Below are 72,089 nucleotides of genomic sequence, written 5' to 3'. Positions count from 1 at the left end.
TCAGTGTCTGTACTACAGTGTGGAATACAGCAGGGGTTCTTGGTTATCCACACATGACACAGAGATGCCATCAGTGTCTGTACTACAGTGTGAAATACAGCTGGGGTTCTTGGTTATCCACACGTAACACAGAGATGCCATCAGTGTCCGTACTACAGTGTGGAATACAGCTGGGGTTCTTGGTTATCCACACATAACACAGAGATGCCATCAGTGTCCGTACTACAGTGTGGAATACAGCAGGGGTTCTTGGTTATCCACATGTATCACAGAGATGCCATCAGTGTCTGTACTACAGTGTGGAATACAGCAGGGGTTCTTGGTTATCCACACATAACACAGGGATGCCATCAGTGTCTGTACTACAGTGTTGAATACAGCAGGGGGTCTTGGTTATCCACACATAGCACAGAGATGCCATCAGTGTCTGTACTACAGTGTGGAATAAAGCAGGGGTTCTTGGTTATCCACACATGACACAGAGATGCCATCAGTGTCTGTACTACAGTGTGAAATACAGCTGGGGTTCTTGGTTATCCACACGTAACACAGAGATGCCATCAGTGTCCGTACTACAGTGTGGAATAAAGCAGGGGTTCTTGGTTATCCACACATGACACAGAGATGCCATCAGTGTCTGTACTACAGTGTGGAATACAGCAGGGGTTCTTGGTTATCCACACATAACACAGGGATGCCATCAGTGTCTGTACTACAGTGTTGAATACAGCAGGGGGTCTTGGTTATCCACACATAGCACAGAGATGCCATCAGTGTCTGTACTACAGTGTGGAATAAAGCAGGGGTTCTTGGTTATCCACACATGACACAGAGATGCCATCAGTGTCTGTACTACAGTGTGAAATACAGCTGGGGTTCTTGGTTATCCACACGTAACACAGAGATGCCATCAGTGTCCGTACTACAGTGTGGAATAAAGCAGGGGTTCTTGGTTATCCACACATGACACAGAGATGCCATCAGTGTCTGTACTACAGTGTGAAATACAGCTGGGGTTCTTGGTTATCCACACGTAACACAGAGATGCCATCAGTGTCCGTACTACAGTGTTGAATACAGCAGGGGGTCTTGGTTATCCACACATGACACAGAGATGCCATCAGTGTCTGTACTACAGTGTTGAATACAGCAGGGGGTCTTGGTTATCCACACGTAACACAGAGATGCCATCAGTGTCCGTACTACAGTGTGGAATACAGCAGGGGTTTTTGGTTATCTGCACATAACACAGAGATGCCGTTAGTGTCTGTACTACAGTTTGGAATACAGCAGGGGTTCTTGGTTACCCACAAATAAATAGATATACCCTAGAGGTCTGGCCTTTGGGTTTGTACCCCCCTGCAAAAAATCATGCAGGCACCCACGGTCACATTATGCCACATTTATGATTACATTTATGACTGAGCAGGAGGCAGCAGGCACTGACTTTTTATATAAGCATTATTAGAGTAGTTTGTGTTATAAATGGGTATTTAGTTATTCATTTAAATAAACACAAAAGAACAGAAATGCTGACACAGAATGCCAGTAATACAGAAAATAGAAGAACATTTAGGAAAGTTAAAAATAATATATAGTAATGCTGGAACAGGTACAACAAAAGGTAGTGATATGTACTGGATTTTCATGCATCACATTTGAATCAAAGGCAGTTATGTACTGCTTCAGCAGTTACATAAACTACGCAGCTGCATGTCATTAAAGGATGCTGTCCTCCTAATCATTATTGAGTTTTGCCTGGCAAATCAATAAACAAGCCATTAGAATGAAAACCTCAACAGCTGACTGATTTGCAATCAAATTGTCCATTATTTTCTAAAGTTTTGTATTTCAAGCTCATTAGGTCTACTTTCACCTAATCTGACAATTTTTTTTCTTTTCTTTTTGTTTACTCCATACAAAATTAATCAACTTTTTTTCTGTAAGTCTGTCCTTTATAAGTAATTTAATATTGCCTATGTGCAGCTAACAGCATTCCTTGTTAACAGTCATTACTACACTAGAACATGTATTATATATTGTAACATATTGAGCTTGTTCAATCTATTAAACCTGTACAAAATTTTATAATGTTATAAAGTTGTATCATGCTAATGAAAAGTGTGTGTGTATTAATGTATGTGTTTCTTTTAATTGCTGGACAAAATGAGTCCTTCTAAAGAAAGACAGAGGGCCACAGTGAACACCTCATAGGCTTTAACATTAAGAGTACTGAGAGAGATCGTCTTCTAGCTAATGTGGAAGAACATATATATTTTTCACAGACACTGCAAGACAGACTTACCACCATGTATGCCATTTTTTACATTTTGACACACTTCTCTGTATACATGATGCAAAAGATTGCACACTTGTGGCTATCAGAACTCTGCCTGGTCTAAGGAGGAAAGTTATGAAGCCAGGAAGGGCTACCATTCCATCAGTTGCAAAGTACTGTATAATGCACATGGCTGTGTTACCAATGTCCTGCACATTTAGCACACAATTTCACTGTACCACCACTTCCTGCATGGATGGACACCACCTGGACAGCTAGTAGGAAGTGCAGCATAAGTCCACACAATTAATGATTGTATAGCAATTAGAAAGGTGAAATACATAACCACCCTGACTCCATCTTCCTTCTCCTTAAATATATTTTTTAACATCACTTAATAACTGTTTATTGTATCACAGGTTTTAAATTATTTAAATAAAATTTCAATAATATTTTAATGAAACTTTAAAAATTATATGTAATTACTATATTAATATCATACTGTACTGTTATAATTATAAATATATACATTGACTATTTATTTATGTGTGTTTTATATGCAATATTTTATCATTACACAACAGGTTACAATGTTCTATTTATTGTCTTTTAACAGTATGCATTTTTTTCTATAATTGATTTCAGTTATATGCATCTGTTTGTTAGGCTGTTATCAGATTTTTTTTCAATGTGCTTTGAACCTTTTACTGACAATTATTTTCTCTTGATGCCAATTAAATTCATTTAATTGATTTAATTATTCACTCAAACAATAGTATTTAAGGGATGGATTTAGATTAAAGTTTTGTACTCTGAAGATGCCCGTCAACATTGTGGGAGAAAGCGCTTAGTACTTCTGTGGAGACGTTTTTTTTTGATGGTCCAGTTTTTAATGGTATTGTTTTACTCTGCAATAAATCTTTTTTACCAGGATCCAAGGTTGCTGGAATTATTTTTGCTTACCAGTGTTGAAATTTGAACTGTCCCTTCTCCTTATGTTTCTCAGGTGATGCAGGCTATACACAAACCCTGGATTAAGATCCTCATTTGGACCCCAGAGAGAGCAATAATCTGCATGTCATTGTAGTAACTGCTATTCAGAGAAATGCAAATTAGCCAATAATGAGGTTTGATCTCTTTAGGCAGGACTGGTGCAGAATCATATTGTGCAAAATGTTGCATGCAGTAAACATTGTACACACAGCAAAAGGGTCATACTGAAGAGCTTTGAGACTTTTCTAGGCAATAGAATTTTAAGCAGGCCAAACACTTAATCAATGACTATTTGAGTCTGTAAAAGTGATGTAACTCTCCCTGATGTTGTTGGTCAAACATTAAAGCAAAATTTAATTTTCTATGTATTGGAAATACATTAAGTTATACAGTCGCTTTTTGGATGATATATTTGTAATCTGGGAGGGGCCCAAGGAAATTCTAACATCCTTTATTGACTATTTGAACTCCACTACTAGTTTTCGGGAGTTCACATATAAATTTGACTACAATAAGATAGACTACCTAGATGTAGGGTTACAAAAAGTTCACAAATGTTTGAAATCTATTATCCATTGTAAAGATACATTTAGTAATTCATATTTACCATACAACAGTGCACACCCATGGAAACAAAGAAGGAGTATAGTGAAAGGCCAGATGGTTAGGGCCACTAGAATGACCTCAGAAAAAAATGATTTTATATGTGAAATTGAGTTGATATCAAGTTTCATCAGGGCTAGAGGCCACCCAAATAATTTAATTGAGAAAGTGGCTAAGGAAGTGGTGGAAGGGTGGGGTGTAAAATACACCCCTTTGTTAGGGGACCCCCAATATAACCCCGAAAAGCACCACGTTACAGAACAAAGTTTTGTCAGGGCTTTAGTAATTCAATATAATAGTAGTTTATCAGAGATAAGAAATATAGTGGAAAACAACTAGAAAATACTGAAATTTAATCAAGAAATTGTACAGAAATTAGGTAATGACCCGCAATTTGTTTTCAAAACAGGAATGAATTTAAAGAAACTTTTCGAGAAAAATAAAAACAATACGGACAATGAGGTAGTTGCAGTTACAAAAAAGTGTGGAAGATGTGGGTATTGCAGGTATATTATAGATAAGGAACAAATAGTGTTGCACAATGGGTTAAATAGTGTTATTAAATTTAAGGGAAACTGTATGACGAAAGGTATAGTATACCTTGCGGTGTGTAGACATTGCCCCAGTCTTTATGTGTGAAAATCTGAAAGGACATTAAATAAACGCACATGTGAACACACATATAATATCAGGAAGAAAAATTTAAACAACGCACTATATAGACATTTCCATACAGAATCAGGTCATAAAGGATTTATGTTTGGAATTTTAGAACATGTTTTAGTGGACCCCAGGCGAGGGGACTGGGAAAATTGGTTGAGTTGCAGGAAAACATATTGGTAGTTAAAATTAAACACAACTAGCCCCCCAGGCCTCAAAAAAGCAAAGAAATTATAGTTAGGTATGAGGTTTTAACATGTACTGTATAAAAGGATATGTATACAAACTGTATGAAATGGACAATGTAATAAGAGATGTATTTGATCACAATATGCATTGTTGCAATGAAAAGGGAAGCCGTCTTTTTAAATATTTAGGTCTCTTTGAATACTATGGTTTCTGTAAATCTTGTGTCATTACTGAATTGGTGCCTTTTTAGAGGGTAAAGGGTATTTAAAAGGAACTACTTTAAATGTTTTATTGCTAGTTGAAAAAGCCTTGCACTTGGGCAGGGTGAAAGCGTTTGGATATTATTATTTTTACAATAAATACTTTTCTAGCTAACCTCAGTGTACCTGGACCATTCGTTTTTGGATTTAAAACAGAAAATACTAAATATACAGGCGGATTCAATAAACCCTACACAGTACCAACAAAATTCAGATACAGTAAGTGCTGTGTAGAGGCACACACCCCTGCGCAAACAGTGTAAACACTGAGGTATGCTAATTACACCATAAGCAGCTGAAATGCATGTTAATCGACCACTCCAATACAGTGGAGCTATTCAACAAGCTATATAGCATCCATGTAGACTCCATGATGGTTTTTCCTGCAAATTCCAAATATTTTGGAATCTAGCCAAGGAAAGGAGTTTACATGGACAGAATGTTAGCGGCTGCTGCTGCTTTAATTTATTTGTATGTGCTACAGGCTGAAGATAATGTTGCTTCTGCTGTTAATAGGCCTAGGCCGAGAAGGAGAAGAGTTTTCAGGCCCCATTTTACTTTTCACAACCTACATGATGTGGAAATTGGAGAACACTACAGGGTGAACAGTGACAAACTATAGGAACTCTTTGATCTCTGTCATCCTCAGCTCAGAGCCAGAGTCAACCCAGTGGAACCCATCCCAGAGGAGACAAAGGTATATGTAGCCCTTATTAGCTACAGTCACCTTTTAGAGACCAACAGGGGACATGATGGGTTGTCACAGGCATCAGTATCCAGGATCTTCCACCATTTCCTGAATGCTATGCTTTAACATGCCATTGACCATATAGATTTTTCCTGTAGTTCTGAGGAGAGGGCCAGAAATATGCAGGCATTCTACCATGTAGCACTACTATCTTGAAGTACTGGGTGCCATAGATTGCACACATATATAAATGAAGGCACCACCTGAGGAACAGGGTAGGTTCTACATAAACAGAAAAGGCTACCTCTCTATCAACTGACAAATTGTGTGTAATGCCAAGGGAATCATCTTGAATGTGTGTGCTGGCAACCCTGGCAGTTACCCTGACTCACATATCTGATACACCTCCCAAATGTACCAGATGTTTGCTAGGGTGATATTCCACAAGCTCATTTACTGGAGAATACAGGCTATGCACTGGAACCATGGCTGATGACACCCATCAGAAACACACACACACCCATCCATGGAAAAATGCCATAATGAGGCACATGCTCAAACCAGAAATATCATAGAGCTGTGTTCGGGCTGCTGAAGTCATGGTTCCAATGCCTAGATACATCTGGGGAAGACCTGCAGTACAATCCACAGTATGTGCATGCTACACAACATAATCCTGAAGAAACAGCTTCAGCAAGATCATTTAGGAGAAGGGGCACACATCCTATCACCAATGCCAAGGTCACCACAGCCATATGCAGATGAGGAGTCACAGGAGGAACCAGCAGCTTCTGTGGGTGTAGGAAGACACAGCTGTACTCAGTATGCCATTGTATTGGCTAACAGGCAATGTATGGCACACTCACTCATCACCTAGGGGCCTAAAACCTTCCTCCTACTCACATACTGTACATATATTAACATTGATGCCAGGTAACTCACACAACTGTTACCTCCCCATGTATTGGCTGTGTACTGCTTGAATCAAATTGAGTTAGCCCTGAACTAAAACTGTTGCAACTGCTGGATTTACAAGGTAAGTGTTGAACCTGGAGTGTACTGTGTAATCATATGAATGACTGGCATACTCTTGCATTTTGTTACTTGGTAGTGTAAGCAAGTAAAAGGTAAGAGATTTGTACAGGAATTACCTTAACATGTGACAGCAGAGAATTATCCAACTTATATGTGTCCATTACTAAACAGTAGGCTTCAGGCATCAAAGATTCATACAGTCATACCTCTCAAAAGTACTGATAATCACTACATGCCCTCAATGTAGCACCATATGTTTGTACTGGAAAATCATTAAACAGAGAAGTTAGAAAGTAATGATACATCTTGCAGTTTCTGACTTCACAACCCTCACAAGATCATTCACTATAAAGTTGGGAAATGTTGCTGCTATCAACTGTCTAACTTTCCAAGGCCAATATAAGTCAAAGGTACAATTACGAATTCAACACCACAAATGTGGATATACTAAGCAGTAAGTTAGCTATGCATCCTGAGCATCAGATACAAAGCTTATGTATCCCTGAATCCAAAAGATAGAAAACTGAGATATGACAGTTATTATCTCTTGCACATGGGGTTTTGCATGGGGGCAGGAAGCCGAGGCTGACACAAAAGGTTGGTGAGTGTGTGTGAGTAAGAAAGGGAACCATGCAAACATCTGGATAAACCAACAGATGGCCAGTGAGACAAAATGAGTAATTGTTGTGTGTGTGTCTGTAGGGATCCTCCAGGTGAAATTGGTGTGTGAGTCTCTGCATAAACACAGCCAAGCACTGTGCTGGCTCTATGTCTTGGTATGTTGGACCGGTGTGAGTCATGCATGGTAGAGGTGGCAGTTCATCGTTGTTGCCCCTGACGATGAGAACTGGCTCTGCCAGGAGCGGCACTGGCATGTCCACACCCATGGTCAGATGCACTGCTGCTATCTGAATGTGACCGATGTCAGCTGGATGAGCTTCCTTCACAGGGATGCCCAGGCCCATGACCCCATGGCCTGCCATCTGGGTGTGGACAGCACACTCACTGATGGAGCAGTGGAAGTACTGCCACTATGGGAGCATGCTCAGTCAAGGCCATGTTGGCTGACAGCAGATGATGTGGATGACCTATGCCTATTACCTAGAGGTAAGACAGAGCTGTGTATTTGCAAACAATAATCATAACATGTTTTGTGATCACTAAGTGCACTATATTCAAAAATATTGCATGTACAAATAACACTTGTATGGTTTGATATCATGGTAGATGCTGTTGCAATTGGTTGTGTGCAGAATGAGTTTGGTTCTTTGCAGCAAAGCTGTTTGTGTGGCAAAGAGTTTAAGGCAGCCATCCTGTGTTCTGATGGGACATTGGAGTGAGAGTTCAAATCCAGATATGTGTAGACATATCTCATTTGAGGCATCATTTTCTTGTGTGCATGTCATACACTGATTTTCCTCATTTCAATTACTTGCCTTTTTTTCTTTTTTCTTTCCTTTTCTGTCTGTCTCTTTTTTTTGGGGGGGGGCAGGACAGTATTTGCACAATGTGTCGTGTAGCACAATCACCAGAATGGAGGAAATGAATGGCAGGTTTGGCTGTGCTTATCTTATTTATGTGAAGTGCAGCAATGTGCAAACTGGACAAATGGACCACCCAGGAAGCAGGTAAGACCCTGATAGCCAAACATATAAAATGGATGCATTCAATTAACAGTATTGGGCATCACGCAAACCCGCTAAGTGACATTGTGCAGTGGGTAACAGCAAAACCTTAAGAATGGCTAGTAAAATAAGGATTGTCATGTAACTAGTCCTGTGATAGTAGGTGTAAGTGTAGGACTGGAGTACAGTTGGTCCTGGGTTCTAATACAGGGTATGCAACTTTTTTTCACTGTTGTAACATTGCAGTTTATATCAATGAACTGAAAGACAGACAAGTATCATTTCAACCTTTTAGTGGCAACAGGTGTAAGTGTAGTACTGCCATACACATGGGTCCTAGGTTCTAGTACAAGATATGGCATACACTTTTACTATTGTTCCACTTCCCATTATAGTCACCCTCACTTGTATAACACTTGAGATAGTGGAGCTGATATCAATTATATGTATCAGGGATGAGACACTAGTAATTTGTCAGTTATTTATTTATTTATTTATTTATTTAGTTACATATTATATTTATTATGAGATGTATGACTGTGGGTATACTGTGTACTATATTCCTTTAAGTATAATTCTGCTATCTGAACTCGCATATCCTTCACATTTCCCTAATACACATACACAACTGCCTGTACATCCAATAATATTACAATTACAATTGCAATTCTGTAATACCTCACTGTTAGGCACTGTTGCTCTCCATTTACCATTGCACAAAGGCATTGCTTGGGGGTGTGCACTCCAGATCAATGCATTTGTGTAATGGTAAGTGGTGTGCAGCAGTGCCAAACAGTGTGCACAATCCAATACATGTGATAACTGGAATTGGTGAGAAGTATCAGTCTCCATTGCTGTAGATCCATGGTAGACATGGCAGTCATTTGTGAGGAAGGTGGCAGGTTTAGGATACAGAGGTGGTGTGTCCAGGAATCCAGGATATTCACTGGAATCCTAGTTAAGAATTACAGCAAAATGCTTCTGCAGGAGGACTATTCAGACTCCCAGTACAAGTCTGAGGCTTAGGATAGTTTAGCCCGGGCTGTATCCAGTGCTACCAGTATCCTGTGCACTGGAGAGCAATATAGGCATCATTATAATTACCAACAGAGGAGGAAGAGGGATACACTTGACTGCTGAGTTGAGGCATTTAGGACTGAAGACATCCCAGTGATTGGGAATGCAATGGTAGAGCTAACAGGGCTAGACTGGTGAGGATGAGGGAAGTGTGTGGCATGTATACAGCAGAAGAGTAGTGTTGTTGTAGCATTATAAGTTAAAAGATAGCTTGTTGGTATTTTTTTACAGTGTATCAAATTGAGCATGCATATCTCAACTGTAAAATCAAGTGTGCATGCTTTAGTCTGTAGCACAAACCAATTGTAAGAGTCCAATATTAGACTTTAGTCAGAGGTTGTGGGTTCAAATACCACACTTCACAAATATATAATACTGTTATTTCTTCAGTAACATTTTCATTAAAATGAAACCTCTATACCAGTAGCACAAATGCCCTGCTGTAAACTGTCATCTGTATAACTGGAACACACATATGTGCATATTTCATGGATTACTTGCTACAATCTGTAGTATAGTGTGCATTTGCTAGGAGGTGTACACTTACATGTAAAGGTTAAGATAATAGAGTTAAATAATTGTATTAATGCACTGTATGTCACATATGAAGGTACTAATCTTATCTCTCACTGCAGCCCTCATCTCTCTTTTTTTGTTTTATCCTCTTCTCCTCCCATAATTCCAACCTTTTCTTTTAATCAACCCCACTCTCTCTCTCATCTTTACTCTCCCTATTCTTCCTCTTCTGTACTTTCATTTACTCAATCTAACATAACCTATATAATACCCCCTCCATTTTAACAAATAACTACTTACAGTATTGAAATGATGCTTACTCTCATTTCATCTCCTCTTTTTGCAACCTCTCTCCTTTCACCTCCTTTTCCTATAGCCTCAAATTCATCCCAACATATCTCTATTGTATATATTGTAATTACTATAATATGCCATTGAAATTAGAACTGTCTAAATGTGTAAATTGGAATTGTTTATCTGTTTATTGAATTGTTTCTTGTAACATGATAGAGCTTTTCATCCCGGGTCTCTGCTGAACCCAGTCAACAAATGTAAAATAAATAAATTTTTACTTTATTTTATATTGTTTATTAAAGTAATTTGTGTTAATTTTTTATTTTATTGTATTTTCTTATATATTTTTTATATTATTTTTATTTTATTATTATTGTAAAAATAATTTTTACTTTATTTTATTTTTTTTTATTTTCTTGTTTTATTTTTGCTATATGTCACTAAAATGTGTCCATGTCATCCATGTGTACCACATCACGAAATGCTCTACAACACAGTGGGTAAGCCAGTCCCAATGGACCCACCTGCCCCACCTCCACTATCTCCAGCACCAATACCCAGAAAGTCCAGGTGCCAACCTGATAGCTTTGCCTCTGCTGCCCCTGCATTACCTGCAACCTCAGGTAGTCCTGTCCTGGAGGCTGGTCCAGTGGTACCCTCTGGGAGCTATGGCAGAGGTGGTGATTTCATCACCCATACAGAGTTGCCAGGGATGGTGTATAAGGTGGTGCACCACACCATTTCTGCATGCCTATGCTTGCTGGATTGGCTGCTCTTCCTCATTTTGGATAGTACTAGGAGGAGGAGGAGTAGACATCAAGCACTCTGGCCACCAGTGGAGTGAGGTAACAGCGATGACAGTCCAGTGGATGAGGACTCGATTCTCACTGTCTCTCGGCTTTATGACCATGGGCTCTAGGTGTCCCCACCCTCACCTCAGTCATGATGTCCCCCAACATTTTGTGTCCATCATCATCCCTGTCTTTTGTCTTGTTTATCTTGTCTGTCTGAAATTGCTTCTTCACCTACCCAACTTATCTGACACAGACATACCTATGTCCTTTCCCCAACTTTACTCTCTCTCTCTCTAAAATAAAAAATAAATGGGCACATGTCCCACAAAAAAATTATCTCATACATAGCTCTCCGTTTTGCACACGTGTCTTTTTGACAAACTTGATTTGGTCCAATTGGTTAAACAACACAACTGTGTTGTGGTCAACCCTCTCTCTGGAGGTGACAGCCCAAATTCAGTTAATATTTTGCACATATGTTCAGTTTACACTGTTAAAGAAACAGATGGCTATGGTTCTTTCCTACCTCCCTCCTGCACATTCCTGTCCTGCTTTCCCTTTGTTGTTCCCCTGCTTCCTCCCCATTTCATTACTTTTCTGTCTACCCCATTTCACCATTTTAAGCTGGTAAAAAATAGTATCACACACAACACATATAAGTTGCTACAAAAGCAAAGGATCCCTTCATTTTTTTGGAGTCCATGTTTGTTCAGAGGTGTACATTGCACACCAACATGCAGCAACAATGAACGGTAGCAAACAGCTGCTGTTACCTCCACCCAATGCTGCTTAACACTGCCACTCTATGCCAACACGCAGCAATGCATTTACTATAAATAATTAATCTTATTGCAATATCACTCTGTAATTAAAAGTAATTCAAAGTATTAGATACACCTGGATTTGAACCCAGTACCATTACGCCCCAAAAAGGAATGCATCAATGCATTAACACCTGCTGCCACAGAGTCTGTCATGCAGCAGGTGTGTTTCAAAGACTCAATACTAACAGTCAGACTTCAGCAATGTGGTTTGCATTTGTGCACTGCTTAGCTATGCACAAACATGTGTATCATGCATGCAAATATACTTTGCTAACCATTGAGCAAATCCAATGCCCACAGAGCTTTGGAAAACTAATTATTGTTATGTATTGCTGTTGTTTACTGTCCATTTATTGTCTATGACATGACATTACATGTGGAAACATTACAAAGCGAAGGCCCTATTTCACAATATGTCACATATTTACAATACAGCCATGTGTTGCCACCTTATCAAGCACTACAACGTTGGTATCTCAGTACTTCATCCACACATATATCAACCACACTGCAAATTGCAATATCAAATGTTATGTGATATGCAATACACATCAATTTGGTAACATGCAGAACTATAATTATTGACTCATATGCCTAAAAAGTCTTATCTGCAAGGCTAAGGAAGAAATCAGCTGGGACCATATCCACAGGGACATAGGTGACTTTCAACATACATGGCCCAACCTTTTTTGTTTTGGTCAAGAGTAGATCTTGCTTATAGAACCTTGTGGACTTCTTTGATACTGTCCCCAAAGACCTGGATGAGGGATAACAGGACATACTATCTATGCTGACTTATCCAAGGCCTGTGACACTATCCCCCATTCATGTCTCATAGTGAAGATCTTCCATGTGGGAATTAAGTCATACAGTAGTAGATGGATAACCAACTGGTTCACTGATAGAACACATACTTTCAAAGTTGGGGACTGCACCTTCACAACTAGCCACTTACCAGTAGAATACCACAAAGATCTATGCTGGGCCCTCAACTGTTTGCAAACTACTTCCCTGAAGCACAGGCAATGATAGATGGCCTGTGTTTTACCAAGAATGCAGATGAGTGGTAACTGGACGCGCTCATATAGAGTCTTCCAACATATTACAGAAGGGGCTGACATAAGAAAATGATTGGTGGCAAACTCGTGCACTGAACCTTAAAGCATACAATGCTTCTTTGTACACTTTGGCAATGAAGTACCCCTGCTAATTATAATATACATAGTACCACTCTAAGCCCAAACACAGTGTTGTGAGACTTGGGAACACATGTTGATAGCAATCTACACTTTCATCACTATGCATCCATAGTGATGACATGCACATTCTACATTCTGCACATCATACATATGGGCATCACATCCAAGACCAGGGTGGTTATACCTCTGCTGTACTCTACCCTTATCAGACCACTAATGAAGTAAAATGTTCCTTTCTGTTTGTACCTCACAAGACACCTGCAGCAACTGGAGAAGATATAAGTTTGTGCCTAGGAAAATCCAGGGCCCCCAAACATGACATACGTGGAAAAACTGATAGACCTGTCACTGTATTCAGTATCATGCAGGCTGCTGAAAGGTGACCCATGGCTGCCCTACAGATTAATCTCAGAATCTGCCATACTGGAAATGTGACACATCTGCAAATCAAATGGGACAAGAATAATCTGCCCCAGAATTCTCAACCTAGCCTGTGACATAATCAGAACATGCTAGAGAGACAGATATATCCAACGGCGATTTACACTCCTCTGTAATAGGCTGTCACTGGATGTGAAGCAGTACTTCTCAATGATCCTGCTCAAGCACAACTATCTCTACTGTTTGGGTGATTAAAGTCACCTCTAGGGTGGCATATATGTCTCTCATGGTCAAGGCCAGTTGGTACTGCTCACAAAATTGCTCTACTTAACAGCAAACATCTAACTATGCTCAATAAGGTTACTTGCGTTTTAAATGGCTAGTCTTCTAAACATCCTAGGGTCATTAGGCTAGTGGCCTCCTATGAACCTATGAACCTATGCAGGCCTCCCAATATCTTGTCTGCCAAATGGCCTGCTGATATCATCTATCATATGTCCATCTTCACTCTTGTAAAATTAGATTTGTGCCATGGAGCTTGTGTAGTCTGTGTACTTAGATAGGTAGAGGTTCTGTTCTCACTGCAGTCAACTGTGTGTGTGTGTGTGTGTATGTGTGTGTGTGTGTGTGTGTGTGTGTGTGTGTGTGTGTGTGTGTGTGTGTGTGTGTGTGTGTGTGTGTGTGTGTGTGTGTGTGTGTGTGCGTTCATGTGTGTGTGTGTGTGTGTGTGTGTGTGTGTGTGTGTGTGTGTGTGTGTGTGTGTGTGTGTGTGTGTGCCTAAACAGAAGAGCAGAATTGTGTATCCCATAGTTACTGTTCCAATTGCATGGATTTACAGTATTTTGATACTTGCAGATGCCTACACATCCATTTCATGCAGCCCACCCAACATCTTGTCTCCTACATGGCCTGCTGATGTCATCTACTATAAGTTCCCCTGCACTCTTGTAAAAGTCAGACTGGTGACATGGCCTTGTGTAAAGTACTGTGCTCTGTAGTCAGTGTACCTTAGATAGGTAGGGGTTATGTTCTCACTTCAGTCAACTGTGTGCGTGTGTGTGTTTGTGTTCGTGTGTGTGTGTGTGTGTTCATGTGTGTGTGTGTGTGTGTGTGTGTGTGTGTGTGTGTGTGTGTGTGTGTGTGTGTGTGTGTGAGTGACTTGTTGCTTGACATTACAGACAGCACCTTACACCACCATGAGGGACACTGTTATATTCTCCTCAACAGACACTGCTGATGTCATCAGCTATAATATGTCTGAGACACTCCAAGTCAGACTTGAGCTGTGATGCCTGCGTAAAGTACTGGGTTTTGTACCCTGTGCACTTAAATAGGTAGGGATTCTATTCTCTCTGCAATCAATTGTATGTGTGTCAGCTGTTGCTTGACATTACAGAGCGCAACTTACACCACCATGAGGGACACTGTTATATTCTCCTCAACAGACACTGCTGATGTCATCAGCTATAAAATGTCTGAGACACTCCAAGTCAGACTTGAGCTGTGATGCCTGGGTAAAGTACTGGGTTTTGTACCCTGTGTACTTAAATAGGTAGGGATTCTATTCTCTCTGCAATCAATTATATGCATGTCAGCTGTTGCTTGACATTACAGGGAGCATTTTACACCACCATGTGGGACACTGTTACATTCTCCTCAGCAGACACTGCTGATGTCATCGGCTATATCAGATTTCTGGATATACATTACTCCAGCTAGGACAGGGTCAGAGATGGGCCTAGAGGCCAGACAAAAGTCACCTCATCCTATACAAAAAGATTACAGTGACAAGACTTTTGTGGCCTTGTGTTATACTGCTGAGAAAACCTTGTGGTCTCTCCAGGTGTTACATGTGACTGGTGAGGTACATGATAAAGAGAGCATTGTACACTATAAGTGTTGTGATGAAGTTTCACTACAGTGCTGTCATACAATCCTAAGATTTCAATATGATAGTGTGGCTTACAATGTGCACATCATAGGCTTTCAATACCAATGTGGACACGTTGTGCTCAAAGTTCAGATTGCTGTCTACATGTGCTCCCAGTGCAGTATCACTGGGTTTCTGCATAGCAGGGCTGTTATCAATGCTGTGATTAACATGAAATTCTACTTTTCAGTCAGGCAACATAACAAACACACATTTCTACATTTATTTGTAGATCATGTGCCTTTGTCAACATTCAGTTGTTTGTGTTAGCTCCTCATGTACTATGTTATCATCATTGGGGGACTGAATGATTACACACAATATGCAAGAATCAGCAAACTTGGTAAGCCAAAGGACATATACGTTAGTCTGAACTGTCAAATACAGTCCAAACAGTGAAGGGCCAAGCACAGATCCCTGGGGTTTGCCAGTGATAACAACTCTACTGGCACATATTGATTCACCAACTTTCACAGTAGGTGTTCTGTTGGTGAACCAACTGGTTACCCATCAACTGATGTAAAAGTTAATCCCCAGCTGGGAGGGTTTCTCAATGATACCTGCATGGGGGGTTGTGCAAATCCCTGGGCCAGATCATGATAGGCAGTATGCACTGTCTTGCCTTCATCCAGGCCTATCACATGGAATCACTGTCTGTGACAGCATCTCAAATTGCCTATGGCATGACTCAGCACATAAACCTTCCTGATGGGAGCACATTTAGATAGCAATCTGCACACTTCAACATACCCTCCACATGGGCTATATTCCCATACAAGAGTTTACATCAACATGCATCCACCTGAGTTGCGGGGGCAGCACCTAATGCATGCATGTATAGAGACATCATGACTTTCCTTGACTGTAAGGTATGCCAACATGTTATCATCGACCTCTTGTACATTTATACTAGTAATATTCTGGCTGTGTCCAACAGACCAGTGTCAGTTGTTAATGCTACATTAGGTCTGTTACATCAGATAGATATCCTCAAAAAGGTAATCAGGGGCATGCATGATGACAACAGTATCATCTTGTGGAACTTGACCAGGTCAAGGTATTTGACACAAATCCACACTGAGGTATTTAATCAACACTGAAATATGTGACCATAAACAACTATTTAACCAAATGGGTAGACCACTGTATCACATATGTGGCATCTCACTATGTTGAAATGTGTGATATGACTTATAGCTCAGGTCCAGTGATCAGGTCCGTACATCAGAGCTGTCTGCTAGGCCCTTTCTTGCCCATTAGTTAAATGATGGACATCACAGATGGCATACACATGCTGTGTGCAAACAGCTGGCTGAAGGACTACAGATTGTGAGCAATCATTGACTCCAACTGTGATATTAGTATAATACAAACAGTATCAGAACATACTGAAAACTGCTGTCACAGCCATGACAACACCTCCATTTACAAGAAACATGGGGAATTAGCTGATTCAGGAAACAAACACACTAAAGTAAAAACACCAAATCCGAAGGATGTATAAAACAAAACTCCATAAAATAATATCCACAGAAGACACTCCAATCAAGGAAATATTTATTTAGCACTTTCATCCAAAGACTTTATCAGAATAAAATGACAAAATGTCAACCAACCTTATATAACTTTCTATATACTCAATTAAACAATTAATTGAACAATCAAACAATTAAAATAAAAAAAAACTTCAGCAAAGCAACTTTAAAGCAACATAACAATACAACACATATACATATAAAAAGTACTTAATAACAATGCTATCATTGATTCCAGGAAGTTTATCTGCTTGTAGCCTGAGCTGCCAAAAAGTTTCAGTCCTCAAAAACAATGTGCTGATATTTTGTCATTTTATTCTGATGAAGTCTTTGGACAAAATTGTTAAATAAATACTTCCTTGACTGGAGTACGTTCTGTGGATGTTATTTTGTGGTTAGCAAACACACCACCCAAGTATAATGTGGGCATCACACCTTATAATCAGACCAGTAGGTATGTGAGCTATGTCTTAGGGTAGATGGTAAGTGGTACATCCACCAACATGTGGTCAAAGGGTTGACTACTCCCTTGAAAGTAACACAAGTACTGGATATGTGAAGGACATGCGCATCAGAGGCCATAATACCTTCATGGTTCCCAGCCTTCATCACACCAACAACTGTGTACAATACACCTTTCTTCATGTACCTCCCTACACATGTTACACTGATGTATAACTGAAGTGTACCACCTTTGTCACAGTGCACTCTCACACAGCTTATTGTCCATACCTAGGTATTCTTTTTGTGGAATATACATTACTGACTGATGGTATGGAGCATCAGTCAAGTTGTTACACCAGATGCATGTGTCCTACCCATTCTGCTTAACACTGCATACATACATGTTTGACAACATTAATGGCATGTATATCATTTGTGACAGTGTGGATTGTGATGTGAATAATATATATATATATATATATATATATATATATATATATATATATATATATATATATATATATATATTGTGTGTGTGTGTGTGTGTGCCATGCACACAAGCAACTAAACTGTATTGCCCATACTGTTGCATACAGGTATAGCAGTGTCCCTATTAACACCTCCACCAGATGTTACAGTGCCAGGATAGTGTGCATGGTTACCCTTGTAAAGTGTGGATGTATCATAATAGTTGTTCAGGAGTTTGTGTGCAGACTCACCTCTTATCACTCTAAATCATATATGTTAGAGGCATTGGATTACTGGTGGTATTGTTCTGATATTGTCCATGATTGTGGTCACTTCTTTTAATGTTTTCCATGATCCTTTATATGTGGCCACCTTGCTGGAGACCTCTACTGAGAGTACGCTCATATTCAGGCATCAGATTGCACAGCTTCACAATATGCACCCTACCCCAATTGTATGTCAGATCCCTGATAGCTGTCCTCTGCATTGTTCATGTAAGGATGCTTATCTCACACAGAAATCCTCTCCATTGTTATGTCACTTTGTGTGACAGTTGCATAAAACACATTTTCACTGTACAGTCCTTTCTTCACCATATATATATATATATGTGATTAGTGTCAAAGGAAAAATAAACTTCAAAAAGATCAATACACGGCAGGTTCAGGTTAAGGCACTTTAATCTTGCAGCAAGGAGACAAAAACGTGCTAATACAGAGTTTGTTTAACTAAAATCAGGAAGTGAAGCCATTCTTATACATTTCTTACAACGTATTGTCATCTAAGCTGACGTAACAAATCACAAGTTCTTTCAATATTATTTCATAGCAGCTGTTTGTCCATGATTTTCTGCTGGCACATCAAGTTTATGAAAAAACATCCTAAGAAAAACAACGTGGCCTTGATGACCACCGGTCAGATATAACTTCTCACTATGCAATGTTACCATTCAAGGTACTATGGCTAATTTGAGCACAAAGCAAGTACAGATTATACTTCATTTCTTCAAGCAATCATTGTTTGACTGTATCTAGTTCTTCTGCAGTTGTGCATGTTCTCATAACACAAACAGAGCTGATTGTTCAAGATCAGTAACATTATAGAAAACAGTATTGTTCTATTCATTAATTTCCTGAACTAGCAGATAATCACCTGTTTCTCAGTATATTTCCAAAAGGCATAAACATGAATTTTGCTGTGCTAGCAAATACTAGGTCAGGGTGCATCTTGCAGTTTTCAGAAAACATATTGTCATTTTAGAAAAGCATCTTTTAGTTTCACACAAAACTAAGCTGAACATAAAATAGAATGAAATGTGTTAACCCTTTAGCTTCTAATAAGCACTAAACACATACATTAATACATATTTTCTAACATTTCCCCCTGTTAATACTATTATTCTATTTTCAAAAGCATAAACAGTTCACTTCTCCTCCTAACCTCTTCTGTTCAAGATTTGCAGTTAAGAGAGTCATTCAGTTTAAACTTATGAAAGTGTTTCATTTTTCAACAGTTCTTCAATTTAGTATTTTGATACAAAGTTTCAGAAACTGACATATCTATAAAATCTTTGATTAATCTTTTCATGCAGGGAATACCACAGCAAACACACACTCCCAATAGGAGTAATCCCACACAAATGGCAATCAGGATGTTCATTAGGATGCTACCCCACCCCCCAAACAAATTCTGGAAAAAGTCCATTAGTGGGTTTGGGCCTGGTTTGGTCATGGTCGACACTTGCTGAATCACCTCAAGATGGTTGTTTATCTCATGCTGGTTGTCAGGAATATACGAACAGCACTCCTCTTTTATTAAAGCGCACGTACCACCTTTTGCCACTAGGGTGAAGTCAAGAGCCATGCGGTTTTGAAGTACCACAGTTCTCATAGCATTCAGTTCATCAGTCATTAATTCGAGAGTAGAAAAAGTTGCATTACTCATTACTTCAAGAAGTTTGGACAGTTTTCTCAGCTCCCAAATCAATTTCACTGCGCCATATGCAGGGGCTATACCTGCCATGATATAATAGTGTCACTCAAGTCCATATGTGTCCATTTATCTTTGTTCTTCATGGAATTATGGTTTCTCCAGCCTGCTTCGATTCGTCCCACTGGATTTTCAGGCCTTTTGATTGGATTTCTGTTTTTTTGGTGACCTCTCTGACATTTCAAATTCTTCCCTGAGGCAAGACTGCAGTGTGTCGTATGGCCGGAACCAGGTAACCCAAAAAACAACTGCTGGACCAGTTCTCAGGTAACCATTTTTATGCCTTTTTCCCACAAACAAAATAACAATTCCCTACTTTGGTATTAATATACACTTGCCCTGCATGAAATATTTTCTTATCAATAACAGATAGTTGTTTAAAAAGAACAGGATTACGTTGTATCTTATCAACTGTTTTATGTATTGACTCTAGATATGAGTCATAGTTTGCATCACAGATATAACCTGCATTATTGGCTTTGGTATAACATTTGTAAGGAACAGTCACAATACAATTACTCCAACCTACCTGAACAGTATCATTTTTGTAAAAACACATAATTCCCTTTTGTGTAACAGGCAGGTACAATGCTATTTTGTCTCATGATTTTACAGTTGTAGTATCAAAAATCTAATTTTTCCAGGTCTCATTGACACCTAGGGGGACAGCAGTCATTAGTAATCCCCCATATGCTGTTGGTATAGCTGTGCAAATCCAGCAATTCGAAACATTAAAAGTTTCAGCATACACATATTTAATTGCTTGGTAAGTGTTAAAGTTCGGATGCCAGTCTATGAGTGATTCACGTTTATTCAGTTCAGCTCATGTGGCTGGAAAAAGGAAAGGCCACAGCAAAAAAATCATTGTTATCAGTATGGTTAACAGGATAATCATGCAATACTGCTGGGGTTGTTCTGCATTCCTGTTTTCTCTATATCTGGTCATTTTGTTCTTGTTGGGTAACAGTAACAAGGGTTTTGTCCAGTTCAAAGTTCTTAACCAGCTTACAGTGTGTCAAATGAATCCAGGACACTCGCTCTGCGATCTTGACTGCAGTGGGTGTCGACAGTAGCACTTGATACGGCCCTTCCCACTTCGGTGTCGTCCAATTCTTTTTCTTGATGACTTTCACCTAGACCCACGTGCCTGGGACTACTGCTGCTTCCGATGGTCTGGCTTGTTCTTTATCTGAAACAGAATTCAACTGCAAAAGTTGTTTATTACTTAAAAGTCATCTCATATATTCTGCAAGTGAACTGTCAGCCTCCTGGTCTGCAGGCATGAGAGGTTTCCACTGAGGTATATAATATGCCCTCCCAAATAATATTTCAAAAGGAGTTAACCCTTTTGCATTTGGAACAGTTCTCATGCTCAACAGTGCCAGAGGCAGGCAGTGCACCCAGTTCTTTTGTATTTCACTCATTAATTTCCTAAGTTTATTTTTCAAACTTCCATTATGCCTCTCTACTAATCCTGCAGATTGTGGGTGGTATGCACAATGGTTCTTCAAGGAAATTCCGAAATATCGACTCAACTGTTGTATAGTTTGATTTACAAAGTGTGTGCCATTGTCACTATAGATCTTTTCCAGTATGCCAAATCTAGGAATAATTTCTTTAACAAGAACTTTCGCAACAGTAGTTGCATCTGGATTTTTAGTTGGAAAAGCTTCCACCCATTTGGAAAACATATCTATAATGACAAGATAATACTTCTTATTTTCGCATTTGTTTAGTTCTATGAAATCCATACAAATAGTATGGAATGGGTATGGTGGTGTAGGGAAACTCCCTTGCTTAGGCTTCAATGCCCCTTGTGCATGATGTTTATTACAAACATGACATGCCGCACAAAATTATTTAGTGTAGTTTGTAAACCCATATGTTGTAAACACTCGATTCACTAACTGTACCATCCCCCCTGTTGAGACATGGCACTGCCCATGGCTCAACAAAGCTGCATATCTAAACAAATTAGATGGCAATATCGGTTTTCCTTCTTTGGAGATGTACAGCCCTTTCTCAAGAATTGCTCCTCATTTTATCCATCTCTGTTTTTCTACATTTGTAGTAAGTGTCTGCATTGTTTTCAGCATTTCTAAATCTAAAATCTCAGAGGGTTGTAATTCCTCACTCAAAATAAATACTTCTGAAGCTGAAACTGCCTGTTTTGCAGCTGTGTCAGCTCTCGCATTACCTTTTGAAATCCTATCTTGTTGCTTGGTATGAGCTACGCATTTACAAATAGCTACTTTCTGAGGTAACTGAATAGATTCTAACAAATCCAAAATAAACTGCTCATGATTAATCGGTTTGCCAGTAGATGTTATCATTCCTCTATTTTTCCACTGTTGCGCAAAAACATGTACAGTAGAAAAAGCATACTGGCTATCAGTAAAAATATTCACACATTTACCCTTTGCTAAGGTACATGCCCGTGTCAAGGCAATCAATTCTGCTGCTTGTGCAGATAAATTGTGTGGTAAAGATTTTGCTTCTAAAATTTCAGTATCAGAAACTACTGCATATCCTACTAGATTCTGCCCTGTGGGACCCCTTTTGCATGAGCCGTCCACATAATATGTCACCTCGGCATCATCCAAGGGAACATCCGTGAGATCTTTTCTGGGTAGTGTCTTTTGCTCAGTTTCCTGCAGGCAGCTGTGTGGTGTGCCATCTGCAGGGGTTGGGAGCAAGGTAGATGGATTCAAAGTTGTACACCGTTCAATTGTCATGTGAGGTTGGCTCAACAGTATAGTCATACAGGAAAGATGTCTAGCAGGAGAAAGATATGCTACTTTTTCTTGCAGTAAAATAATCGCGACTGCATGAAGCACTCTCAATGTGAGAGGGTGGAACAACACTACTGAGGATGAAGCCTGCACTGCCATTGCAGCTGTGACTACTGCTTGTACACAGTGGGGCAGGGATCGCACCACTGGGTCCAGCTGTGATGAATAGTAAGCTATGGGACGTTGCTTGTCCCCATGTTGTTGCGTCAATACTGATGTCATATAACCTTGCTTACAATCTATGGTTTGGAAAAAATGTTTATGATAGTTTGGTAGTCCTAAAACTAATGAGGACACTATCAATTGCTTTAATCTGCAGAAAGCTGACTCTGCTTCTGGTGTAGTAAATCTTGTGCTGCCATAGGTTTTTTGTATATCAAGTCAGTCAAAGGAGCAGATTCCGAAGCATAGTTTGGAATCCAACTCTGACAGAAATTAGTTGTAGCCAGGAAGGACATCATTTCCTTCTTGGTAGTCGGTTTGGGTGCTTGTAAAATTGTTATTATTCTTTCTTCATCTAATATTCTACCTTCTTTGGATATTACATATCCCAGGTATTTGACCTGCTTTTTCCAAAGCTGCAATTTGGTTTTGTTTACTTTATGTCCTTGAGTGGCTAAAAATTGTAGTAATGCTATAGTATCTTCCCTGCATTCTTGCTGGGTGGGGGCTGCCAGCAGGATATCATCTACATAAAGTAAGATCTGGCTGCCTCTCGGTGGGATAAATCCCGCCAAGTTACTTGCCATTTCTTGTGCGAATATTGTTGGGCTTTCACAATACCCCTGTGGTAGTCTTGTGTATATGTACCTCTTCCCCTGAAATGTAAATGCAAACCAATGTTGGCTGTCAGGGTGTATCGGTATCGAAAAGAACACATTGCTAATATCTACCACAGAAAAATACTTCTGTTGAGGTTTTAAATCATTCAACAGGGTGTGTGGATCTGGCACCATAGGTTCTCTAGGTATTACTGCGTCATTTACAGCTTGCAAATCTTGGACCATACGCCATTCCCCGTTTGCTTTCCTGACAGGAAATAAGGGTGTGTTACATGGTGAATCGGGAGATTCTATCAGTAATCCTTCCTTAAGTAAAGCTGCTATTATAAGTTTGATTCCTACTTCTGCATCTTTTCTTAAGGGATATTGTCTCTTCTGTGGTCTAAATGCTGATTCTGGCGTGATAGTAACTGGTCCTGCTGTACGAATAAATCCTACATCTGATTTTCCTGTTGACCAGAGAGTTTCTGGTATGCCTCATAAGGCTTTTTCTTCTTCTAGTAAGAGTGCTACTCAGCTGTCCTCACTTGACTGCAAGTGTACAGCTGGGTGTGTTTGTGTTATCCAATTTAACTTCTGTTTTTGTACTCTCTGTTCTGACAGTTCTAACTCTGTCTGTTTTTCCCACTTTGTGACTTTTTCTCCTAGGTCTGCCCATTTCACATTCTTGTCTTTAGTCAAACTAACATGTGGTAATCGATTAGATTTATAAAGCGCTAAGAATTCCTGGGGCAATGAACAGCTAACTACACTGTTCCCTTCTGTGTCCCAGTACAGATTATGTAATACTAATCAGTTGGTATGGTTTCTAAACAGTTTTTGCTCATATTCCTTATCAGGTCCTGGTGTGCTACAGTAATATAGAGTACAGTGCAACAAATGCTGTTTATCAGTGTCAAGGGAGGGGGACTTACTGATGGCTACATTCATAAGTTCTTCGGTTACTGCCCCTGGACTAGTCGTAACCAAGTCCTGGCTGTACCAATAAAATGTTTCACCCTCCGGTCGCACTACAAAAGTATCCATTTGTCGCTGTGCTTCCATACCCCGCATGGTCGGAACTACTGCTATGCCAAATATCTGCATAAGGTCTCTGCCCAAAAGGTTTACTGAGCATTTTGCAGAAACAATAATTTTGCTTTTCTGGGTCATCCCTGAAACAGGGTCAGTTATTGCTATGTTATGGGAGAGTGGCTCTCGATACAGCTGTCCATTAGCTGCTTTCACTAATATATAATCAAGTGATTCTGAATTTTCTGGTAGTTTGAAAGGATGTATCAGGGTTCGCAATGTCCCTGAGTCACACAGAAATTTAACTTCCCTCCCCTCTACCAGAAGTGTAACTTCCGGTTTCGTGTCTGCTAAATAGATCTCTAGGCTCAATAATGCTAAGTCTAAAATTTCACTTTCTTCACTGTCTATGGTTTCTTGCACTTCCTCTATTTCTTCTGTCACATTCTCTATCCCTTCTATCACATTCGCAATTATCTTTTCTTGGTTATTCCTTTCTAGTGATTCTTGACTATCATATAGTCAGTCCTCATCCTCCTTATCTTCCATGGCTACCTTCTCGTTTTGCTTGCAATCCCTTGCCAAATAACCCTTTTTTCCACATTTAAAACATTCACCCCTTTTCTTCCTTTCTTCAAACTCTTCTGATCGTTTATCAGATTGCTTGTTTCCCTGGGTGTTTTTCTTGCCCTTTTTTTCCCGATTGTACTACAAAAACTTTGGCTCCATCTTCTACAGCAAATACTTGAGTTTTCTTTTTCTTTTTGTTATTAAAATGCCTTTCAGCATGTCTTGCATATTCAAGTAATGACTGTAATCTGCTTGTACGGTGATCTACCATGTGCTTTGTAATAAAGCTGCTAATGGGTGCAATACTGCCTTTCAAAAATGCATTCTTTAGCTGCTGCACATATGGGGAATCATGTGTCTGGTCTTCAGGTACCTGCATTCCACAATGGTTGCTAAAACACTCTAATAATCTAGCATAATATTTATCAACTGTTTCACTTTCTTGTTGGATGCATTGATTAATGCAAGTCCAGTCTGCCCTAGGTTTCCATTTCTCAGAGATTCGGTCTGTCAGACCTTTCACTCTGTTATCCAGTTCTGCGTTACTATGTGGGAGTGGCTTGTGTTCTGCATCATGAGGATTCCAGTTGCCACTGATCATGTGCCAATCAGGACCTATGATCTGTCTGACTACTTTTTCTACTTCTTCCCCATTTAAATGGTAACTTAACCTCATGCCCTGCAAGTCTTCTAAGAATTTTCTAAAATTAACTTTTGGATGGGGAATTCCCTCTGTGGCTTTCCAGATATCTTCCGGTGTCCACGGTCTATATACTAGGAGAGTTGGGTCCTGCCCTTCCTGTCCTGCCTGAGGATTTGGTACTTCGATGAGCGGACACATCTCTTCTTCGCTCATAGCTCGTGAATTTTCGTTTATTTGATATTCAACATTCCCTCTCAAGTTGCGTGTTCGAGACCTAGTCTCAATGGGATCTCTGACAAACGGTTTTGGCTTCGTAGGGACAGCCGGATATAGCGGAGGTGGACCAACTTGTCCACCCGCTTCATATTCTGGTAAGTGAAGCGGAAGAGGTGGAGGGGCTGATGTTATTACCAAGTTATTGTCCTCTTTATCTAGGAACGTTTTTGAATTACTACTTTTTTGTTCCCTACGGTTTGCTTCCTCAATCCACCTGTGTGCCTGAGGAATGCCTAATTGATGTTGCTTTTTTACCTGACCTCTTATGTTAGTTTTAAGCTGTTTGACAACTTTAATAAGTGAGGATTTTTCTAATTTGCCATCAAATTCATATTTATTAACCCATTTTGTATGGTACCTAACATTGTCGGCCTGTTGTAATTGCATATATTTTGCATCTTCAGTTAATGGCGGATCTTGGGATCTTTTTGTGCACTTATTTCCCATTTTATTTTTAACCTTTGAGCTGATACGTAACCCTTCTTTTTACGTGGTACCACGATTTTTCTTTTTTTTTTTTTCACAGTTTATCTAGAATAACTGCCTTACCTATTCTGTTTCCCTGATCTATGACAAGACTGCAATCTTCCTGTCCCTGACTTGTACAAAACAAATCTCCTGACAGATGACACAAATCAAGTCCCTGATCTAAAACAGAAAAAGGTAAATCTCACCTTACCTGAGCCTCCGTGATTGACCATCTCCTGGTTCGTACAGTAACTCATCCTCCAGTCGCAGATCAGAACGTGGCTGGCCTCTTTTGAATGGCAATTCAGTCGGAGGTCTTTCAGCGCAGAAGAACCGATGTGGTCTCTTCCCCATATGGTTTCATGCCACCTGGCCCATCTGACCTGAGGTGAAGTGAGAGTTTCCGGTCCGAAGGACCAATCTGTCAAAGGAAAAATAAACTTCAAAAAGATCAATACACGGCAGGTTCAGGTTAAGGCACTTTAAACTTGCAGCAAGGAGGCAAAAACGTGCTAATACAGAGTTTGTCTAACTAAAATCAGGAAGTGAAGCCATTCTTATACATTTCTTACAAGGTGTTGCCTACTAAGCTGACGTAACAAATCACAAGTTCTTTCAATATTATTTCATAGCAGCTGTTTGTCCATGATTTTCTGCTAGCACATCAAGTTTATGAAAAAACGTCCTAAGAAAAACAACGTGGCCTTGATGACCACTGGTCAGATATAACTTCTCACTATGCAATGTTACCATTCAAGGTACTATGGCTAATTTGAGCACAAAGCAAGTGCAGATTATACTTCATTTCTTCAAGCAATCATTGTTTGACTGTATCTAGTTCTTCTGCAGCTGTGCATGTTCTCATAACACAGAGCTGATTGTTCAAGTTCAGTAACATTATAGAAAACAGTATTGTTCTATTCATTAATTTCCTGACCTAGCAGATTATCACCTGTTTCTCAATATATTTCCAAAAGGCATAAACATGAATTTTGCTGTGCTAGCAAATATTAGGTCAGGGTGCATCTTGCAGTTTTCAGAAAACATATTGTCATTTTAGAAAAGCATCTTTTAGTTTCACACAAAACTAAGCTATACATAAAATAGAATGTGTTAACTCTTTTAGCTTCTAATAAGCACTAAACACATACATTAATACATATTTTTCTAACAATTAGTATTGCTGCTACAGCTGTCTTTCATTGACATGCCCTCTTCTGCTGTTCATGAGGGATTTTCACCTGTCCTCTTTCCCTGTGTTCATTTCCACAATTCATCTGAGTGTCCATATTCAATAAACACTTCCCCTGAGTGATCATTTTACATGGCAGTCCTTGTCCTGTTACAAATCATTAATACATCTTCAGTGCAAAATGTCAGGAATGGGATATCACAATACTCTGTGCTGTAGGTACACTGTCCTGTACTGTGTTTGGACCATATACTTCACATTCATAACTCTCAACTGTCCAGATATTCCCAGGATGTCCAGATATTTTCCTTATCAAATTAGTGGCTTTCCTGCATATCACTGGGATAATTACTAGACTGATGTAACTGAATATTATATACATTTGAATGCATACCTCTCAACTGTCCTGATTTGTGCAGAATGTCCAGTTTTGTCTCATATCTGTGATCTTTTCCGCATAACATTTTGGTTTTCTGGCAAATCATTGGCATGTTATTGTGGAATGAAGTCAATAACTGATGACAGACATTTGAGTTTCAAACTTCAGAAAGCTCATAGGTAAGTACTAGACTATCGGCCCTGGGGCCTATATAAACCTTTCCAAAAAGGTTCCCTGGCTTTTACCACCCAAGAAAATTATTTTCCTGTGCCGCTGTCAAGCAGTGCCACAGAAGTGATCCCCAGTGTGAATTTTCTGTTTCTCATCCAGTCGTCAAGATTCTTCTTAAAGAGGAACAATGAGGAGCTTTGCTTGAGATGAATGGTAGTTTGTTCCAGAGTATGGGAAGTCTCTGGGACAGGAATCTATCCCTCCACCATGTTCTGTTTATTGTTATGGCAAGGTTTAGGTCCATGAAGCGTGTAGTTCAGAGAGATTGGGATTTCTTTAAGTGTAGCATGTCCAACAGCGCTGGGTTTGACATAGCTTTGTATGTTAGGCAGAGATTGCCTCTAAGTAGGTGATATGCGACGGAGTAGAGCTGGAGTTTTTTGAGACAGTCTGCGTATGGCATCTGTTTGAGGCCGGTAATCCTCTTAGTGAGGTATTTCTGTGGTCTTTCCAATTGTTGTAGGTGTCTTGTGAGATACATGCCAAATGGGGCATTGTACTCTATAATGGGTCTGATGAGGGATGAATAGAGAGGAACAACAATCTCCTTTTTTTTTAGAGGAGAACCCTTTTGTGATGAGGTGTGCCATATAGAAGGATTTCTTGACTACTTTGGTGATGTGGTTATCAAAGTAGAGATTACTGTCCACCTGTATCCCGAGGTCTGTTGTCACACTTTCAGTGTTTAGTGAGCTACTGCCTATGTGGTAGTTATGGGTACTGAGTTTTTCACAAAGGGGATGACAATGCACTTCTTGGCATTGAGCTTGAGGACATGAATTTGACACCAAGCATCTGTCTCTGTAAGGCCCTTTTGTAGAATCTCTACATCATTAGGTGATTCTACTATGGCTCCCAGTTTGCAGTGATCTGCAAACTTTGTTAGGCAAAGACCGTTTGTGTTGGCCTACACTTCAGGGAAGCAGATGCGGAACAGGAGAGGACCCAGGACTGAACCCTGTGGTACTCCACTCGTCAATGGTCTGAAGTCAGACTTGGAGTCGGCTACTTTTACTATGTGGGTTCTGTCAGTGAGCCAGTTGGCCACCCATCTTGTGACATAGGGATTTATGCCCAGTTTAGTGAGTTTATCTATAATTCCAGAGTGAGGGATGGTATTGAAAGCCTCAGCGAGGTCAAAATAGGCTGTGTGCACTACCTTGCCCTCATCTATGGCTCTAGTAAATGCTTCAAAGAAGTCAGTCAGGTTTAGTATACATGATCTACCTTTTGCAAACCCAAACTGAGTGGGGTCCAGGGTTTGGAGGTTACCTATGTCTTTGTTTATAAGCTCCAAGAAGATACGTTCCATGGCCCTGAAGACCAGGCTCATCAGGCTAATGGGGCATTAGTTTCCAAGGTCCATGGTGGCACCCCCTTTGTGGAGTGGGAAAACTATTGCTGTGTGTCACTGAGTAGGCCCATAGCCTGAGGTGAGGCTATGATTGAAGTGGTACTTAGGTAGGGTGCCAGTTCATTCTGTAGTTCATGCAATACGCAGCCTGAGATGTTGCCTGGTTCCATGGATGCTGTGTTCTTGGCTTTGGAGAGTGCGGTCTTTACTTGTTTATCGTGATTACAGGGGCTTTGCATTCTTCCAGTATTAAGATGGGCCCTTTGGAGAGTGAGGAGATTATTCTATCAACTTTCTATGTTTGGAAGAGCAATATTAGAATCTGTCCCTATTTTGGGCCCTTTGTTTCCCCATTATTTTTGGCTTTGTCCAAATGTCTTGCTCAAAGAGGATGACAGGTATGTTTGAGTTCCATTCTACCACATTTCTATGCAACATATGTCCTATTTCTGGTTAAATGTCCCTGCATTATGTTGGCCTTTGTGCAGATGTGCTGCACTAACAGAATGACAGCTATCTGTGAAGGCTTGGTGATCATTGTGGCATTCCACGCAATCCGTGGACAGTAGGTGCTCTGCTTTAAACAGAATTGTATCTGCGTTTACATACATGGTTTCCTGGCCAGCAACACTATTGCCAGGCACGAAACCTAGCTCAGACACACCGCACTGCAATAATATGCATTGCGCACTGCCGCTCACAACCCATCACCATACAAACATGTAAATTGTGTGTAGATTTCATGCAGAGCCTACATAGAGTTTATTGAATTCCAGGGATATACGTTTTGTGAATTCAGGGACAAAAACAAAGCACCTGCATGACAATGTAAGACTACTGGTGGTACTTAGAAATTAAGGGCAATATTTCTATAACAATATTCCTCAAAATAATAAATTATTAATTTCAGTTACAAAATACATGTAGCTAATCATTCCAGCATGAACAGACACATAACTTTATCTTCTTATAATGTAGTTAACTACATGATTCTAAATTGTGGGTATTCATATTACAATTAACAAAAATGTATATATTCATTTTAGAGTTGCTTTAAGTTTGAGTAGACAGTTAATAGTAAGTTGTTCATTTAGCCATGGCCAACTACTAGAATTGAGACATAGTTGCCAGTAAGCTAAATTGTTGTTTTTATATACTGCCAAAATGTTTTTAATACTGTTTAAATCTCTTTTTACATTGTCTTCTTCTTCTTTTTCTTTTGGCTGTTTCTATTAGGGGTCGCCACAGCAGATCATCTGTTTCCATTTCTTCCTGTCCTCTGCATCTTGTTCTGTCACACCAACCACCTACATGTCCTCTCTCACCACATCCATAAACCTTATTTTAGGCTTTCCTCTTTTCCTCTTACCTGGCAGCTCCATCCTTAGCATCCTTTTCCCAATATACACAGCATCGCTCCTCAGCACATGACATGTCCAAATCAACGCAATCTCACCTCTCTGGCTTTGTCTCCAAACTGTCCAACCTGGGCTGACCCTCTAATATATTCATTCCTAATCCTGTCCATCCTCATCATACCCAGTGCAAATCTTAACATCTTTAACTGTGCCACATCCACCTCTGACTCCTGCCTTTTTGTCAATGCTACCATTTCCAACCCATTTACATTGTCTATGTCACAGGTTTTAAAGCACATCTAATGTTGTAATTGTTTAAATATGTTCATTTGCAAAGAGGTTTATAGGTTCATAGGTGTGAACTACACTAATGGCCCTGGAGCCTTTACAAGCCTAGCCCATAGAATTGCCCTGGCATTGTGCCGCCTGACATTAGTTCACAGTGCCTCTATCAAGTAGAGCCACTGCAGTGATCCCCGGGGTGAACTTTCTATTTCCCATCCACTCATCAAGATTTCTGTTGAAGAGGACCAGTGAGGTGCTCTTTTTGACATGTATGGGAGGTCTATTCCAGAACATGGGCACTCTCTGGGTAATAAACCTGTCTCTGTAGCATGTTCTGCTGATTGTGGTAATGAGGTTGAGGTCTCTGGAGTGTGTGGTGCAGAGGGATTGGGATTTTTTACATGTAGCATTTCTAACAGTGCTGGGTCAGACATGGCTTTGTAAGTCAAGCAGAGATCACCTCTTAGTAGACTATATGAGAGAGAGAATAGCTGGAGTTTTTTTAGTCTGTCCATGTATGACATGTGTTTATGGCCTAGGATCCTCTTTGTGAGGTACTTTTGTAGCCTTTCCAGCTGTTTCAGGTGTCTAGTGAGGTACATACCAAATGGGGCATTATACTCAATGATTGGCCTAACGAGGGAAGAGTAGAGAGAGAGATGATGACCTCTTTCTTCCTGGGTGCAAAACCCTTGGTAATGAGATGTGCCACATAGCAGGACTTTCTGACCACAGTGGCAATGTGGTGGTTGAAGGAGAGGTTGCTGTCAACCTGTGTTTTCAGATCTCTTATAATGCCTACAGTGTTCAGTGGGGTCTCATCAATGTGGTAATTAGTGGGAACTGAGTTTTTCCCAAAGGGGATGATGACACATTTTTTGGCATTATGGTTTTGGCACCAGTCATTGGTCTCAGTAAGGCCTTTCTGTTGGATGTTTACATCACTTGGGGAGTTAATAATGGCTCCCAGCTTGCAGTCATCTGTGAACTTGGTCAGCCAGAGTCACTCCATGTTGGCGTGGACTTCTGAGAAGTAGATGCCAAACAGGAGAGGATCCAGGACTGATCCCTGTGGGAATCTACTCATGACTGCTTGGCAGTCTGACTTGGAGTCCACTACTTCCACACTGTGGGTTCTATCTGTGAGCCCATTTGCAACCCACTTATTGGTATAGGGATTGATGCCTAATTTGATGAGTTTATCAAGAATTCCTGAGTGGGTAATGGTATCAAAGGCCTTGCCCAGATCGAGGTAGGCTGTATGAACTGTCTTACCATCATCCACAGTTCTGTTGACTGACTCAAAGAAGTCAACCAGCTTGAGTAGGCATGATCTGCCTTTCTCTATATCCTTGTTAATTAGGTCCATGATGATCCACTCCATAGCATTACATATCAGACTCATCAGGCTAATGGGGTGATAATTCCCAGGGTCTGAAGTCACTCCCCCTTTATAGAGAGGGATGACTGTAGCAGTGCACCATTCAGTAGGGATAAAGCCTGAGGTGAGGTTGTGACTGAACAGGGCACACAGATGTGGTGCCAGTTCACTTTGTAATTCATGTAGAACACATCCAGGGATATTGCCAGGTCCCATGGAAGCTGTATTCTTGGCCTTGGACAATGCAGCTTTAACCTGTGCTGCAGTAATGCTGGGTGCCTGGCATTCCTCTGGTATTGTGATTGGTCCTTTGGGGGGGGGGGGGTAAAGTTGGTACTGAATCTGTCAGCCAGTATGTTGGCAATATCTGTTGGCTCAGTATAGGAGGTACCATGGTGCAGTAACTCAGAGCAAACCTGGGTATTGCCCTGGAGATTTTTGATATAACTATAGAAGGCTTTGTGGTTATTTTTAGTGTCTGCCGCAATTCTACCTTCATAGCTGGCTTTAGAGGTTTTGATGAGGGATCTCAAGTTTTTGTTGAGGCTAATAAGGGAGTTTTTCTAGTCTTGGGATTTCACCTTTTTCTGCAACAGTTTCTTCCTTCTGTTGTAGAGTTTATTAATGGTAGGGGACCACCAGATTGGCTTCCTTTTTTGGAGGAGAGCATCTTGGTTCTGTTGGGTATGGCTAGATCCATGCATTTATGTACGTGTTTGTACAGTGCATTAGTATATGATTTGCCAGTCATTCATCTATTTTCCATTGACATGGGTGCTGTGAAGTTAGCCACCACTGTTTTAAGAGCCCAAAGTCAGCTTTGGAGAAGTTTTTCATGGTGGTTACCTTTGTGGGGGCTGTAGGTGAGATCTGGATTTCCATGATGATTAGTTTGTGGTCGGATATAACCAGGGAGGAATTGACTATTGGTGTAGAACAACGGTTGCCAATGTTAGTAATAACCAGGTCAAGGATGTTGCTTCCTCTAGTGGGGGTGAGAATGAGCTGGTCCAGGGTATTGGAATTGATGAATTTCAGGAAGTGTTGGGCCAGTGTATTGCTGTATGAGTAGTTTTCCCAGCTGATGGAGGGGTTGTTGAAGTCACCTAGTTGCAGAATAACAGTACATTAAATGTGCAATTGACGACATAAACATCAACATACCCTATACAGGACTAGTGTAATGATTTCTTACCAAATGTTATGGTCATGTAAGGGCATAAGGCAGAAGTAACGGTCACATTACTGGACACTAATAAAGATGTAAAAAAGCATAAGAAAAGTGTGTATGCATCACAAGCTGAAATGAGGGCATATGAAACAGACACCACCACAGCACATATACATTAATAATGTACAAACTCACAGACATGCCTGTGCATACATAGTAGCATATTAAGCCACTACATACAGTATAACCATTGATAAGAAACTATATGACAGATCAGGATGATATCTGTTAATACAAACATATGCTTAGGATTACCAACATACAGAATGCATGCAAGGCACACATACACAAGAGTGTTCTACATCTACAGCATAAATATACCATTACAAATATGGCACATCACTCCATATACATTATGAGTAAAAGTACAGGTACAAATCAGCAGGTGCAGATGATCTCACTACAATGATTACCACATACATATATGTTGAGTTGCCACTACAACATTAACATGTAATCATAAATCTGTCATATGTGCAAGGTCTAACACATATAGACCACAAGCATCCAACAGATGATGTTTTACAATTATCATATCTACATATGCAAGTTTGTAGCTGAAAATAAAATGCAAATTAATTGTGTAGTGCATCATGGATGGGTAACAAATAACATCACAACATACTTGCATCCAAAACATAATCAAGTATATGGGTCACTTCTGCAGAGTATACTATGTTAAATAGCAGCATGGTCTTGCCTAGGTCATGCTGTATGTGCATAGCAGACTTCTGAACAAAGGAATATCACAATGAGCATGTAGAAGCAATATTGAGAAGGAATATCACAAAGCAATATTGATGTTCAGCCTAACTTTGCCTGCAATTAGTCCATTCAGACCACTGCAGTAACCATTTGAATAGAACAAATGAATAAATGAGTAAGGAGTAACATTGTTCCAGGAATAGAACAAATGAATAAATGAGTAAGGAGTAACATTGCTCCAGTAACAAATCAGAATGATGCTTGAAATGTGAATTAGTCCAGTGAAATTATCTACATATGATAGCATTGCAACAGAAATGTATGCCTACACAGTGGCGCTAACAGAGTGGAATTCAACCAGTCCAAGCCTACCAACATCATTGATAATATGAGACAGCAGAAACCCATGTAGAACATAAATAGGTAGGTTAAGCACACTATGTATTATACTGTGAAGAAGTACCATACATACAAGTTGCTCACTGCATGCTGTTAACACAGCAGGCAGAGCAAAAGCGGTATTGAATATTCTTACCAATAATTACCAATCCATCAAACATAACTGACATGTAAGATACTAATATTAAACACTATGTGCAAGTATAACAAAACTATCATTCTAGTTGTGTCAGCAAACATCCTATAACCTCAAAATAAGCCATTAGCATTGGAAGGACTTGTACATATGCAGTTTAAAAATGCTTAGCAGAAGGTATACACAAAACAAAAATATACCTTGTGAATGCATGATGGGAATCTTGACATCTAATTTGCATAGATAGATGCTATCTGAATAACAGTCACAGCTAGGAGATAGACACATGCTAATGGCCCCACTGGGCAGAAATAAGGCTGAAGGTAATAACACAAACATATCTTCCATTGCTGCTCCTCCAGCCTCTGCATATGCTCTGTTCACAAAGCCATTTTCTTGTACATTTATCCTTACCTGCAGTAATAAAAAGCAAAGAAAGATTAAGTTCCAAATTTAATTGTGCATTATGAGTTTAAACATTACATATCAAGATAAATCAGTTCAGAATATACCCTTAGTAAAGTAATCACATTATCCAGCAGTGTTATACAACCCTTGCTTATTGTTTACATAGAAAGACATTTATACAGGTGCAACTGGATCACAGATGGTAGGAGAACTGACTAGAAGCAAGTACAAGCTGGATTCACACCTACAGCATTTAACTGATGTACGAGGTGACTTCTGGATAATATGAGAGACAGTTCCAATGTAACAGCTAAAGTATAATGTGATTTGCATTAGGCTAATTTTTCAGTGATAGTAAACAAGGGTAGTGCTATACATATAGTAATATAAGGGGATGAGCTTTAAAAATTTTGCATATATCCCCCAGTAGTACATGCAGTGTTTATATACTCTCATATATAATGCTGCACATAAAGGATAAAATATTGCATAAGTCGAGAATATTATATGCACTCATAAAAGTAACAATGCATGCCATATATGTAGATTGTTTATAAAATGATATATGTACAACATAGATGGTGTAAATCGCATATAAATTTATACAATGCCATGCAAAGTGCAGATATGGACAAAAACATACATATATACACAATAAGGGGATAAGGTAAGCTAACAATCAAAATAAACCTACTGAAGTTGCAAGTGAAGAAACAAGCCTATCTCTCTAGCAAACACATAGCTGTGCATTATAAGACAGGCATGTATGATGGAGAAGCCGAACACACAAAAACAAGGCAATATGTATTGCAGTCATTGACATGGCCTACCATACTAATGCTTTTGCTATGCCACACTGAAGAGAGTACACAGTCGGATTTGCTGAAGTGTGATTACAGCACACACTCAGATGGAATGCACAATCCACTGCAATATTGCCAAATATTCCTAGCTCAGCCGTTTATCAGGAATACTGACTATTAATCATAAATATATAATGCTGAACATATGTTTATTTTGGATGTTCAATACAAGCTGCAGTAGAGACACAAGGATATACTTGGTACATGCCTAAAATACTTATGGCATGGAAGTATCTGTAAGCACTGCAGATAATGAAAAAATGTATTGTTCTCCATGGCATCAAAGTTTCTTGTACAACACAATGATTAACTCAAATAGGTAGCAAATAACACACCCGTCGGAATGTTAAATAAAAAAGAATATCCATGACAGGAATTAAATGATAACAGTTGGATTCAAACCCAAAAAAACATATCATTTAGAAGCACAGTGAATGACACAAGCAAATGTTCTAAACCATCAGCTATAACACAGTGTAGTGCTTACATTCCCACATTTGATGTATATCAAATACATGCTGATCTGCACTGATATTACTGTTCTCTGATTCATTCAAGAAATACAGCATGTAGACACATATTAATGAACATCTAGGACAAAGTTCATAAAATGAAAATGTCATGATCATTGCAATGGAATAATACATCCATAAGTGTTATGAAAGTAATCCATGTAGTATATTCCTGAAGAATGGCAGATAAAGGCAACATGCATAGTGATCTGTGACATAGACTTTGTACTCCACAGAATGAAGGCACAAAGTACTCCCTCAGTCAGAACACAACCTTGTTCTATATTATTACAAAGTAAAGCAAATCAGAATGCTTTGTCCATAGAGATGTAAACCTATGGATAATATACCTCTATATACGTTGCTCAGCAGTTGAGCTAATATACATTGCATTTCCTTGCATGGCTTCAGAGTCTGTCTGAATAATTGGTTTCACTGAGATCTGTAGAATACTTGTATTCATTCATAATACACAATGTATATCCTGCATACTTGCTTGCTTTACATAGCTAGTGTGCTGATGACATCAATATGTGCGCTTAAACATCTAGCAATTTTTAAATATAACATTTTATTTCCATTAAGAGTTACCTGTTCATATTTATACATGTATTACATATGGAATAGCTATGGACCCAACTTCATCTAGCCACACATGTTGAGTAAATGATAACAGTAAGTAGTAGTAGGTGTTAAGGTGTGGACTTTGGCACTTACTGCGATTATTGTCATAGTAACAGCGCCTGGACCTGCACGCCTATCCTGAAGATCCTTGCTCATCCTTTGAGCTCCCTTACAATCTGGTTTCAAGCTGTCAATCTGAGCCAAATTCCTAGAGCGTGCTTGCATCCTCTGTTCATGTCCAGTACAGATGGCCAGCATCTGAAGAGTCTCCTCATCGATCTAGCTGGGTGCTTGGATTTGCTACAGTTAACATTGTCTCAAAACTGTTGATAAAGTTGTTCAAAATGCATTCAGAAAGTTGCTCACTGAGGTCTCACTCAGTTAACAGGAAGCAATGGTATGACAGAAGAATGTATCATATCACATATTATTAAAAGAACTGCATATAGTGTGCTTGATGTGCATGCAATTTTTGCACTACTGGAATTTTGGTAAAATGGTTATGTGATTGGCTCCTACCTGTCAAAATATACAACATGGGCTCAAATACCACTTTTGCATTTATGACTTATCCTAAAATGTGGAATGTATTAATGGCAGTGCATTTTTTTTTTTTTTTTTGCTGATGCTGTTAAGAAATATTTATCAACTATTCAGGCATGTTGTCTGTGTTTTTTCCGCTTATCTGTATGTGACAGTAATATAGATTACAGGGAATATTTTGCATAATAGTGCACTGTACATGAGAGGAGAGTCATTCAATTGACATATGCTTTGAAGGTTGACATGTCATTATGTGAACACATAAATAAAGTCTGATACGTGCATATCATACTTTATTACAGATTTTTAGCTGCAATAGGTCAAATCATTTTTCTCAAAGAGAAAATTAAATTCTTACAAAGACTCTGTGCCAGCACAGTTGAAACTTTCCAGAACAGACAGACAATACTGTACTGAGACAGCAAGTGTAGAGGTAGGTGTTTCAGGACATACATGTGTATCCAACATTCACAAACATTGAAGCATGCTTCAATTGTCATTCAAAGACATTCATCCACACATCTTACATTGTTATTTTATTATTGTTACAATAGCAGAACTACATTGTGTATGTAAAAACACCCCTTATGCAAACAAATATATATGTGTTACAGTATGATATATTACCTAAATAAAGCATAAATAACACTGTCAGCAACATGTGTACTGCTATGTGTTTCAATTGCACAGGGCCATCATCTTCAGTAAAACAGTATGTGAATGTGTCCACACTGTCTTAGTGTGATCCATAGCCTTTGTGGCCTCTGCTTGCTGTTATATCTGAGGTGTATACTCACATGTTACTTGTGCTCCATTTTAACGTACAGTTGCATCCTTGTGCCAAATGATGCATTTACCAACAAGCAAAGAGAGACCTGGTAAGGTTGTTAATATGGTTGCTATAGTGCACCACTGTTTAGTGACCCTTGATATTAAGTTCAGCGTGTTCTCTTTCACAGGCAGCTCATCTCAGCACCAGCAGAGCTTGTCATGTAAGTGTCTCCATAGTGTTTCAGCATGATCATTAGTCTTTGTATGCCTGTGCCTCCTGTTAAGCCTGAGGTACATACTCACATGTTGTTTGTGTTCCATTAAACCTGCAGTCACTGCTTTACATTGGATGCTTTGGTTTCCATCCAGGGAGGACAGACCTGGTAAGGCAGGATATATTGTTGATATAGTACAATATTGGTAAGTACATCTGTGACCTTCATGACTAATGTGGTCTTGTTCCCCTGTAACATCTCCACCCATCTGGTATGTGCATGTCTTATTTACTGTGTGTTATACATAATTTTAAATGATACATGATGCTGTGCATGTGCTCATTACTGACTCTTTGTGCACGTGTATCTTTTTGCATGACAGTAGCATTTCACCCCTCACTGCCTGCTGTGGAGTCAGTTATGTCAGGCATGCCTTAAGTATTTTTTTTCAAATTGTCTGTAATATTTGCATGATGTGTGACTAATATGGCATATCTCAGGTGTATAGGGCCCCTGAACCACACACAACCACACAAACATGATAAGTATATATCACCATGAGCATTCATTGTAGTTATCTAGTAGTACAATTATGTCAGTCACATCCTGCCTCTTGTGACATCTGTGAATGCATATAACATGTATCATCTGTCTCTATTTAAAGTACATCTATTATCTGTCTCAAGTAGCCTAGCCACTGATCCTGAGGTAGGATGTGATGTGACTCAGTATGATAGTATGGTCAATGGCACACAAGATACTACATTGGTTTCATTGCCCAGCCTGGAAGGGGAGAGTTCTGTGTGTCATAGTGTAGCCACTAATTGGGAGGATAGTGTGGCCAGTTGTCCTGATGATGCGGGGGCATCAGATGGCGGACATGATGAAGACAATGAATCTGTCCCATCTTGAGTCTGGTACTGATGGTGAGCCTTCCCCATGATGGACTAATGTTGTCCATTGGACTGCACATGGAAGTGTAGCTGATGTGCATGGACATAGAGGGTGTTCACTTACTGTTACAGGCACATGAATATTCACAGCAATGTGACTTTGACCTGCTCACACTTGCCACTGATCATTTAAAGCAACAGCTGCATGTGTTGCATGAAGGTCAGGAGCACAGACAAGGAGAGGTCATGGCAGCATTGGCTGCACAGCATGACAGTGTGGTATCTATTGCAGATTCTGTTAAAAGGTTTGTTACAGTGATCCTCGAGCAGTGCCATAGTACAAACTGGGTGTTACATGCCCTAACTATGGTGAGCAGAGTACCTCCGGTGGGGAGAGGCAGACCCCCTCTCATAAAATACATACATGGCTCTCATACATCATTGTGCTACAATGTGCATGCACATCTGCTGTTGGTCAATTTACTCTGAACCTAGCAGTAACATCCAGACAGACACATCACACTGCTGTGCCTACTACATTATGTCCCACATTGCTAGTGTCACCACTTTCAGCTCTTCAATATAGCACCATGGGCCCAGTGTTTTTGGCTGTGGCAGGGGCAGCCAAGATGGTATTGTGAGCCATTGGAATGGGTGTATTTGACTGCATTAGGGAAACACTGACAGTTGATCCAATCAGTGTTCTGTTGTGTCATTCCGACCCTGTTGCAATGATGACCTATGTACTGACCATGGCCTAATCCACCTGTAAATGGTTTCTCAAATGTCTGATGCTACAGGCTTTTTCTTACCATTTATCTGACTTAAGTGAATGCCTCGGAGTTGTGTTATGTTGTTCATATTTGTCTTCATATGCTAGTTTGGATATTGATGACTGCAGTGCTGTATGTGGCAATCTTTACATCTCCATGTTTATATCTTTTGATGATATATAGCAAGCATTTTCCGTAATCATCAGCATATTACCTTATTCTTACAGCATTGATTGCTACATTTCTTAATTGTCTGCCATACCTGCATGCACTGGTATGCCTCTGTATGCATACAAGTGCTACATATGACATTTAGATTAGGTACTACACATGCCTTCCATGAGCACTACATGTACTTATGTCTGCATGTTTCCATTTGCTATCCTCTTGCTGACATGTACTTCCCATGTGCAACTTCCCACATCTACCTCATTACACACACACATATATACCCATGTTGATGTATCCCAAACAATGATGCATGTTCCAGTGGCTGATCTGTACTGTCTGTCACTGATGTTCTGAATGATTGAACATGCATCTATATGATTCATGTTGTAGCAATACTCTGTGTAGTGTAGTGCTGACTTATGTGTGACATTTCACATTAAACATGTCTCATTAATCTTACCTGTGATATAGGCATGTTTCATTTTGGCCAGTGTTTCATATGTTGTCAATACTTGTGCTGCTGTATGCTGCACAATGTGCTGTCCAGCATGTTACACCTCAATATACTATGTGTGATACATTGGTCTTACTGTATAACCCCTGCAATTAAGTTATGTTTGTACTAATGCATTTCCATACACTGTGTGGGACTAGATTTGTTATGGTACATGCTGTTATACAGCTAACTTCACATTCTACTGCTCTGTATGGTGATATCCAAACTGGACAACCACACCATCGGATGTGCATACCTCACATGTGCCACATATATGCCAGTGTGGCCCTATTTGGTGCTGTACCCTTCAGAGAGTACGCCCGTGGTGATGTTTCCTCTACAGACAACTAGATGTGTTCTTTGCTATGTCATGTGCATGTGTTTAAGTTATTACAAGTGAGTCATATGCTTATGGTATGTATGATGTTCACTGTGGTCAACTAAAGGGCTGCTTCCATTAGTTATGGTCTGTGCTGCCTTTGTGGGACAACACTGTGCAAACATCACTGCTTTATCTGTTTACTTCTGTACATCTGGTTTGTCATAACTCAAAGGTGTGGGATAGACACTGCCATGTTGCCTGAGTTAGGACATATGGCCACTGCCTCTCTCACCCATGCCTATTTCTTCTCCCCATGTGCCCTCATGATAATCCTGTGACAGCTCAGATAGTTCCACATCTGACATCTGGGGTTCTTGGGTTATATCATCTACACCTGCAGCTGGTAGGCCACCATGTCTTGTGGCATGGCACAGACAGTGACTGTCTGTGATGTCTTTTCTGGTGTGTATTGTCGTGCACCAATGGATGTGTCCAGACATCTGAGTCTTGCTTTCAGTGTGTCAAATACATGCTCAATGCTGTTCAATATTGCAGGGTGTGCTCTGTTATTATGCATACTCAGCAGGTGTTGATGGGGCTCTGTATGACATCATGAGTCTAGGCTCCAGTGGATAACTGCAGTCACCTGTTAGTAAAAAAAAAAAAAAAGACACATTTTAGTCTTTGTGCATATTGTTGCCAGGTCTAGATGCAGATTACATCACAGCTGTGGTCCTGTACTTATTGAGTAGGGATCCCTTCAGTATTTCACCATATTTGAAAGTAGTCCTCAGAGTACTCTCCCTCCAAATTGCTACATCATGCACACTATCAGGGTGTGTTGTCATTATATCGGTAATGAGGCCATATGCAGAGCACACCACCTGACACCTGAGTGATGGCCACCCCTTTCTATTGATGTACTGTCCAGCATCAGGTATCACTGGGATTTTGATTTGGATGTGGGTGCAGTCAATTGCACCAAGGACACAGGGAAAGCTAGCAATGACATAGAACTGCTGCTTGATGATTCTGCACTGCATGGCTTCCATTAAGAAGTAGATGACTTCATCTACTTTTGGGCACATTACTGACAGGATCCGTGTTAAAATGCAACTAGCGGCTGTCTGGGACACTCCTACAGCATTGCCCAATTGCTGCTGTAATGTAGGAGGATAGTGTACTCAGACTCAGACACATATTTGTTTATACTGAAACTGTGTTACCCGTTATCATGTGAGAGTGCATGTGGGGTGTACATGTCTTGCAGACAGCCTACACCAGCTTACCACCTAATATGTTTGTACCTATTATTTCCTGATCAGAGAGCTGGCTTAACTGAAGACTGTCTCATCTCCTAGCTGGATGCGTTCTGGGATGCATTTTCAGAGTGTCCTCTATTATGACTTGTAGAACCCCAGACTGCTGTGATTTATTAAATCTAGCTTGCATTTTTAAGTTATATTTGTGGAATATGCAGGATTGTTTAGAATACTGCAGTAAATAATAAGGTTAAGGGTAAGCACAAATGGCCTCCACCGAGTGCTTCAGAAGATTGTCGGAGAAGTACTCTGTCACACATTATTTGCATTGGGCACACCCATTGTTTTTGGAATCTGGTGGGCATGAGAGGATTTGCAATTATCCTACACTGAACAAATAGTTACTTAGTCCTGTTTTAACGTCCATTATAGAATTATGCGATGTGTTGAAGTCTTCCTTCAGGGTGCTACACAGTCTACAACTTTCATTTAGAATCAAGCCTACTGTATGACATGCACTGTGATGCTATTGCTGTGTGTGTGTGTGTGTGTGTGTGTGTGTGTGTGTGTGTGTGTGTGTGTGTGTGTGTGTGTGTGTGTGTGTGAGAGAGAGAGAGAGAGAGTTTGGCTATTTAGTTGCTAATTCTGATTAGAAATGTTGCTATATATCAATACTTTCTTACAGGATATTATAGTACAGCAACACCACAGTTAAAATAAGAAAAAAAAATGTGTGTGTGTGTGTGTGTGTGTGTGTGTGTGTGTGTGTGTGTGTGTGTGTGTGTGTGTGTGTGTGTGTGTGTGTGTGTGCGTGTGTGTGTGTGTATACAGGGTTTTTACTTTTGATCTAATGACAGCTCAGCAAATAAGTATTCTGAGTCATTACTGTGCTCTGCATACTTAGCAGAAGTTCAAAGGAACCCCCCCCCCAAATGGAAAATGTATAAAGCAAAATGCCATACTGTGGCAGTGAACACTTCTAACACCTCTAAACATACTGATGTAGTGCCTATCTGTAGAAAGCAATCTTTCACCCCCCCTTGGTATTTCATTATTAAACATTCAGAGAATAACATCATGATGATCAACTACAAAAATGCATACAATTCCTATACTAACCTTAGGATTTTCAGTGCAACCTTATTGCCTGCCAAAGATTTAGCATGTTAAATTTAGTATGTAGTAAATAAGCCTCCAAATCCATGGGAAATTTGTATGAAAATGACATGTATTTTTTTTTATTTTACATATTTGTAAATCAGTTAAGCCCACTGTACACAAGTGTCCCTTTTCAGGGGTGACCCAGGAGAACTGTCGGATTTAACGACTTGCACAGGATTTTTACTTCTGATGTAATGATAGCTCAGTAAAGTAGTATCTAAGAAATGTTATATCTCATTCTCTTTTCAGATTTTATTATCAAACTTTAAGATAAAAATAATATGGTGGTTGTCTACAAAATGTATCTAAGACTCTGATTCTGCCCTTAGGAACTTCAGTGCAGCTCAGTGCTGAATTTGAGACATCCAGCTAAGTTAAAGGAAAGCATGGCTCTAGCCATGATATTTTACAAGTGAAAAGTATTTGTTTCCAGTAAAATATATAACATTTTTACTTCTGAATGCATGTGTACTGCGTTCTCATTGTGTCAGGGTGGTAATATTGCCAGTTCTTTTATGCATCGGTCAAATGGCCCCAACTGGCAAACAATTATAATGTCAGACTGTGACAACAAACGTCTTCTGAAATGTTGGATTTCCTAGCTGTGTAAAATGACAGGCAATAATAAATATCTTCATAAAACACTTGCACAACCAATCATCACATCACTATGTATTACCCCTATAGCCATAACTTCCTCACCAGCAAACTACCACCACAACACCATAACCCCCCAGACCAAATATATTCTCCCTGCTCAACACTGTCTGGATCACTCTTCTGTATGATCACTGAAACTCAGAAACATTTTTTTCTCTGACTAAAACACTGAAGATCTCCTTCAGACTATCCTCCATAATCTTCATACTCCTTCTTAAGAATAACATTGGACCCATCCCAGGCCCAACAACTCCCTTTCCTCAGTGTCAGAACTACTGTCTTCCTACACTAGCCTGTGACCTCTTCAATTCACATAGCATTAAAAACAAACTAGCCCACATAAGTGCTTTTAGTCACTAGCACAACCCAGACATTCTAGCAGTTATAGAATTCTAGATCAAAAATTACCCCCCCCCCAGGTTCCAACACCTTCTAACCTACAAGTATGTCAGTGATACCAAACCAGACAAAAGATCAGGTAGAGGCTCTCTAATTTTGTACAAAAATAACCTAAAATCAAAAGTTGTTGCCCAAGGAAACTTCTTCTCAGACTTTGGTCCTAAATGGATTATCCTAAAATTTCCAGCTCACAAAGGAAAACCACTACTGATTGCTACAGACTATCACTCATCACTAACATCCATAATGACTGTCTCAAAAATAATAACATAATTATTCTAGGTGAATTCAGTCTTAATTTACTACAATAAAGGACATATTGATTTTCACTGCTGTGTGGAACCAGATTATTTTTCTTTTTCTTGTATTCTCTCGTTTTTGCATCTGATTCTTTATTTGGTTCAATGACTGTTTTTGTTTGGTTAATTGTCTTGGCCTTCCTTCATCTGGCATGGGTACTTTCCTAGCTGACATGTCTCATACAAAAAAAACCCAACAAGGCCTAACCGTAGGTCCTCCAAACACGTCACACTCAACCTGATTATTACAATCATACCAAAGTCCATCTCCAACTTAAACATTCTGATACCATCACTAAGTGATCACTGTCCAATCACCTTTATAGTTGTCAACCATCCTATAAAACTACCACCAAAATTAAAGGCCTTCTGAAATGAGAGTAGCACAAATATAGACTCACGGCTCACATCTGGAACCATATACTCTCCTTACATGACCCTAATATACAGCAGTAAGCCTAACTAGCTTTCAAATCCAGCTGCAAGACAAATTTTCCCACTTATCCACAGGCGTTATAAATCCACCAAAAACGAATGGCTATCCACTAAATTGAACCATCTTTTAACTCTAAGGGATAAAGTATGGCAAAAATGGAACCAGACACCCACAACTGATAACCACACCTCCTTTATAGTCTTGTGTAACATAGCCAAGCATTCCATAACAAGACACAAAAGAAATCTCCAAACAAAGAAACAATTTACCCTCTTACGTTGCCCCCAAACACTTTTGGAAAGAGCTACTTACAGGAAGAAAACATCATGATACACTGTCTACAAGCACCATTCAATGAGGTACCGCAAAACTTTCTCCAAAAGATTTCCTTAAAAAATTTAGCAATCTCTTGTCGAGAAACTCCACACCTCCCATAGATCATGCATTGCCTACCCCACCACCACTCAGATTTATACAGCTCAAAGAAGTCTCTCTTCTACTTGAAAATATTTCCACTGACACCCCTTCTGGATCTGGTAACATAAACCCCTGGTTCATGCATCACGGAAGACAGCATCTATGTTTTCCTCTCACCTGCATATATAGTCTATCTCTTGTACAAAACAGCATGCCACAGATTTAGAAAACTGCTCTAATTAAACCTCACCCAAAACAAACCAACCCAAAGGATGCCTCTCACATCCATCCAATATTCATCCTCCCAATTCTGGGCAAACGTCTTGTAAAGATAGTCTAAAACCAAATCTCTATCTATATCCAGCAGTACCACCTGCTCTCCTCCAAATAACATGGACTCTGGTCTGGGCAAAGTACTATGACAGCACTTTGATCCCTAACTGATGACATTCTGCTAAACTCTGACAGTGACCTCCTTCCAGTTGCCCTGTTTATAGACCTGACAATGGCACTGGACCTCATTGATCACTATCTTCTCCAAAACAAGCTAATTTAAATTGGTATCAATCCAGATGCTGTTTCCTGGCTTAAAAACTTCCTCACTTACAGACACTTCAGAATTAAAATAGGAATCTCCCAATTAGAATCTCCACCTTTTACTAAAGGTGTACTACAAGGATCCATTCTTGACCTCTTTTCCATATTCATTAGCAAACGTCCTTGTGTCCACCCCTATTTCCCACTTATCCTCTATGGTGATGACATGGTCATCTACCAATCAGGCCATGCTCACACCAACATTCAATGCCTACTCCAGTTTGACCTACATGAGCTCCACAAATGGATCATAAACCACAAACTACTTTTCAAGTCAACCAAGACCAAAACTATGCTTTTAGGAACTGCACAGAACATTCTCCTAGCACCTGATGTTTTAACTATCTTTGACCTACACAGCCATTCCATAGAGACAACGTCTACCTACAAAAACCTAGGACTATGGCTTGATCAGTCACTAAACTTCCATTTCCACACAGACAAAGTGACAGCCAAAATAGAGTCCAACTTCTTCTGAGCCAAAAAGATCTCACCTTCTTTATCCCAACTAGCCAAAACAGCCATTGGTAAAGGAGTTCTCCTTTTTCAACTTGAATATCAGCTACTTATTTTTGCTTCTCCTCCAAGAAAGACATTGCCACACTCCAGACTATCTCTAACAGCATCTGCTGATTCATTACAAACTCGCCTCTCTGTAAGCATCACTGTATCACTGTAGGAAAAAAGCCAAATGACTATGCATAAAACAAAAATTTAACCTACTTTAGAATTCCCAATTCTGCAAACTACTGCAGATCCACACATTTACACCCCTTGCAGATAGACATCATGAAAAAACTCCTCCTACAACCCAAAACACTACTCATTAGCCAAACCAACTCACATTACCCCTCGAGCCAAACTCCACAGCACTGCCATCCTTTCTCCTCTCAGGCAGTTAGTCTTTGACAAGCATTCCCCCATTGACATTAAGGAAATCAACACTTTTTCTAAATTTAGAACACAACTCAAGAAGCATTCTACATACAAGCAAAATAATCCTGCTTCAACACAGGACATATTTCCTAACATATCTCCTTTCTGAGTCTCTTCTCCTCTCTTATGATTCACTGAAGATTGACCAATTTTAGAAACTAACGTGTATATTGCACATTACACTTTGCTTGATTGTACATTGCACTGTGCTTATCAAACTGGAATGTATATATATTTTTCTATGTAATTAGTCAGAACTACTCTGTCACTGCTTACATTTCTATATTTTTTCTTTGAGAAATATTTTGCATTTCCCCAGGATGAGCCTCATATTGGTCAATATTAACTAGTGCACTACCCTAGTACACAAATATAAATAAATAAATAAATAAATAAATAGGGATGTGAAATCTCCCTGGGAATGGGAATGGATGCTGTCATCAGAGCTTAACACTGGGGTGCTCAGTCACATTACCTATGTGACACTGCTGAGATCCTGGCCAATGATTGATGAGGATTGTATGAACAGGACTTAGAATGTGAAGTCTTTCCATGTGATCTGGAAGTCCAACAACATCCCACATGCTGACTCATGGATGTTTCCATAACCATGAATGCTGCAACTTATTGGGCTACCCATGCTGCACATCCATCATAGCCTCTGCATGTGTAGAATCAGCCACTGCCTCTCTCAGCTGTGTCTGCCATGTGTGTCTAGTAAGTGTCTAGTAAGTTCCCATAAGTAGGTGGACAGATTTTCAATATATGGCTCAGAATCTGCAAAATATCATTTTAAATTTAATTTGCGACAAAAACTAATGAGGTCTTGTGCAAAAGAAAATTCCCTTTAGAAGATCTAGGTGGGGAGGGAGGAAACATAGAGGAAACAGGAACAAGTTTGGAAGCCATGTTGGCAGTGTTAACACGCAAATAGATGATTGTCTGAATGTTCATAGTATTTCATCTTTGGAACTCACACAAGTAGAACAGAAATTGTTGCATAAAAGTATAGGCTTTGTCCCCAAGTTCATGGTGTCAGAATTTTCTTTTGCAGAAGATGTCATTAGTTTTTGTCGCAAATTAAATTTAAAATGATATTTTGCAGATTCTGAGCCATATATTGAAAATCTACATAATTTCAGGTTTAGGACTTCTAATTTTGCACCTCCCATGAACAAAAATGTATTTATTTTTCAAAATTTGGTGTTGAAAGAGTTACATTTTTCGAATATTAAAAATGTAGAACATTTTCAGGATACTATTACTAGGGAGGAACGCATGGCTCTATGTAGTTTGAGTAAGAACAAGGATGTAGTCATTAACCAGGTGGATAAAGGGGGAGCAGTGGTCATCTGGGAATTGCATATGTTTCATAATGAAGCCATTTGTCAACTTTCAGATCAATAATATTGCAAACGTATGGATTTGGACCCTACTAATATTTTCAAAGCTGAAATTGACAATTTTTTAACTCTGGCTTGTGAAGAAGGCATTATATCCAAGCATGATAAATACCATCTTACGGTGGTGAATCCTGCTAAACAAATTTTTTTATATGCTACCCAAAATACATAAAACCTATGAAAAACCTCCGGGTAGACCTATAGTGTTAGACCTATAGGCTGAGGCTCCTTAATGGAACTCCTATCTGAATATTTGACTAAATATTTGAAACCATTGTTGGCATATGTTAGAGTGCAGATTCAATATACCACACAATTTTTGAATATCATAAATAATATACAGTTCGAAAAAGGTTGGTTATTCTGCACCTTAGATGTCAGTGCACTTTACACAAATATTTCACATTGGGCTGGTTTATTAGAGCTGGATGTTTGGCTTTCTCAAGTCCCCCTTTATCCGCCTGGATTTAATACATTTCATTTGTGCTTAACAGACCACATGCTCAATAAAAATGTTTTTTTTATTTTGACAATGTTTGCTATTTACAACTCAAGGGTACTGCTATGGGAGTGTCTTTCGCTCTCATTTATGCAGATTTGTTCATGGGCTATGTTGAACATCATTTAATCTATGACGTCAACTGCAATTTATTTCTAGTGAAAATAGATATTTGGCGTCATTATTTAGATGATTGTTGGCTAATATGGAGGTCAGATGAGCATTATTTATTTGAGTTCATTGAGTATCTCAATGAAAACAAATGGAGAATTCAATTTACATTGAATTACCATCGGGAGAGTTTGACTTTCTTAGATGTAGAGGTCAGAGTATCAGAAGATGGCACATTAAGCAGTAATGTTTACAGGAAATATCCCCAGTTCAATAATTTGTTATATGCAGTGGTGGCTGGTGACTTCAAATCAAAGGGGGGCTGCAAGAGACAGCTGAATGGGTCGGGCCAATGGCAAGGGGTGGGGCCAACTAGAAAGGGATGGAGCTATGCTAAAAAATGCAAAAACTGGGACTTTAATTAAATATGCTGCCCTGGGTGCCACTGCCAAACCATCATTATGAGAGTCCAATCAAGACAAAATGAATTGTAGAAGAAAAAAATATTTCATTGCATTGCCTACATGGCAGCTTACTTAATATCTAGATGGAAACAAAAAGGTTGTGAGGCATGAAAAAATAAATTATTTTTAAAATACATTACTGGAATGCCAGTCAAAATCAAGTATAAAAAAACAAGCAGCACTCAACTCAAACCACTTCTCCTTGCACTACAGTACTAATTATAATTTATATTCAGCTTTATAAAAGTTCCAAGTAACATGCTGAAAGTAGCAATACCCCACTTGTAAAAATGTTTCTTATCCAAAAAAGACCTGCTGCCTGATAACAACTATCTACTTGTTTCATGGGGAAAACACGATCAAAGTAAAAAATGAACAGCAAACAAGCTCAAGATAAATTGCTTAAAGGATTACTGCATAGGTTATGGACCACACACAATAGACTGGCATTCTGTTTAGTTTACAGGTAATGCCTGCAAAGATGACTGCAAGTCTCCAACAAATGTAATGAGCTTCTGAAAATGCTGTAATCATGTCCTTTATTACAAATACTGTCATATGCATTTCCATACCTAAGGCTTATATGCTATCTAGTTATGTAAATATTTTCTGCATGGCAACAACAAAAAGGCTTTCAGTGTTGGTAATTCTTTAACACTATGCTTATTAAAGCTTACTTGCATCTTACAGTCTCAGACAAGCTTACCTAATGGTCATTAAACCATTGCTACCTAAACACAGAGCAACAGGCACTGCAACAACATGCATTTTCTGAATAAGCAGCATAAATCAGCAGTATAAAAATATGACAGAAAACCAGAACATTCTGCAAAATCAAGGCATGATGAAAAGCCACTGTAGTACTTGTGTCTACCTTGGATGTGGGATACTCTGCACACTTACATTGCATAACTGCTCCTTACCTTGCTTGGACACATCCAGAGTCACTATGTGGAGGAGTAGGGTGCAACAAGTATGTCACAATTTGAAATATCTCTGGCTGATGGTGGTGGCCCTGACACATTTGTCATACCTCTCAGCCACAGAGCAAGAAATCTGGACAAAACCATAAACAAAAGTGGGACAAAGGCCCAAAAATAAGGACAATTTTTAAATATTGCTCTTATAAACTTAGAAAGATAATAGAAGAGTAGGTCTTGCATTAGTATGAATTTTCTGAAGGGCATGAAATCTGAAACTCAAATGTCTGTCATTATTTTCTAACTTCAATCTTTAATAATTTGACACTAATTTACCAGAAAACCACAATTTTATGAAAATCGGACCAAAAATGTGATGCAAAAATATAAAATAGCCACACAATACAGCTGGGAACCTGTCAAAGAAGGGACGCTTTTTAATATTAGTGTTGTTAACTTGAGCAGCTGACAAAATAAGGGGATCTACATGCATTTCTGAAATTAAAAATTTTTAAATTAAACAAATTTATGAGGAACAAACCAAAAATAAGAAGCAAAAATCTACTCATTCTGCAAAAATCTGGACAGTTAAGAGGTATAGTTCAGCCGGGAGTGTCTGAGTTTGCTGCAACCCCACCCTCACAAAATCATGGTTGAATGAGGCCTCCCCCCTGCAGCTATTCCAATGTCCCATTACTTGGCTATGTCACCCCATTTACCATAAACACTGTAATGTGTATACTGCTTTACTTCTATGATGATCTGGATTTCATTTAAAAGTTTTATTTTACATTTTACAGCACAAACACTAATAGACATCTGCTAAACAAAGCACTGCAGTCTCACAATGAAAGTAGACTTAGCATTAAAACTTCTCTGCCCATGAAACTCACATTCATTGAAACAGCATTGAAACCCACATTCAAAGAAAATACATCTGGCCAGTGGCAGATAAAGATTAACTTTGGGTTGTTTTCAAATCATAGGCCCCTTGCACAGGAAACATACATGTGCTCATTGATACACCTTCCTGATTGTATTAAATTATATTCCTCGTATAATACAGTACAGCTGTTAGAGGGCATTTTAAATGTATTATTTTGAACATTTTTCTAGTACACAATGAAACAAAATGCATGCACTAATAATGACAAAACTGCCCAATTCTGAACATTTCCATCATAAAAGTCTACTTAAACTTCTACAATCTACCAGTATTAGTAAATATGCACAATCTCTGCAGAAGTAAAAGTCATCTAAATAATTCCACATTAAAGAGATCTGTAACTAATGAAGAGGTTGCTGCTAGCGAACAACTTTATATTTCATTATTTCATCTACAAATAAAGTGCCTGTTGCCATTGAGGAATACATTGCCTATGTTACAATAAAAAATGATAAGCTTGTAATATTGCAATAGGGAATGGATGGCAAACTGATAACAGATTCATTGTTACTAGATATTTCCACCAAAGTAGACATTCTCAGGACTGCAGCATCCGCCCCCTTTAAAAGTACAACACAGTACAGTATCAGCAATGCATCTATATACTGTGGGGCTAGAACCCACAGCCTTCTGCATCAAAAGCAAGCACACTACCTGTTATGCTATTAGCAATACAAGCAGACTTACTCTCTGCAGCATTAAACTTCTCTTCAAGCTCTCAGCTCCTTGTAAAATCCATTCAACACTCAACTGTATCTCTCAACTTTGAAGCACAAAAAATCTGGAAAAAAACAAAATTTATTGGGGGGGGGGACAAAAGCCGAAAAACTAGGGACACATTTTAAACATTTCTTGTATAATCTTGGAAAGTTGCTAGAATAAAATATTGTGTTACCACCATGCATTTCACTGCCAAGTCTTGAATCCTGCACCCTGTATACTACACTCAGAGCAACATACCATTATGCCAGATCAGCTGTTTCTTGACAGACATGTAGACCGAATGTTAAATGTCTATCATTTAGTGAATTCAGTTCTCAACATAACTCTCAACCTCTTAGCACAAACAACCTGGGCAAGGCCAATAATGGGGGAATACAGCCTCAAAAATAGGGACAAATTTCAAATACTGTTCTTATAAACAGACAATTGCTAGAATAAAAGGTTTTGTGTTACCATGTACTTTCTGAAGAATACGAAGTCTGAAAATTAAATGCCTGTCATTATTCAAAATCCAGAAAACCACAAATTTCACAAGAACAAAAATATGAGACAAAACTTTCACCAAGTGGTGGTGGGTAGGGAGCTCAAGCTCTTGCAACCTGCTCCAGAGGTACAGGGTTTGAGTCTAGCCACCAGGTATATTTAACAGGGACATTATACACACACACACACACAGAGCTCCATTCATTTTTTTTACAGCTGGAGGGCTGCAGTCCTACAGCTCATTAGCATGAGCCGCCCCTGGTTATATGCCTGCAGTTGTCACCCTCCCCATGTTATTAAGAACATCCCTAAGTCTCAGTTGTTAAGACTGAAAAGAATATGTTCTACTGCGGAGAGCTATAATATTAAGGCATGTGATATGGCCCGTAGATTTTATGATCGAGGCTATCGCAAATATGATATTGATTTAGCTAGCAAGAAGGTCCATGAAATTAATAGACAGCATACTCTTTTATATAGAGACAAAGTTCAAAATCTGATTCTCATCTTAGATTTATTATGGAATTTGGTGGCAATACCAGATACTTACAAGATATTATACATAAACATTGGGATATTTTATATATGGAAGATAGATTAGCTCAGTTTTTGCCACTTAGATGCAGGTTTGGCTATAGAAGGGAATAAACATGGGGGGCTGGTTTAACCATTGTAAAAAGGGTAATCAGAGGGTACATTACAGTTTGCAAACTGCATTACAAGGAGGCCCAGTATGGGCAGTTTTCCATGTGGACACTGCAGGTTTTGCTGTATGGTCCCTAAACAGAACTCATTCACTTCCTTCAATTGTCCCAAAGTATACAGTATAAGAGTTTTTGGAAATTGTAGTAGAGACTGGGTGATTTATTTGGTAAATTGTACCTGCCCCGCCTTTTATGTCAGGCAAACATCTCGCCCATTCAAACTTAGAATATCAGAACATAGGAGTGACATTAAATGTCATAGAAATACAAATGCTTTATATAAACATCAGGTATTACATCCCTCTGCTAGGTTTAGGCTTACAGTTATAGATAGAATATATAAACCAAACACTTCTTCAGAAAACAGAAGCCTTTTTAATCCATACTCCTAAACACTTCACCTTATTGCTAAACTAATTCATGTGTGGATATATAATATACGGTTATAGCTTTTGTTTTATCTTCATTAATTTTATGTCTTAAAAAGACTTGAAACTGTCTCAAAATGTTCCACAACACTGGGATGTACTTTTCTAGATTTATTGGGTACAAAATAATATTGTCTGCAAATAAAACCAACTTTTCTTAATTACCATGCCAATTATATCCTTGAATTTCTGAATCCCTTATTTTCTTTGACAATGACTTTAAATAAGGCCAATAACAAAGAAGAAAGAGGATACACCTGCTTGGTCCTCTGTTCAGACACAACTTATCAGACAGGACCCCTGCCACTTTAATTATTGCCTTCATATATCCTCCTAATTAACCTTATTATTGTATCTGGGAATGCAAATGATCCCATTGCCCTTCTCATAAAATCCCAGCTTATTCTTGTCAAATGCTTTCTCTGCATCTAGAGCCACCATCAACAACAGCATGTTCTTACATTCTGCTTCGCTCAGGATCATCAGTGCTCTGTTAATGTTGTCAAATGTTTGCCTCCCATCCACAACACTACATTGATCCATATCTATCAACTTAGGCAATATTTAGCTAGTATAGACATAAACACTTTATAATCATGGTTTAAAGGTGAAATGGTTCTGTATGAAACTGGGTCTGACAGGTCTTTAATATCTTTACATATTAAGACCACCACACCTTTCTTCCAAGTTGCTGGTGTTTCCCTCCTTTTAAAATACTGTTAAACAAAATCTTCCAGATCTTTATCACTTTTTTTCCCTCCTAATTGCCAAACCTCCACAGGAATATCATCTGTTCCTGGAGACTTTCCAGCAGATTGTATATACATCATCATTTTTATAGGATCACAGGTTCATAGGAGATTACTAGGCTAACAACTCAAGAGCCCTTACAAGATTAGCCACTTTTACCCAAATTTTACCTGATTTTCAATTCTTAAGGGCTAGAGGATGACTTAAGTTTCTGCCTATGCCTTTGAGTATTTTACAGACTACCCTTGTCCATAAGGGACATGGGTACCACCCCATGAGTGAATTTACAATTCCCCAGTCATTGATCTAAACTGCATTTGAAGAGGATGTGAAGGGCTCTGCTTTACATGAATAGGAAGCCTGTTCCAGAGAAGGGGTAATCTCTGAGACACATATCTGTCTCTCCAGCAAGTTGTGTTCATATCACAGCCCAGGTTTAGAGCCTTAAATCAGGTGGTCCTCATGCAGTTTGTCTTGCAAATGCAAAACATTTCCATCAGGTTATAGAACAAGCTTTAATAGTTGGTAGGAGACTGAGTAAAAGGATAGGGCTTCTGGTCGATTTGCATAGGACATATTGTTTACATCTGGTGTTTTTTTTTTTTTTTTTTTTTTGTTTGTAACCTCTGGGGCCACTCTAGCTGTTGAAAGTTCCTGGTTAAACACATAAAGAAAAGTGCATTGTATTCAATTATTGGTATGATGAGGGCTGAAAAACTTCCTTGGATCTGGATGACATGCCTTTACTTATAAGCTGTACCACATAGAAGGACTTCCTCACACTGTGGACTCACAGTGGTCAAAGTGCAGGCTACTATCTATCTATTTACTTAGATTTCTCTGAATCCAGTTTTATGGGTGTACCATTAATGTTGTAATTTGCAGGGGTATTTGACTTCCCAAAGGGTATGAAAATGCATTTATTTTTTCACATTTGGTTTTAAGCCATGGTTGTGGCATCAATCATTTGTCTGATCTAGACCATCTGGAAGGATATCTACATTGATGGGGAATTCAGTGAATGTCCCCAGATTGCAGTCATCTGCAAACTTTGTCATCCAGAGACCTTCTACATTAGCCTTGACTTCAGAGTAGTATGTTCAGAACAGGAGTGGTGTGAGCACTGAGCCCTGTGGCACACCACTAGTAACTGGCCTCTTGCTGGACCTAGATTCTCCCACTCTAACAACGTGTCCTGTTCATGAGCTATTCAGCTATCCATCTCTTGATGTAGGCATTTGTGCCCAGTTTTGAGTGTTTATCTATAATACCCAAGTGGGGAACTATGTCAAATGCCTTAGCCAAGTCAAGGAAAGCAGTATGTACTGTTTACCCTAATCCGTGGCCCTAGTAACATTCTCAAAAAAGTCCATCGAATTAAGCAGGCATGACCTGCCCTTGAAAAAGCTGACTTGGTTTGGGTCCAGTGTGTGGAGGTTTCCTATATCATTATTCATCAGGTCCATGATTATCCTTTTCATGGCCTTGCATATAAGACTAGTCAAATGTATGGGTCTATAATTTCCTAGGTTTGTTGATGGTCCCCCTTTATGCAGATGGAAGACTGTTGCTGCCCACTTAACAGGGACAAAGCCAGCTTGGAGGTTGTGGTTAAACAGAGATCTTAGTGGGCCTGATAGGTCCTATTTCAAGCTATTTAAAAGGCATCTTGGGATACTGTCAGGACAAATAAAGCTGTGTTTTTAGCTTTGGAGAGCTGGGAGGTGACCTGTTCTTTGGTGACAACTGGTACTTGAATGGTGAAAGATATATCTTGGGGGGTAACCAGAGGTGATGGGGAAGTAAAATTTGAGCTGACTTTATTGACCAACAGATTTTCTATATCTTCTGGCTAGGTATAGATAATACAACTAATACTGCACTTTGTTGGGTGTTGCCCTTAAGATTGCAGATATAACTGAAAAATGCCTTATGGTTATCCTTAGCGTAGAGGCTATTTTTGCTTCAAATTTTGCTTTTCAAGACTTGACTATTCAACTGATTTGCTTGTTTGGGCTAATAAGGGAGTTTTTGCTCTATTGTGCACATTCTCTCTTAGTTTTTGACAGGAATTATCTGTTTTATTGTACAACCTATTCATACCAGGGATCCACCAGGGTGACTTGTTTTTGTGGTTTGTCCTAGGCTTATTTTGGTCTGGTACTTCCGTTTCTATGCAGTTGTTTAGAAGGTCATACAGGGATTTTGTGTATGCCTCCACATAGGTTTCTGTATTTTTTGGGTTTGAGGGAGGCTGGAAATTAACTATGCCATTACTTAATAGGAGGTAGTTTGCCTTACTAAAGTTCTTAAAAAGGTTTTGGGGTTCTGTGGGCAGTCTAGTGTTATAGTTATTTGAAGGGAGACCATTTTGTGATCTGATCTAACCAGTGAGGACATTATACTCTGAGGGTGTAATGCTCTTCCATATTTCTGAGTACCAGATCTAGGATATTTATACCATTAGTGGGAGTGCAGACTAGCTGCTCAAGTATAGAAATGTTTGAGCCTGCATGTTAGCAGTCATGTATGCTTCCTAGTCAATGAAGGGGTAGTTGAAATCACCTATGAGTATGATATTTGCCTGAATGATAAGGGATTCTAGTAAATTCAGCTATGAGGTATTTTTTTCTGTTTATGATGGGGGACCTGCAGCTAGTAAGGATATGGTATAAGAGATCTTTCCTTTGTGTTTCAGTCTCCCCTGTTAAACAGTTACAATAGTAGCTCAAGCATGTGATATTGTTTGACCAGTCTTGAAGTGTGCTTATCCTTTACGCAGATGGATACACTTACACCTTTTGTCATTTCATGTGCAGCAGGTGGTCAGAATGTGTGAAAGGTATTATAGTTTTGCAGTGCTGAGGTGCTTTCCGTGGCTTTGAACCATGTCTCAGTAAGTGCACAGATGTCAGCATGCTCCAAGGTGAGGAGTGCTTCCAGGGAGTGTCCATTCTTGTTGAGACTCCTAGCATTGAGCAGTAGTGCATTTAGCGTATCATAAGTATATTTTCTTATGTTGGAAGATTTGTTGGTTTGGCAATATCCAAAAGCCTAGTGGTGACAGGTGAAGACCATCCCTGGTAGTTTGACCAAGAGCTAGGCTATTAGGAGTGGCCTGCACAGTGTCACCAAATAGATATGCAAGTACTCTAAGTGCGTAAGTATCTCTAGACAGACCAGCCACAACTGAAAGGTTTAAACACATTTAATCATAAATAATAAAATAACAAGACAATACTAAATATGTATTCACAGTGACTTCATTGTTCAACATCACAGGAAATATTTAAAACAACCTTGCAGGACAGTCTTAAATAAATACAGAAACCATCTAAGTTAATCTTTTCTATATTCCTTACTGAATCTAAAAGAAATTACTGTACCCTAGTTAACTTACTTACAGAGCAAGGAAAGACAGATGCGGTGAGTAGGTTTTCCCAGCTGATGTTTCCAGGTCACAAACAAAATACAAAATGCACTGTCTCTCTCTCTCTCAGAATGTTCTTAAATTAATATCTCAAATATTGCTGCTGGGATGCTTGCAGTATGACATCACTTTTTGTCACCTGAATTTCCCAGGTGAAAACCCCATTGCTAGAAATTGTCAGCATTTAGCATCTCCCTGTGAACAATACGTATCCCTCGGATCTTTGGTAAATGGTGGAAGTCGTAAAACAATTTCCATTCCTCCACATGTAAAGTCAATACAAAAAACATCTAGTTCTAGACATTGTGTCTGTTACTACACTGAAACTGAGAGATAACATCTTTTGTTTATGGCCCAAACTCAACCATTCTTCTGAAGTTTTGCAAGTTAGTCTCCTGTGTTTCAGTCTTCCCTGTTAAATAGCTACAGTAGTAGCTCAAGCATGTTGTATTGTTTGAACAGTCTTGATGTGTGCTTATCCTTTATGCAGATGGATACACTTCCACCTTTTGCCCTTTCATGTGCAGTAGGTGGTCAGAATGTGTGAAAGGCATTATAGCCTTGCACTGCTGAGGTGCGTTCTGTGGCTTTGAACCATGTCTCAGTAATTGCACAGATGTCAGCATACTCCAGGGTGAGGAGTGCGCCCAGGGAGTGTCCTTTCTTGTTGAGACTCCTAGCATTAAGCAGTAGTGCATTTAACTTATCATAAGTAGATTTTTTTACATTGGAAGATTTGTCAGTTTGGCAATACCTGAAAGCCTAGTGGTGACAGGTGAAGACAATACCTGGCAAAGCAGTGTGGTCTATCAACCATGTCCTCCCCGACTGACAAGTATTGGACCCTTTTGGAATGACACCAGTAGCTAAGCCAGTCGTTAAACTTTGTCCTTTTCTGCTGGTATTGTGGCATTATCCTTGGAAATATCAGAATGTTGCTCACTGTTAGGTTCATATCTATGACATATTCTGAGAGTTCAATCATGTTTTTCTCCATATAGTCCAAGGAGGTACATCTCAGGTCATTCATGCCCACATGGACTATGACTGAGTCATACTGGTACTTACGGGTAAGTGACCTGTGAGCTTGTGTGATCTGGTGGATCCTGGCCCCTAACAGGCAACTAACTGTCAAATTTCAAAAACTTAAATGCATGTTGAAAAATTCCAACACTAATATAATATAATAACAAACCACCAAACGATAACAAAGAGACAGTTTTCCTGAGGTCAAAGCAAAAAGAAAATATTTTCAGATATAAATAAAATATTTTAAAATATTTTAAAATACCAAAAACTTTTACAAAGGTGTATGTAATGGAAATAACTATATTTCTACAACTTTAATTTTAATATGCAAGATATAGATAGTTGTTCATTTGATCCAGGCTAGGATGTTCCATTTAGCAACAACTGCCAAATCAATTCACGTTTTTCTATTAGGAGAGTCCAAGCCCCCCCCCCCCCCCCACTTCTTTCAGAGATGTCTAAAGCCTCTATAACAAAAAACTTAAAGGAATGAAGGTTGTATTACAAATGATGAGTTAAATTTTTTGGATGTCTTCTATCCAGTGACCCCCAATGATTTTGGGGTCCCAAAGTTACATAAAGATTTACAACAACCCCCAATGCACCCCATAGTGGATGCTAGGGGTTCAATAACATATTCTATAGCTACATTTTTGGACATATAGTTGAAAGAGTTGGTCAGGAAAGAAACTAGTATTTGTAGAGACTCTTGGGCTTTTCTTGATATGATTAATGGTATTGCCTTCAGTGAGAGTTTTATCTTTCTAACCATCGATCTTAAAGATTTATATTCCATTATTCCCCATGAAACTGAAGTTGAATGGTTTTGAGATTTTTTTTAATAAGTAAAAGTGTCACACAAGAAAGAGTTAATGTATATGAGCAACTATTAGAGATGGTGTTTTTTAATCATTTTATATTGTTTGAAAAAGAATGCTTCTTGCAAAGACAAGGTGTGGCAATGGGATCCCCTTGCAGGAGCTTATAAGCTAATATTGTCATGTTACAGTCGGAGAAGAAGTTTTTATTTGAATCTCCCTATTTTGTTTTTATTTTATGGACAGGGAACAGTGAGAAGATTTCACAATTTTTAAGTTATTTGAATGAAACCACATCTTTTTTAAGGTTTACACATACAGCTAATAATATTGAAATAGCAAACTTGGATATATTACTGAAAATGCCAGTAGAAAATATTTGTCTCTGAAATTTTTAAAAAAAGAGACATGGGGGGATTCAGTAATCCTCCGTGTAGGACGAACGAAGTCCTACTCGGAGACTACTGTCTAAGAGTATGATGTCAGCGCGTCATGCATATGCATGAGGGCGTGCTGACTCAACTCCCAGGCTAACACAGAGCATGTAGGAGTGCAGGGGGCATGGCAGACTGCCGAGCAGTCCAAATATCCATGCCCCTGCAAGTGCCTAAATCTGCAAATGTCAGCAGATATGAGCGAGTCTGCTCAAATATGTATACCCCAAACACTACACTCCTCCACATTCAAAAGCCCTGTACAAATGAAATAAAATGTAAAACTATTTTTTTTATTATTCACAATATAGCTGCCCGTATTTGCGCGTGTGTGCGTGGGTGTGCCCATTGCTTAGCTACAGTTAGCAGTTTAGACAACGAAGAGGATAATAAACCACTTATAAGAAAACTAAGCCAAATAGCAATAGTGTAGTGGTAGAGCCTTCACACAAAGAGGAGGCATTCCCACTTTGAGTCCCACCACTCCCCTTTCCATTTTCTGTAGGAAATCCGTGCATAAAAAGAATTCCTGACATTTACCTTTTAAATTTTATTAAAATGCATCGAAATGGCCTATGTAGTAGTGAACGATATTGTAAATATAGATAAGAAAGTGAAACGGTCATGAATACTAATGAATGCATAAGTAACCAATTTTAAGCAATGTGAAGCACTGCTAAGCAACGTTTACCAGTATTAAGCACATTTAAGAATAATTGCCCATAGCTAAGCACTGGTTTAACTAGCACAATAGCTTTGTGCGGAGCTACACATCGCGCCAACTAGCGAAAACTAAACATGTTTGGGCAGAGGTGCGCACCATGGTAACTAGCGCAACATCAGGCAACGTAGAGCAACATCGAGCAACGTTGGGCAAAGTTGAGCAAAGTCGGCTAAACCAAGCCACACCCCCTACCAGTCAGGCCAGTAGTAAAATAAAAAAGCAATGCCAGGTCGCAAACCCGGGATAGTGTGCACCATAATCACAGTACTGATCCACTAAGCCATGACAGCATTTGATGTCCATAGACTGTCAACACACATATACATATGAATCAAAGTTTACCCAGTGCTAAGCAGGTGTGCACTCAGTTGAGAACTTTCAAATCTGGCCAATCACAAATAAGTGCAGGAAATGAGGCATATTTAAGCTCCATAGGTGGGAATACTCACCATAACTGGTTGTAGCTCCCATCTGCAGGCAGGAATGGCTGGTGTCAGAGAGGGCTTTCACTTCCGAGTGCAATGGTGGGGCATTGAGGAGTCAAAAGTGATGGTTTGGCTCCTTGTCCATCATCATGATGCTAGACTCCTGCAGGGCCAGTTCCAGGGCATGGAATACAAAGCGGAGGCCTGGAACCGTCTTGCACATGAACTCACCAGTGCCACAGGCGTCCCTCGGACTGGTGAGCAGGTTAGACTTCACCATGCAGACCTGAAGAGATGCAAGAAGGACCAACTGAACCAATGGATACAGGAGGCCCATGGGATGCAGAATGCCCCACTACTGAGTAGGTAGCCATGAACTGAAGTATGTAAAAATTGCTAGTGTAGTCGATAGTATGGATAGGTATATGTCTCAATATCACTTCATTTACTTCACAGCTGCAGGCGTCCGTGCTGCGAATCAGCAAGCCTATGCAGATAGGCTGCTAAGGCTGCACCACCAGGCAGGTTAGTAATTTATCTGCATGTACTGTTATATAAAATAAGTGAGAGAGCCTGACTAAAAGTGTCTTAGCCCAATAATAAAGGTATAATAAGGCTTGAATAACCTCTCTGCATGAACTGTTATGTAAAATAAGTGAGTGAGAGCTTGAAAAAGAGTGTTGTAACCCATTAATAAAGGTATAATAAGTCCTGAATTAATTCTCTGCATGTATTGTTATACAGAATAAGTGAGAGAGCCTGAAAAAGAGTGTTGTAAACCATAAATGAAGGTATAATACATCCTGAATAAGATGTCTGCATGCACTGTAATAACAAATAAATGAGAAAGCCACTAGAAAAGTGTGTAATGTAATTAATAAAGGTATAACACCTGTAGTGTGTCCGTGCCACTTTCTTTGAAATGTTGATGTACTCTTGCAGTATAGAAATAGTAGTGTTTTATTAAGTGCTGTCAACCCACACTTGGGTAGGCCCATAGAAACAGGATGAAGGGAGTGCCAGTATCTCTTAAGCATATATACAGTCCTCAACTGTAGTTTCAAGGCTGGCATGTATAGGTAAATCTGGCACATGAGTAGCTTGTAATTGTGTGCACCAGAAATGTCAGTGTGCTGCTAGAAATGTAGGGGGCTGTTAAAATATAACTGATAATGTTACCTGAACACATCCAGATATGTAGACATATGAATATATATAAAATATATAGATATGTAGCAGTAACATCTGCATCCTGGACAGTTTGTATATTAGATACAGGTCAGGTACATAAGGAACTAGCAAAACACATCCCACAACGTAATGGACATTGCCTAGTGTAATAACACATGTAGGGGATATATACCTGCAGTCAATAGGAATGTAGTGTAAACTATAAGTTCATATAAGTTGTTAATGGAGGTATCTTTTTACTCCCTACTGTATGTGCATAAACAATGCAATTCCACACCTCAATGGGTTTGTGTAATCTCAAAACATTTGTTGGGACATATGTCCTATTGGCTTATAAATATCTGCATAACTTTGATGCATGTGCCCTGTTCAAACACCACAATCATGGTGGCCTGTTGCCACCAATCATTCCTGCATGCTGTTGGAATACCCACTGTCGCTCAATATATGCATGCGTTATGCTTGCTGTTCAACTGTTGGAACTCTGGTGTGTTGGGTTAATGGGAATATTACTGCATGCTGTTACAACTAATTTGGAATGCTGTTGGCTATATTGTCATTAAATACACCTAAACACAGAACATATGGGAAGGCTGGTCCCAGCAGACCCACCTGTCCCACCTCAGCTGGCGATAGCACCTGGCACCAGCTGGTCTGGTGCCCATCCCGGGACCTCCTCCTCCCTTGGCCCTGTGCCACCTTTGGGTGGAAGTGCTTCAGGGGTTGGGGCTCATCCCCCCCATGCAAGCCTGGTCAGATGAGGGCCACCTGTCACCCTCCGAAGGGTCTGGGCTGTGGTGCGTAGGGAGATCCAGCGTTCAGTCACTGATCCCCTATGCCAGCTCAAGGCAACAGTGGCATGACTCACGGGTGAGCCTACCCCTCCTACGCAGCCCCCAGCACAGCCACCCTCCAGGCTATGAAGGTGCAGTGGTGACTGCCCATGGGTGGGAATCTCTGTTCCACTGTTACCATCTGTGGGCTCATGGGCTTGCGATTTCCAAACATCCTTCCCCATCAATTGTGTTCACCCTCCCCATGTGTCATATTCCGCCCCTGTATGCGTCTTGTTTGTCTTGTCTGTTTACCTCCCCAACCTTACCTCCCAAAACATACCTACTTCCCCTACCCAACATTCCACTCTAACCTGAAAAAAAATGGGCAATCTGCTCCCACAAAAAAATTACACCCCATACATAGCTGCCCATTTTGCACAAATGTCCGCTGGACACAGAAACTGAAATTCAATTGGCAGTACAACATACTTTGTTGTCTTCACCCCTCTCTCAGGGGTGGAAAGTTTCAAAATTCCCTCCAAATTACTAGTATATGCACAGCTGTTGCTGTTAAAGAAATGGGCAGCTATGGTCCTTCCCTACACCCGTCCTGCACATCCCAAGTTGTTTTCCCTACTGTCTTCCCTCTTTGTGCCCCTTTTTCACCTCTTTCCTATCTCCCCATTTTCTTTTCTTTCAAAGAAATGAGCGCGGGTGTTAGCAGGAGTAAGCACTTTTAAGCAGTAGTAAGCAGGTTTGAGCGAGTGTGCACATGTGTGTGCTTAACTAATTATTGCTAAGCATCACGCAAACCCACACAAACCCACTTACAACTGCTTAAAAGTGCTTTAGTCACCCTGCATATGAGGGGCCTTGTTCTGCCCAGCAGCAAAATAAAACACCACTGTCAGTCTCGAACCACAGACCTTGGACACACTAGAGTGCATGAAATACCACTAGGCCACAACAGATATACAGCAGGATGTTGCTGAAATATATATATCATGCATCAGAATGTGTGAATGTAAAAGAAAGATAGGAATGCCATAACACAAAACCTGTTCTGTGGAACTTTGCCAGCAGTTGTTGTGGAATTGCATTACATGACTGTGATTAAAGAACCAGACATTCTAGCAGTAAATAATGTTACAGCAGCACTTCACAATCCCCACACAGTATTGTAGCAGGACAATCCCCACCCAAATGTACAAAATACCAGTGTGTTCAAGGTACAGCAAGGATGTAGGTAGGCATACTCAGTACTGGAATTGTCCAGTTTCATGAGCATCCTGTGATAATGTCAACAAAATAAAAAGCACAAACAGTGAAGAAGTGAGTACATTAATATCCACAGTATAGCTGTTCTCAAACAGTTCATGTGCCAAATGAAAACATTTCAATAACTATATATGTATGACAGCTAATTGTAGATGTAAAGAAACTCCATACTCCCATGTATCTTGTGTTAGCATTTCTAGGGGTGAGTACAATTCTACACTGTCAACTGTGTACTGGAAGAGGCAACATTCAGGTCTGAGTACAACATACAAATAACTGGCTACACCCTTAGCAACAGTTATTAGAAGTATACCAACCTTCTGAATTACACAATGGTGTCCACAGCAAACAAGCATAGTCCCCGCTCTGGAATTCTGAAAGGGCTATGCCCACCTGACCTAGCAATTTGTAGCACTGGGTTGCTATGACAGTGAGTACTGCAAGTACCACACAGCAGGCTGCATGCAATTGCCAAATGGTGGCCACCAATTGGTACAGAGGCCATCACATGCACATGTGTAGATACCTATAAAAGCAGGCTGTACTTGCTGTCCACAAATGCAATCATTCCATTGCAGGTACGGAGGGAGAGAGAGAGAGAAAAAAAAGAAAAGAAAAAGTGATGTAAAGTAAAGAAATATAACAAAAAGAATATATTGAAAACAAATTAATATACTGACAAAAGAAATTATATTAAAAAAAATATTGAAAAGAAACTATAGAAAAAAAAATCATTGAAATAAAATATATTGAAAAAAAAATTGAAAGAAAAATATATAGAAAAAAATATATATTGAAAAAGAAATATATTGAAAAAAATATATTGAAAGAAAATATTTAGAAAAAAATATATATTGAAAAAAAAATATTAAAAATAAATATATTCTGAAATAAAAATCTTTTAAAAAAAATCTTGAACAGTAAAAGTGATATTGAAAGTAAAACATATATTGGGAAACAAATATAGCAGGATATACGGCAACAAATACGAACACATAGAAAGGAAAGGTATGCAACAGCTATGTATTTACTGGACTGTAGTAGATGTTTATGAAGAGTACTCTATATAGTTTGAATCATCCATATGTAGCAGCAGTACGTATCGATGCACAGATGCCCTGCATAACCACTGGCATGGGGAAATGAGTGTGTTGCTGTGTGCAGTGGGATGTGACGGTGACATGTGTAGTTCAGCATTAAATGTCAAACATCTGATCCATGTTATCTGTGTTCTGTACAGTAGTGTGTACAATGTCTGTTTGGGGTAGTAGCCCATACGGTTATACAAACATGGATGTGACAGAGTAACAAATGCATGATAGTCATATTAACGTGTAGCTTAGCATTGGCAACAGCTGTACCAGTCTAGTATGCTAATTCAGCATTAGCAGCTATGTATACACCCTCAAATATTACTGTGTGCTCACATGTGACACCTGTTCATGTTGCAGCAAGGCCCAACACGTCAGCCGTGAGGTACATGTACTTACAACAGAGAGATCTGTCTGTGCCAGATTTATTAGCATCTGTATATGTGCATTGAGCAAGGGACATACTGTAACTGTTTATGAAAGGTGGATATATATATACATATATATATATATATATATATATATATATATATATATATATATATATATATATATATATATATATATATATATATATATATATATATATATATATATATATATATATATATATATATATATATGCTGTTGAAGGTAGTTATGTGCATATTTCTATGTAGGTTGTAGTGTGTGGCAGATCAGACAGCATACAGTGCTGGTATATGACATGTGGTGGTTAAACGCTGTGGGTATGATTAATCAGGTTTGCAGTGTTGCAGCCAGTGAGGCCTGCTAAAGCTACATGGGCTGAGAACACCTTCAATGTATTCTGCACAACACTGTGCAATGTTATGACATAACTGTATACATCACAACCTTCCCATACTTGACAGGTGGACTGTATATGTCCCTATATGCATATCTATATGTACAGCAATGGATGTTCATATGTATATGTGTGTGTGTATATATATATATATATATATATATATATATATAGAGAGAGAGAGAGAGAGAGAGAGAAAGAGACAGGGTCACAATTACTGCAACAGATGCCTGGTGACAAAGCCATGGACTCAAGCTCAATGTTGACACTGTATTAGCATCCCTCCTTGCAAAGACTCAGTACCCATGAATTACCACATAGATGGCAGTCTACTTAACACCGAAGGTGTGATAAGAGACCATGGGACACAGGTGGACAGTAGTCTCCCCTTCGATAGTCACTGTGCCACACTAGTCATGTAATCCATCTATGTGGCACACGTCATCACAAAAGGTGTGTCATCCAGGGAAAAATATCTCAGTGTTCCCCTCTACTCCACACACATAAAACCCAGTATAGAGTACAATGCTCCATGTGATATGTACCTCACAAGACATCTACAGCAAGTGGAAAGGACACAGACATACCTCACAAAGAGTAATACCAGCGTCAAACAGATGCTCTATGCAGACCATCCCACAAACCCACAACTAGACTGTGTCACATACCGCCTACCCAGAGGTGACCTCTGACTGACATACTAAGCTATGTCAAACCCAGATCTCTTGGACATGCTCCACGTAAGCAGATCACAATCTGTACGAGCTACACGCTCTAGGGACCCAAACCCTTTGACCACAATAAACAGCACATGCTAGAGGGATAGATTCCTATCTCAGAGACATCCCATACTCTGGAACAAACCAACTATCCATAGCAAACAAAGCTCCTAATTAGCAGTTGTCATAAATAATCCTGTAGATTGTATGGGAGATAGTGAATACACCCAGGCAATCACCTCAGTGTCTCTGCTTGACTGGACCACGTGAAATTTAAATACCTGTGCGTCAGAGGCCAGGGTAACGTATGGCTAGAGTTCTATAGGCCCTAGGGCCAATAGCCTCTTACCTACCTATGAAGTGATACACACCCACATGTACTTGTTGCAATAATCGATATGTGAGGTTGACTGAGTGTGATGGTGAATGTGTTGGTGAATGTGTCAGAGTTCAGTATATGTGTGATAGCTTAGTGGGAAACTGTTTCTGTCATGGTATTATGTGTCCTAGCTGTGATCCCAGCAAAAGATGTATATGCAATTGGTAGGCAGAAAAAGCAGTATGCCATACAGTCTGACGTAGTCCCTTGTTGTCGACTGGGGTGTCCCCTTGTCGGTTAAAGCAGTACATGTATGCTTATTGGTATTACTGCTGGTGAATCCAACTCCTGTATGAACTGTAGTACTACCTGAAGCTGTATGCCTAAACAGCACAGTATGGTATACATGCACATTTATTGGAACCACTGTTATGTGTGTTCCCTGTAGTCCTCACAGATTACATACCTCAGGCATAAGGTCTGGTAACTACTGACACACAGTACTGTAAGGTACACAGGTAAAGCTCACCTGGGTTGCCATACCTTTGTGTCTGTTATATATGTCTGCTGTGTGTGTGGGTATGCCTGTACCATGGCCTCGGTCATATGTGTGTTACAGGATATAACTGCGTATCTAGCAACATGTATAGTCTAGTGCAGCAGTATGCCACCTATATTAACGAATGTGCACATATGTTAGGCATGGGTCCGCCATCAATGACTAGTGTGGTATACTGGTAATACTGTCAGTGGACTTTACAATCATTGCAATGGATTACATATTTCATGATGCATTAGCATGATATATACCTCCTGTGGCTAGGTGGTGCATTGTGTCACATACAGTGTACCATGTACTATTGTATAGTCTTACATACTGTTATAACTATGTTGCTGTGCAAAACATGGTTTTATATATAGAGTGTGCCAAACACTGTCAGGCATCTGTGTGTTGAGAACTGATATGTGGTATTGAAAGTGTGTATCTTCTGACAGCCAATAGGCTGCTATATATAGCAGTTAATTTATATCTGTACTTTAGAATGTTACGTGTGCCACATGACTTGCTCACACATATTGTTTAACTGTCTTCCAGGGTACTGTCCCACCATCGTAACCCGGCATATAGCACGGCCAAGGAAGAAGCCATCACAGTGAACCTGGTGCAGCACTATGCGCTGCTGTTCTCCAGAACTAGCCAGGGACCAGCATGAGCGGGCTGCGCTGTGGCAAGATCTTGTCCATAGGGTAAATGACATAGGCATGCATAACTGGATATATGAGCAGGTACACCATCACTGCAGTGATTTAATTAGACATGTCCGGCAGCATGCGTCTGATATCCGCAGACAACAGCTTGCCACAGGTGGAGGGGGTAGCCATCCATTCCCCCCCCTCACCAGAGTGGAGGAGCTGCTCCTGAGCCAGGTGATTCCTGGCCAACAACAACAACCACAACAAGTAACATGTATCATCATGGAGGCCGGAGCCACCCAGCAAGTTGACATGGAGTGTGCAGGTAACATGGCATAGCTGTAGAATACTGTTACCTCTATTGGTAGAGCATGCTTATGTGAGATGTGTACTGTGTAGTTAGACGATGTGGTGCCTAATGTTGTGCAATACTAATAATTAGGAATATAATCTGTAGGCCTGTGACTGTCCACTGTTGTACTACTGTAAGATTGCAAACACACAGTAACAATGCCACAGTTGTTGCCACTGACAAAGTGTCTGATATCCTTGCAGGTCCCTCTGGAGTGACAACAAGGCAGCAGAGCCATAATGGTGAGTGTGTTATACCTTTAATATTGCTAATTAAATGTGCATGTCATAGGTGAGGTGTAGGCTATGTACACGTAACACACATATGCATAATGCATGCTGTACATGTTTGCTGTGAGACTATGCACATCCTAGTAACATGAGTAGCTGCCTAAAACACATACAATACACAGAGCATCCCACACAATTGTGGCAACACTGTAGTGGACATCGGATAGGCAGAGTCGATACACATGTACACAACATACACACCTTTGTCATACGCAGTACACGTTAACATGCTACACATGGCATATTCAGACACCTTCTGTAAGGTCACACTACAGTATCCCAAACCTCATCCACACAGCACACATAATATACCTGAGGGGTAGATGCCTCACATGTGGCTGTTCAACACTCTTCAACACATAACACATTCATCTTAGGCAATGCCCCCTATTGGGCACCTCACAAACCCATGTAACAACTGGCCATGAAATGGTGAATGTAGCCATGGTACTGCAGTTCAGGTACAGCATGCTATGTGCTGGTCTGGCACACATTAGTAGCCTTGAGTGACCACGTGATGCTGCATGATGATGGCTCATGGTACTACACCCCATCCAGTTACAGTGGCCACAGTAATACACATATCATAAATTGCTATGCACCTCAATGTTGTGTGTGTGCAGACATATGCACCTATATGCAATATGCATAGCAATCTCCATTTGTAGAAAGTGGCACACATATGTCTTGCAATGCTATGGGGTGTATAGGTCACAAAACACACATTGTGTATGTGTGATGTTTCATATTGCAATTGTATGGTAGCATGCCATGTCATGGCTGGCACTGGCATGTCCACAATATGTCCTACACTCACCATAACCACTGTACAATGGCTATGTTGAGCAATGGTATTCCATCACGTATACATGCACCACTCATCCTGTGTGTATACATAGCATGCATGTGCTACACCTGTATCCACAATTATCTGCTAAAGACACAGATGCTCTAATCAGAAATGGATATCTATGTGACACACTGATACACATCTAGCCATGGTATGTATACCTGTGACTGATAGTGCACAGGACATTGCAGGGCTTTTAATACCTGCACAGCAATGTTGTGTCCATGTACACATTGCGTTCCAGGGTGAGGCCATTCACTGAACAAAACACACATGCATCAAGACCATGTATACTGTTATTAGCAAGGGCTGTCTACACTCACACTGCATGCTGTTGAGCAACACACATCCTGCATGCTGTCACATTTGACATGAATGTTTGGCTTGTGATACTGTACCCCAACATCACATGCTATTGAGTATGTTCGGGATTGGTGGTAGTGTGTGTGTGTGTGTGTGTGTGTGTGTGTGTGTGTGTGTGTGTGTGTGTGTGTGTGTGTGTGTGTGTGTGTGTGTGTCTGTTCCAGTGAGGAGTGTATTTGTGTGCATGTGTGCATGTGTGCTTGTGTTCATGTGTTCATGTGTTCATGTGTGCATGTGTGCATGTGTACATGTGTTCAGGTGTGCATGTGTTCATGTGTGCATGTGTTCATGTGTTCATGTGTGCATGTGTGTATGTGTTCATGTGTTCATGTGTGCATGTGTTCATGTCTGCATGTGTGCATGTGTTGATGTGTGCATGTGTGCATGTGTTCATGTGTGCATGTGTGCATGTGTGCTGACATCATGTACAGGTTGTAAAGTGTGATTCCTGTCTCCCTTTCACAGGTGCTGATTCTGAGCTGGTTCAATGTTGCAGGGAAACTGATGTCGCTGAGCATGATAGTGATGATGATAGGTGTGTTGAGGCACAGGCATGTTTGCCAGGGTCTATCATTGGGCCACCAATCGACACTACACAAGTACTCACCCCATCCATGCACACAGTCATACTGCCAATACATCCATCACCAATGCCCTTAGCAGAGGGACAGCGTACAGTCGGCATTGGCCAGGACAGTGTGGTATCCATGGCACATGCATCCAGACACAGCAGCCATACCCATATGTCTGGAAGGGTACCACATAGGCAGATGTCCAGGGGTTCTCGTCAGAGCACTGTTGCCCATCATGCCACTGGCAGATGTGCCACAGGTCTTA

Source organism: Protopterus annectens, chromosome 3.part1, assembly GCF_019279795.1.
Source record: "Protopterus annectens isolate FY-2018-M chromosome 3.part1, PAN1.0, whole genome shotgun sequence".
In the NCBI taxonomy this organism is placed as follows: Eukaryota; Metazoa; Chordata; order Ceratodontiformes; family Protopteridae; genus Protopterus; species Protopterus annectens.
The sequence above is the reverse complement of the archived record's forward strand: the minus strand, read 5'-3'. Positions refer to the sequence as shown.